The sequence below is a fragment of the Ornithodoros turicata genome, chromosome 6 (genome assembly GCF_037126465.1).
Source record: "Ornithodoros turicata isolate Travis chromosome 6, ASM3712646v1, whole genome shotgun sequence".
NCBI classification, from domain to species: domain Eukaryota; kingdom Metazoa; phylum Arthropoda; class Arachnida; order Ixodida; family Argasidae; genus Ornithodoros; species Ornithodoros turicata.
The window spans coordinates 29,984,559-30,056,647 of NC_088206.1; the positions used below are offsets into that span (position 1 = coordinate 29,984,559).

General features: G+C 44.9%; 2 long non-coding RNA genes across 4 annotated transcripts; both read right to left on the bottom strand.

The window, feature by feature from the left end:
• Positions 1–1,926: 1,926 nt before the first annotated feature.
• On the bottom strand, positions 1,927–2,691 carry LOC135397788 (uncharacterized). 3 transcript variants are annotated; one of them, XR_010423755.1, is made up of 3 exons: positions 2,537–2,691; positions 2,390–2,466; positions 1,927–2,237 (listed from the first exon to the last, which is right to left on the bottom strand). It is a non-coding gene; the product is annotated as an uncharacterized LOC135397788 (long non-coding RNA). The 3 variants fall into 3 exon arrangements; XR_010423754.1 differs by having other exon boundaries at positions 1,927–2,108; positions 2,176–2,237; positions 2,390–2,691; XR_010423753.1 differs by having other exon boundaries at positions 2,390–2,691.
• Positions 2,692–15,590: 12,899 nt separating this feature from the next.
• On the bottom strand, positions 15,591–48,607 carry LOC135397790 (uncharacterized). The gene is made up of 3 exons (XR_010423756.1): positions 48,528–48,607; positions 48,372–48,425; positions 15,591–15,632 (listed from the first exon to the last, which is right to left on the bottom strand). It is a non-coding gene; the product is annotated as an uncharacterized LOC135397790 (long non-coding RNA).
• Between the last annotated feature and the right edge of the window lie 23,482 nt (positions 48,608–72,089).

The following is a 72,089-nucleotide window of genomic DNA, read 5'->3' on the forward strand; positions in this document are numbered from 1 at the left end:
CTGCAAAAAGTGGCTCCATGGGGTCAACGGAAGTGTCCCGGGTCTGTTTTTAACCAGAACTTCAGCAAGCTGAACTGTAGCTGCAGTTCTACAAAGTTGTTCTGACGATATTGTATATATATATATATATATATGTTTGTAAGTCAAACGTCGCCATGCCAGTACTGGACAGCTGTTTCGGCCTTGTTGGGCCGTCATCAGCACTACGCAGGCAGGCAACGTTTGAGCGGGTCACGTGGCACGTGATGCCTCCCGTCAGGGTGTCCTGGACACCCTGACGGACACCCTGACGGGAGGCATCACGTGCCACGTGGCTTTCTGACGTCCAGTACTGGCATGGTGACGTTTGACTTACAAACATATGTTATACGTGCAGCCAAAGAGCTCCTGCTATTTTTTTTCTATATATATATATATATATATATATATATCGAAAAAAAAAACATTGAAATGCAGCGATGATGAAATCGTTTCGCGGCTCATCCTTTTCGAAGCAGTTTTTTGTCACATCTTCCCATGACTTATGGTATCGAGTACAAAATCTGTCCATCTTTTCAGTGTAGAGCAATTGTCTCTTCTGTTTTCAAGTGCAGATCTACACTTAATTAAAAGCACATCTATGTTTATTTTATTGATTAAAATTTTATTATCTGGTTAGAATGCTATAATCTCCACCTGTCGTGAGAATTATTGTTTTGACTTTGTTTCAAGTATTCACTCGTCTGATATTCTATGAGTTGTGAACTTACTGCCTGAAATAATTATTGTCTTGCATTTGTTTCAATTGTTCACTCGATTGACATAAGTAAGTATCTCTAAGATGGGAAGGCCTCATAACTCTGAGTTGCATTTCACTTGATATCATGATATTCATTAATTTGATATTTCTGTGTGGTTCATTAGAAATTTCTGTTGCAAGATATTACAAAAATTGATGTAATTAAATTTATTTCTCGTTTTTGATTGAGTATCGTTGCTACCAATTAATAATTTGGACTTTCTCTACATCTTCAATAGCAATATCGCATCTCTACAAACTTAGACGACTTATCAACCACTTTGACGAAAGATTTCCGTTTCAGGGAAAGGATGCGAAAAGATAGTGACCCCCGCGAGTGATATCGACATCTATTTGCGCTGCACAATAAAATATATCGCCTTTGAACTCTCTTATCTGACCTCTAGAGCGCCCCGTTTTCTGGACGAAGTAATATAGCCCCTAACCCTTTGAGTGATAAAGCATGCGTGGTGCTATGGTCACATAGATACAGACATAAAGTCTCCTGGCTTTGAGGAAAAGAGTGAAAACAGTGCATATATTCTACGTCTTGGATACCTCCATCAAGGTTCGTAGTGTTTGTTAGAATGAAAATTGTATATTGGTCGATTTTCTGAATGATAGATTACTCTGTTGTTTTGATTAGGAATATCTTCTTTGTAGTTGTATAGATTTTATTTCCTCTTGTGTTCGTGTCGTTCCTTGTTCTGTTTGTTGGCTAGGAGCGTGCTATGTGGTGAAGCTAATTTTTAATATGTCTATTTTCTGATGACCCAGTCAACACAACATTGCAAATTCAACGCTGAAAACACGTTCAAAATCAACCATGTGAATGCAGGGTCGACGTTAACAATTAACGTTGATTCAACCTGGCTAATGTCACAGCCAGAAACGGGTTAAATTAACAGCGACCAGAACGCATATTCCACGTTACTGAAACGTAGTTTACGCGTGAATTCAACGTATACCAATGTTGAAAAAGTGGAATAATCAACAGCAAACTGACAACATATAATTAACATGCGATGAAAATGCAAATTACACGTAACTACATTTTTAATTATTATTGATACATGTTATTTCTCGATGCTTTTATTTCACAAATAGGCATAATGTCCTGATAATAGTCGTAAATAATGACACAAGAATATGCTTGCCGTAAGGTTTTATTCTCCTTACACTTGATTAGCACTGCTACATTTTTCAATACTCTCTCTTGTGAACAATAAAGGCAGTTAACTGACCGTTCTAATTGTTGAAATGCACTAGAACCTCGCGGGAAGCCACGTCGTTTCGGCATCCAGGCTGTCTTCTTTCTTTGCGACTACGCCTGCGTAAAAGTGAACGCAAACAAAGCAAAAGATCAATTCGAACAGCCAAGACAAAAATTACGTTACATCTGTGTACAGGCTCGCCATTTGCTCAACATCTGCCTTTCTTTCACGCATCGCTCTCTGTCCTGAAATACAAGTGACGATAATTATCACACGAATTTGAAACGGCCAACAACGCTGAAAAACAATTTCGGGAGCCCACCATGTAATAGTGACCCTATTTGCACACTCGACAAATGTAAACACAATTATGAACTCAAATCTGACGTGCACATACCTGCGCTTTCTACGAATCACTCATAAACCGCACACACTGGACTTGCTTGCGGCGGCGATAATCTCTGAGCCAGCTTCCTGGTAGTAGAGAGCCCGTTGTAACGGTCACAACCGATTCGTATATCCCAGCAGTGAAACCTGTGCTTACCGATATCACAGTCACCAGCACAACCCGGTTCGAAACCAAAACAAGCCACGAAACAAAGAAGAAGGAGCCGCAAAAGCGAAATAAACTTGAAACGCCAGCATCAGTTAATGGCGATTACAATCTGAGGAGAATGGCGTCTGGTGCGGCTTCCCCGATTCTCACTTTGAAAGGAACTGACTTGAATTGGATCCTGGATGGGATTGGATTGGATAATGCAGTTGCTTTACGTATGATAAACCAACGTGATTTCTACGTGTGCACTTTGCAGGTGAAATCCTGAAGTTAAACTTGTGCAAAAACAACGTTGTTCGTTCTACGTTTTCGGTTACGTTAAATTCCAGCGTAAGTATCAACGCTGTCATAACGTGCTCCATTCAACTGCTGGTATATGAGTGTTGAATCAACGTTAAATTCCTGTATTACAATTCGCACGATGAAATTTTACGTAAAATCTGCGTGAAATTGATGTTCTCAATTCACGTTTCACATTGTTCAACGATATTCAACGTGGATTTTACATTCTGTCAACTATGTGTGTTGACTGGGTGAGTTTGATTTTTTCTTTCTGATTTTCTGAATGATAGATTACTCTGTTGTTTTGATTAGGAATATCTTCTTTGTAGTTGTATAGATTTTATTTCCTCTTGTGTTCGTGTCGTTCCTTGTTCTGTTTGTTGGCTAGGATCATGCTATGTGGTGAAGTTTTTAACGTGTCTATTTTCTGATGAGTTAGATTTTTTCTTCTGATTTTCTGAATGATAGATTACTATGTTGTTTTGATTAACCAATGTAGTGGTATAGATTTTATTTGGTCTTGTGTTCGTGTCCCATAGTCTTCCAGGGTCTCTGCTGTTCACAGTTAATTACATACAACTATCAGAACTCCCAGCTATTGCACTGATGGTTCTCACGTATAGGAATATTAGACTTTTTATAATACAACTTTTAATTTTGTTTATAATCATATTGATTAAGATTGATTAAATGTGGTGATCGTTTCTCGTTTTGATATGGTGTAGCTATTATTTCCCTACATGTTGGATGATTGGTTCTATATTAATGCTATGTGTTGATTCGAATTATTGCCTTATGTCTGCGCTATTCACTTCAATAGAAATTAAATTTGTGTCATATTGGATTATTAAACTTAGCTATTGTGCTCGAAATTACTTACACCGATCAGATTCTAACATCTCAGACTTTTTATAATAGCACTTGTAATTTGATTGTAATCGTATTAATTAAGAATATCTTCTTTGATTAAATGCGCTATCACTTCTGATTCATTGAAAACTTGTGTGATTAGAGTTACTAAAAAAATGTTGTGTTTGATCTGTGATACCTATTCAATGCTATTGTATCGTACCTGTAATAAGTATATTCTTTGTTACGTGTATTGTGTTCCTTCTGGTTCAGGTTTTTTGGGTGGGTTTTTCCAATTCACGCAGAGTCATAACATAATTCCTAATGACTTTAATAAATATATTTTCACTTGTACTTTTGTGTATGGCTATCCTTTGCATGTAAACAGCCTACTGCACACCTGTTGTAGCTGAAAAAATTACGATTCAAGTCGACTCAGGCTGAAAAATGACGAAAGTCGGCGGCCCAGGCTGAAGGGTAAACGCGCACGCAGCCCTTCGGCAACGCGACGCCCACAACAGCAGCCCTCCACTCTAGCGCCGCCCACCTGTCGCGGGAAGGAAGTCGGCCCAAGTAGGAAAATGGTGAAAGAAGTCAGTCCAGGGTGAATGGTAAGCGCGCACGCAGCCCTCCGGTCACGCTCCGCCCACCACAGCAGCCCTCCACCCGAGCACTGCCCTGTTACAGGTGGTGAATGTTTTTTTTTTTCGGCTGGGTTTTTCTCCTTCACCTGATTGACATCACAATTGGCACAATTCCCAGCACTATTGGCTTTAATAAATATATCTCAACTTGATCGGCATTAATAAATATATTTTCACTTGTACTTTTTGTGTATGACCCTTCTTTGCATGTCTCTGCATGTAAACCGCTCACCTGTTGTATCGGAAAAAATATGTGAAGTCGGCCCACGTATGGCCAAAGAAGTCTGCCCAGGCTGAAAAATACGCTAGCATGAGCGCACGCGCAGCACTCCCCCGCCGATATAAGCGCACGGACAACCCTCCGCACACGCGCCGCGCGGGGAAAAATACGCGCAGGGAAAAATACGCGCAGGGCTCAGGGCAGGGGTGCCGTAGTTTCGCCCCCCCCCCCCGAAGCCTGGACAAGGCCCTTTACTACTTGGGTGGAAAATTACGATTAACGAAGGTCTGCTCTAATTCCGCGAGGTTTTTGTTTTGAACAACGCCGGCCGAGCAGATCCTCCTGTATCGGAGTGCCCGGCTATAAGGAATGGCGAGTTTAGTATGGCGCGGGTGGCAACTGTTAAAGGAAAGGTACTGCTGAGCATCAGTGGGCTTTCGGTACAGGTCAGTGGAAAAACCCTTCTCGGTTACTTTTACATCTAGGAAATTAACAGTCGTTGCCGAGAAGGAGTGGGTGAACTTCATGGCGGGGTGTACCAGGTTGAAATCGCGAATAAATCCTGTGAGATCTTCTTCGGAGTGTGGCCAAACCATGAATATGTCGTCCAGAAAGCGTTTTTATAGACCAGGTTTCTTGTCGCGCACGGCTAGAAATTTTTCCTCTAGTGCACCCATGAAAATTTTTGCGTACGTTGGTGCCATCTTAGTTCCCATAGCTGTGCCATTTATTTGTAGATAGTGGCGGCCGTCGAATTCGAAGTTATTATTTTTGAGGATCAAGTTGAGTAGAGTTGGTAATACAGATGGGTCAACCGCGCGATCGGAGTACTTCAGATACGCCGCCTCCGCTGCTAGCACGCCATCCTCATGTGGGATGTTGGTGTAAAGGGAGGTAACGTCTAGCGTTACAAGCAAGCTTGCATTGGGTGGTTCACATTTGCTAAGTATTTCGAGGAAATGGTTGGTGTCCTTAATATATGAGGGTAATCGGGGAGGGATATCTTTAAGGAGGTGGTCAACGAAGCTAGAAATTTTCTCCGTGGCGGTGCCGATTGAGGAAACTATAGGTCGCCCTCGGTTTCCTGGTTTATGGATTTTCGGTAGCATGTAGAACCTGCCTGGTTTAGGGTTGTGGGGGGCTAGAAATTCATATAGGCAGGAGTCGATTATTTCACGCGCTTTTAGGGATTTTAGGGTTTTGGTGATTTCGGCAGCTATCTTATTTGTTGGATCACTGTCAAGCTGCTCATAGAACGTGTTACAGCCCAGTTGTCGGAAGCCCTCGTTAAGGTAGTCCTGTTTGTTCATCACTACGATTGCCCCTCCCTTGTAACCTCCCTCACACTTTTGTAACCTTTTAAAAGACCTTGTACATAGATTTTCGTCTTAGTCCCGAAGAAGGCGGAGCTTCCGCCGAAACGTAGACTTCCCCAGACCCTTAGTTGAAATGCCAGTTTAATAAATAACTTTCCCCCACTCCCTACTTCAGTCTCTGGTGTCTTTTCCCCCTTATCTATATCACATATATATATATATATTACATATAAAGGGGAAAAACATTGCAGGAGCACTTTGGCTGCGCATATAGCATACGTATGTTTGTAACTCAAACGTCGCCATGCATGACCGGCCTCGGTGGCTCAGTCGGTAGCGTGTTCGCCTTCAGGTCCCGAGATCGCGGGTTCGAACCCGGCCGAGGACGCCAGCAACTTCGTGGCAGGGTGCAAGTTGCTTAGCACGCCGTCTTCCGTGAAGGACGTTAACTACGGGGTGCCGTGTGATGAGCTTTCATCGCACGTTAAAGAACCCTCAGGTGGGCAAAAGCAATCCACAGACCGACTGCTATGGCGTCGCTCATGATCTCAGTTGTCTCGACGTAAACACCCAATTATTATTATTATTAAAAACGTCGCCATGCCAGTACATACACGCACGCACGCATACACAGACACACACACACACACACATGGGATGATGATGCGGTGGGTCATTCACCGCCGTTATGGCGGTACACTGCCCCATTGTGCTTGTGGAAGAGATGAGAAAGTGATGATGACGGAAAAGAGTTCGTCCATTAGTCCAGTGCTGGAGAGGAACTCAGCAACAACTCGTAGGCCTTGCATCAGATGTGAGGGGTCCGACCATGACCCAAGAATGTGTACACAGGACTCTGTTCAGTGTGTGAGAACATGATTGTGCCATTCCTACGTAATTTTGTGGCTGTAACAACGCGAGTACACGTACATGCGTACGCTTTGCGTAGACTGCGCCTTGTCAACCGATTGTCGCCAACAAGGGCACAAAATAGGAAAGCAGATATGTCTATGTCAACGTGAGCAGTAAAAGGGGAAAAATATGCATTCCAGTTGAAGCAACCAAAACGGATATGCACTAGGTATCAGTGCAGTGATAAAAAAAGAAAGAAAGAAAAAGAGAACAGGGGCTTCATCGTCGTTACGGTCGGTACAAGCTAACGAGTGGCGGGAAATTCAAAAAGGTGGGCACGTGACACATTGCGCGTGACGTGTACCACGGCCTACACGTATCGCGCGAAGAGTGCCGTGCCTTTTTTTAAATTTCCCGCCCGCCTTTTTGAATTTCCTGTCACTCGTTAGCTTGTAACGACCGTAACGACGATGAGGCGATTAAGCCCCCAGGATAGATATGGCCATGACAACCTTATACTACATCCCCCAAGACCTGCCTATGGCAACCCACGTGTTCCTGCGGACAGACTCGGTGCGCAAGTCCCTCTCTCCGCCTTACTCCGGACCACATCCTGTCCTCGCCAGGAACGACAAAACGTACCGCATTTTGGTAAACGGGAAAGAGGATACCGCCACAGTCGACCGGCTGATACCGGCGTATCTCGAAAACCCCGGCATTGTCGCCTCCTATGCGCCCGGTTCTTCGTCGTCCGTCGCTCCCAACAGCCGCTCCTCTGCACCCGGCCGCTCTAAGCACGTCTCGTGGCCGGACAGCCTGAGCTGTCTCCAGCGGGAGGGCCCTGTAGCAGACGACACAGATGGCGTGCGCCGTGCGCAGGCACATCGAGTTTTGCACGCCCCTCGTGTTACGCGCCAGCCTTTGGCCATTCTACTCGGCCACCCTGATCCAGTTCAGTTGGCACCCAGCCGGCAATAAAGAACCTTCCGTTGCAGTCCTTTCTCTGACTCAACAAATTCATCTTTTCCCTCTTTTACTGGTCACGTTGACATATATGCTTTCCTATTTTGTGCCTTGCGCTCCTTGCCTTCCAGTAGCACTTTTTAAGCTGAATTACACAATAATTGCCTGGAAGAAAGGGCTCAGAATTTACAGTGCTCTTCATATTTATATGTACAGAGTTAAACAAGTATTGAACAAAACAACAACTCTATTTTAATGACAATGACTGGGGAGTTTCATCGCCAGGGACGATGCTCTACCCCAGTGCTGGCGGTAATGTGGTGAAATGCAATAATGCCTCACAATGAGGTAACGAAGTCATGGTGTCCAAAAAGTTCAGAGGTAGGGAACCCTAGATAGAGCATATAAGAAGTAGATTAAAACTTGTATCTACTCCGAATGGAGTTTCTATGAATAAATGGGAATACTATCGGATAGAAAATAGATAAAGCATTTATATATACATTGAAAACAAAGTAGTTAGACATAGGATAGAAAGTTGCCCCATTTTTCTACACAGATTGTGTTCATGTAGGACACAAAGTTGCCTCATTTTTCTATACTGACTGTATTTATGTACTATATGAAGTGGACTTTACTGTCAATAGATGGTGCGTCACGAAACGGGTTACGAAAGAATTTTGAACAGGGAGCCGATGGTAGTAGCTCGATAATCTTCTTCTGTATTCCAAAAACCAGGAACTTTCCATTTATTTCACCACCACATCCCACCCACTGCGCAAAACTCCAAACCGCAAAAAAAAAAAAAAGAAAAAAAAGAAGAAGAAGAAAGAAAGAAAGAAACGAAAAAGAAACCGAAGAAATACGCTTGCACACGCTCACGCCTGTGACGTGTTTGCAGAGGAACAGATACTAATAAAACACGCAACGAAATGGCTAGGCCACATGTGGAGCCGTCTTAGCTAGAGATGCAACCACACGGGTGAGGAGCGCACGCATAGTGTTATTTCGGTAGCGAATAACAACCACAAAAAATATTTCCTCCAACTGGTTAGTATATTACTGCATTAAGGACTGTGTTTATTACTCAAATTACTCGATCTAACCCAGCACAATCTCCACACCAAATTAATGCGGTGCTGCACGTTGCGCATGCATGGAGCCAGCCCCGTACGATACGATTAGCTACATGCTATCAGTGAGTTACACTTGGTTTAAACGATGGTATAGACAGTTGAAATAGGTACAAAAATGGCACTTCCGCCCTGGTTGACACATACACTTTTTATACCTTTTCTTCTGACAGTGTAGAAGCAGCAGTTCGTCAAGTGCAACATTAAAAAGTAATAAACGGTAAATGTTGCCTGAAGTGATAAGTCACAATATTGCTATTAGCATTTGTATCTATGCCCATACATGCACAAATCATGTGTATTAGTTGTTCTTCAAATGTACAGCAAAAACAAGTAACACATGTCCCTAAAAAAGACCTTTTCGGCGCCTAGTATTAGCTCTATAGAGACTGTGTAGAAAATGTATACATTCTAGTTCCTGAATCCTGTATAGAATGTGTATAGAGTTTAGCAGTTAAAAACCCTATACAGCTTTTATCTATTTCCTATGCAGAAAATTGATACTAGATACGATAAATAGATTATGTATAGGTCCTGTATAGAAACTAGAAAATCATTCTTATTGCCTGCGTGCCGGCTGCTCTTCACGTGGGCACAGGGTGCGGGCCATCACCGCTCCTGTGGCTATTGGCGACCGGCACTCGGTGTCTGGATAGCTGGCGGTGGTTTTCTCGCAGGTAGCGAGATTTTGAACACCGTGGGAGTATTACTAGGATTTATATTGACACGGTTTATTTCAGCACGATTTATTTCGGAACGATTTATTTTGGACGGTTTATTTCGATCACCACCCGAGGGGAGCACGCATAGATTGTTATTTCAGTAGCGAATAACAGTCACTGAAAGCATTTCCTCCAGCTGTTAATATATTACTGCATTAAGGACTGTGTTTATTATTCAAATTACTCGAACTAGACCAGCACAATCTCCACACCAAATTAATGATATATATATACGATTATAGATACATAGATAGATATATAGATACGATACGATATACGATTAGCTACTGCGATCAGTGAGTTACACTTGGTTTAAACGATGGTATAGACAGTTGAAATATGTACAAAAATATTACTTCCGCCCTCGTTTACCTTTTTATACATACGCTTTTTATACTTTTTCCCCTGACAGTGTAGAAGCAGCAGTTCTTCAAGTGCAACATTAAAAAGTACTAAACGGCAAATGTTCACGTTGTCTGAAGTGATAAGTCACAATATTGCTATTAGCATTTGTATCCGTGTTCATACATGCACACATCACATGTATTAGTTGTTCTTCAAATGTACAGCAAAAAACAAGTAGCACATGTTCGTAAATAAGATCTTTCGGGGCAGCTATAGTATTAGCTCTATAGAGACTGTATAGAAAATGTATACATTCTAGAGTCTGAATCCTGTATAGAAACTGTATAGAGTTTACCAGCTAAAAACCCTATACAGCTTCTATCTATTTCCTATGCACAAGATTCACACTAGACACGATAGATAGATTCTCTATAGGTCTTGTATAGAAACTAGAAAATCATTTTCATAAGGAAGACTAAGCAATTTTGACATAGTGAGAGGGTGCGAGTCCAGCTGACTGAGAGAGATTGAAAGTTGGGTTCTGGAAGGTTGGTAGCGCGGGCAAAAAAGAAGCATGTGGTCTAGGTCTTCCGGATCGCCGCAGCGTAGTCTATTTTGTTACATAAGTGTTCTATACCTGGACACATCTCCTTATTTAAAGGAAAAAAGATAAGATTTGCACCACACAGTATGGTTGGGAGGATCTAGACCAATTGTGCACGGAACTGATTAGTTTTTTTTTTTTTTTCATATTTAGCGTGGTGCTTAGCATGCGGAAAGACAGAGGACGAGGGCTATGCCACGATATTCCAGTGTTCGAAATCCCAGATCTCAAAATTCAATATATAAAAAAAAAAAGAAATCAATCTCAAAGCTTGTAGAGTGAGGTAATGCTTTTACGCCGCGTCCGTCCTAACCCCCCCCCCCCCCCCCCCCCCTGGCGCACTTGTGCCACCTCGAGCCAATGATAGTTGGCATGAGCGAATAAGATCAGGAATATTTGCCTCCGAGTGCTTGAGTCGGCTACGAGACGGCTACGCTCTCTCCTGCCCTTCTGTTGAGAGTGCTCCGGATCAGCACTAAGTGAATATGAGGGCTGGGACCGGGGACACGGAAGGAAAGAAATTTCTCTGACACTGTTCGAGCTCTCAATATGCACCGGCTTGTCTGTGCTCTTTCACTTCTGTCGAAAAAAAGTGTCAATCGACTAGTAATGCACCTCCCCCTGACGTCCGTAATGATAGCGAGATTGGGCTACTTGGTTTCTGGAAAGATAGTGAAAGTGGAAGAACGATAACCGACAGTCACTTTTGTGCTTCTGTGTGACACTATACGGCAATCGAGGGACATAGGGGATAATTATGCCAAATTTCGTAAGACGCAGAAAAATTTAGTTCTTATGAAAGACATACATGACTGGTCCACTCGACCTCATGCTCCTGTGGGAGAGGCGGTCGCCTGCCCCCCCCCCCCCCCGCCCGCTTAAATCCGGCCCTGGTAGTACCCAAGTACTACTGAAGTGATGAAGTACACGGGGGCACCAAAGTCATTTGATTGTGGTCACGGTTCAAGAATTTCAAGCGCACAAATCGCCGTGTGATGATACCGACAGGCTTTCCTGGCCCTCCACCAACGGCACCAACCTTATACTAGATCCCATACAAGAACCGCAGAGAGCACACAAACAACAAATAATCAAAACTACACTCATCTTAATGGACAATACCGGCTGGCAACCATTGACAGTGTTTTGAAATGCAACCCCACACCGGGAAGGATGGAGCGTGCACAGCCAGGCCCATATAGGAGCCCGTCGATACATGACGAAAGAGGTGGACGAGAGAGACAGAAAGAGGAAAAATAAATTTATTCCTATGTTCGGTGGCATTGCAGTGAGTGCATGTGTCTAGGGTAATCCTGATAACATGAAACTCAGTGCGCCAGTCAGCCTAAGAACACGTGCTCAGAATTCCGTGGGATCGAGAGTTGTAATTTTTGACATAACGTATGGGCACGTGCGGCACAGCAGTATTCAACCTAGGCTCTTATAGGCCAATGAGAAGTTACGCAATCAAACCGCATACATGCCGTGGACAAAAAAAAAAAAAAAAAAAAAAGAAGGAACAATACGAGCACCGGATCTTATGCTTATGAATACGGCTCTTACGCCGAATAATTGCTAATAAACCTTGAGGGTACAATAGATAAGTAAATAAATTGCATTGAATCTAATTATAGTACACTGGAAATCGGGTGACAAATGGTGCAACTTCTTTTACGAAACGTACAGTGCGAGGGGAAGGGATGCTCTCTGGGTCGGACAATAGAGAGTTTTAGTATACCGCTACCGGTGACCGGTAGGCTACCGCAGTCCCCGGCTCCGGTATAACAGGCTCGTTTAGTATAGCGCGACTCTACCGCGACATTTCACAAGTAGCGACGCACGGAGACGGGAAGGAGAGCGGCGGCGCTGCTGTCGATCTCGCCGGTGAAGCGCGCGGTACGCTGGCGGTAGGCTGCGCGGTATTTCGCCCCTCCGACCGGCGGCCCGTAGGACCGGGAGGCCGGTATTCCGCTCGCGCTTGCGCAGAGAAGGCATGACGTCAATACCGGCCCAACCGGTAGCCTATGGCCGGTATACTAAAACTCTCTAGTGTGGGCCGTACTAGGAGCATTTTGACAAACCAACGGTGAATTGTGTCGAATCACAGCAACTTCTAGCCAACCCCTAGCAAACACCTAGCAAACGCCTGTGATTGGAGGAATTGATACTTTGAGTTTATGATCTAAAGCGCTAAAGCTGACAAACATGAACAACGACATGGACAACAACAACGCACCACTAAGATAAACTGATACTTATTTGTAAGTTTTAGAATTATTAACTCAGTCAATCACTAACAGGCCCAAATGACAGTTCTGATTGATACCTTGATCTGTCACAGCAAGCTCTGAAATTGTACAGAATACAATATTAATGACGAGTCTCCTTCTTCATGAGGCCACTTTGCCATGTACGCCCGATCTTCAACATGTCGCTATCCCACGACGCGGGCTAAATGCATCGCATCGGCCCGTGATTCCCCACGACCTCTTGCGTGACCTGGCTGAAAGCGCGTTAGCATAAAAGTTGAGTAGAGACTCAATCTCAATAGCCTTGGCAGTGCATTGAGCGCGCGCTCGCTGCTCTGCCGCAGCTGTTCAAGTCTGAGACACCAACTCAACTTTTATACAAACAGGCCGACTGTGTTCTTTGACCAATCTTTTTACCCTAATGATATGACACGATAGGTAGCTACGTACATGTAATAAAAATTTGGCCTCTGTGACAACGTACTCATAAAATATTGACGAGTGTCCAGAAAGTAACATGTGAGTAGAAAAGCTTTTCTCTGCATTTGCCAATATTTTCCTGCACAGTTCTGTTCTACATTAAAAAATATCAGTAACCATTGATCAATCATTATGAACCTACTCTGTACATTGGTGCGAAGAGTGCTTCGAGAATTAGAGAATGCAGCGCATAAGGAAAGAGCGAGTTCTAAAGTGTTAAGAGGAAATTAAATTCGGAAATCAGCACAATGGTAGTGCCGATTAGTGATGTCGCTCTTCTACGTACATTGACCCCATTCAGCAAGACTTTTATTTTCCCGGCCGTATAGGGTGAGGTGGGGCAAGATGAGACACGGGGAAGACGCGACATTTTTTGCTCGACGCCGCCTGTCTCAGAGACGCGTTGCTCCATGCGCTTGAAACTTTACCCATAGGTGGCTCTCAATGTCCGCTTTATTGCGCGCAAGAATTGTCCGGGTTGGTGTATGCGTTGAAGAGGAAAAAAATCAGTTACTTCTGCCACGAATGTGGAGACCCGCAAAAGACGCGCGATTTTCCATAGTCCTTTTTCTTATTATCTGTGCAGCAGCGTTTCGCAGGCTTATTCTGGCACTGTAAGTTCACATCCTATTTATTTATTCATTAAAATAGATATATGCAAAATATTGGCAGTCTTGGTTATCCGATGTTGAACAGAAAAATTAATGGATCCGATGATATGCACGGAGCAAGACGCGACAATTTAATATAATTTAAATTGAATGCAATTTAAATTTAATATAATTTAGAAACAGATAAGACAACTATTAGTTGGCGTTTAGCTTGTTTCTCAGACATTTCTTTTTTGCATATGGTCTAGGATTTTTTAGCAAACTTCCCTGTTTCCTAGGATATTTCCAGCAAAGCAGAAGCCCGGGCAAAAGCGACCGACCAGCGACACATCAGACTGGCGATGCAAAAGACGGTAGAGCAAAATAGCCTGGTTCTGTGTGCTTTTATTGCACATTATGTGGGCGGTTGGCTCTAGGGGGCTGTGTACGGGCCCACGGGCTTTACTTTGTCCACTTGGAATGCAAAAACTAATTTGTATAGCTCACTACCACGGCGTGTCTCGTCTTGCCCCGAGGGTTGGGGCAAGATGAAACAATCAGCATTTTCGTTCTATGTTTATTTGAGACCGGCTACGTCCGTTCTGCATTTACAGGTCAGAAGCTCTAGACCCCTGCGAATGTGCCTATGGCTAGTTCTTTTGAAAAACACGAAAAATAAAAATTACATGTTTAGTTGCAAATTTCTGTTTCATCTTGCCCCACCTTCCCCTACTACCGAAATATTATCCAGCTCGCGTCAAAGTTAACTTGAACACCCATCCAGCCTGCGAAGCGGGAAGCAGAAAACAACGCCTTCATAACGAGGGTCGCCCCTATAACTGTAAATAGATGACCAAAACACTCTCCGCCGTTATTTCTACTAAGAACCACTAGGGTCCGCAGGACTTTCAAGTTAACCCTGATGCGAGATGTACGCTAGTGCTTGCGGCAGTGGGGCGGGGTGCAAAATCAGAGAGGACAACGTCGTGAAACCGTGAGCCTCTCAACACATGAATTCAATTTTTACAAAGTATTCAACTACAATGACCCCAAACAGCGATTTTCCCAGCACCCCCTAATGACCCCCAAATCTTGCAACAACCCCCAAGCTGTCGGCCAGTAAGGTCAAAAACGCCACAAAACCAGCGGATATGTTATATATATATAACATTATAACGCGGGGAAGTTATATATATATATATACATAACATATCATAGATAATAGATATGTTATAGGATTGGGATATATCCGTACGAGACACCTCCCACCCACCCCCTGAGATGAAAATGATGGGAATATCCCTGACCCAAATGATACTTCCTTTGCTGCTCAGCTACAGGAAGTGCTGGTAGAAATTGTGGAATGACTGATTTTCCTGCTATAGCGACACTGCTACCCTTAACTTTGTAAGTAAATGCGAATGTTACATTGAGCACATTTGTATCACTTGAGCACGATGTATGTCTTATTGCTGGCTGATTCTTGATTTACTGGACTGTGGCCTCTCGGTTCTTCGACGTTCTCCTGCGCAGCAGAGATCTTGCGGCGGCCGGCAAAGAACAATGGCGGTTGTTTCTGCAAAGAACCTGCCAGTTCTAAATCTCAGAGTCTTAACATACTATAGGACATACCGGGAAAGGTCGTCGACGCAGTGTCACGTATAGGAGATAGGCCAGCAGTAGCAGCATGGCCCCAGCGGATAGTATAAGCAGAAGAGGGTCGTAGGCCAGCCCAAGGCCAAGCCCCACCAGCACGATGCCAAGGCAGAGGAAGACATACAGGCTGCCTTGGATTAGCCGTCCGGAAAACCGACCTTCGGTCATTTTCTTACCCACTACGTTGAAAAGAGAGAGAGAGAGAGAGAAGTTTTTGAGGTTTTGAGATTGAGGGTTACAGACAAGTTCTTGCAGCACGAAGTCAGTACCTGAATGTTTGTACTTAAAGGGAGCATGGAGAAGTTCCCCAAAAAATGTAGTTCTCGGTGCAGAATGGTTCTCAAGGATGACTTTGATCTCAAATACGGGTGTTTATTTTTAGCCGTTACAGAATTTTTATTTAAACAAAAAAACTATGAGAGCAGCATAGATGTGGATTTTCCAGTTTGAGTTCTACGGCCAGGCGGACATCCTCTCGAAGAAAGTGTGCAACCAAAAGATGACTAACTACCCAAAATTCCATTAATTAACTTTTTAATCGGGGGATTTCGGAAAAAAAGCAAGTTGACTGATTGAGAGACTGTCCTAGTTGCAAGCCATTTGCCGTTTAACAAATCCTGAAACAAGCACGTGCGTTAAAATATCCATTCCCGAATTTTGATGTGCAAATGGGCCGAAACTGCGGCGAACGGGAACGCGTCGAGTACAGCGCTCATTTCCCGTCAGAGGGCCACGTGCTTTGGAGCAATGGCGATGATTTGAGTAGGCGCCGCTCAGCCGGCCAGATAAACCGCTTTCCGGCCCAGACAAGCCTCCGTCGGGGAGGGTGATGCGCTCCTCAGGCACGCTTTTTCGGTTTCGGCTCATTTGTATATCAAAATTCGGGGATAGATATTTTAACGCACGTGCGTGTTTCAGAACTTTTTAAACGTGGAATGGCGTTCAAGGAGGATAGTCTCTCAATCTGCTATCTCGCTTTTGCCCAAAATTCCCTAATTAAAAAGTTAATTAACCAATTTCAGGTCCCCCCCCCCCCCATTAGGCATCTGATACTTACATACTTTCTTCCAGAGGATGTCTGCCTGGCCGTAGAACTCAAATGCAAAAACAACATCTATGCTGCTCTCATATATTTTTTAATAAAAATTCTGTAAAGGCTAAAAATAAACACCCTGTATATGCGACTTTTGCCATATTGCATTCAACGTGGGCGCAGTTCACGCACGAATAAAGCGGCGGGCATCCGCTCGACACACTCCCTAAAGGCGTCCTGGAGCCCATTTACTCACTCCAAGGTTGCTCCAAGCAAGCTCGCCAGTGGGGAAGTTTACCTACTTCTGATGCCATATGTAATTTATCCGTCGCGCCGGTAGCGGCCGGGTTGCGGCAGTCACCTTTTTGCTAGCCGGCGTTTTTAGTTAATGTATCTATTATTCTAACCATACCGTAAACTTTTCACACTTTTTTTTTTTGGCGTAAATGGCTTGTCCCATGGCGCACACCTTTTTGGTGTTTCCTTTACACCCGAATCAAGGGTGTCGTCTAAAACACACTTTAATTAGGTGTATTCCTCATACAACACTCTTATAATGGGCGTTTAAAAACAAAAACACTGTTAAATGAGGAGTATTCTATTGAAAGCACCTTTCAGGATTGAGCTGTTTTGTGGCAAATACTCCCTCTCAAATGGCTAGTGTAATACAAGATCCCGCGGTAGCATACCGAGACATGCAGTTCGACGTTCTTGCGTCTATGGCAAGTACCAACCTGAACACGGCAGACTTCCAGGCGTGGTTTCATCGTACAACCTAACCCGGTGCGCAATGCGCCACAGGCACGCCTTGTTAGGTCCCGTAGGCGTGAGTGGCGAAGCTTGAAGAGACCTGGGCACCATCGGCAGGGGCGGATTTAAGGGCTTGTCATGGGGGGGGGGGGGTGCGCTCTTTAGGAAATTTCGTGCTTTGCGGCACAACATCATCCAGGAGATAGGGTTTCTACATAGGAAATACAGCCGTGTGGGGGGGGGGGGGGGCGGTCGCCCCATTAAATCCGCCCCTGACCCTCGGTAGCCTATATTAGAGTATCGGATGGATCCTACACTGAAATACATTTAGTTGGGGGCATGTTCGTTAAGTGTAGTACCGCGGAAAACGTTTGCAACGGTGGCGGGAATTCGTCTTTGCAATTAGAACGTACACCTGCAAGGAGTCAAGGGTACCACATAAATTCCTGACATCCTTCCCTGTCAAATACTATGTTTTTAACTCGAGCTATCGTTTTTAAACTGATTAACTGCAGAGTGGAGCTGTGAAAGCAGTATAAGCTTTCTTTCACAAATTAAAACACCATTTTCAACATCATATTTCCAGTTCAAATGAGGTGTAAAAAAGGTTTATAGGACGTAAATGCCTATTTCAACACCTCACTTTACCCCGTTAACGATCGACATGGGATAAAACTAGGTGTATGTCGATATTGCACTCTTAGTGATGCTCTTTTTACGCAGGTTGCGGGATAGAAAGGAGTGTTTTTATCAGAATACGCCTGTTTTGAGCGAATAAAGGTGTAAAAGGATTTACTGTGCAGTGATCGGTTCATACCCGCGCCGCCATTGTATTAGCGCCCACGAATGCATTGCATATGCTTACGTAGGTTCTGAAGATATCTTCATGGTACCTTTAAAGTAAAGTACCAAGTGCCTTGTATGAATGTTAGTTGAAGTACAGTGCAGAGTGTTATATTGCAAAGCAAAGTACACAATACTGGGCAAAGTACTTTAAAGTACTCGAGTAGCTCGTCTGAGTGTTCAGTGGCGACAGAAACCGAGAAATGTTTTTCATTGGGATTTTAAAGAAATGCTTGCCATGAAGCAAGAGTATGAACTAAAACCAGTGAAATATTTTGCGTATAAACGCGCACAAGCAATCAGTTATGATAGAGTATCATACTAAACCACGATTCGTTGTCGAGTTATCCATGTACGCAGTGCACAGGACTGGGGTACAACATGAGCCAAGAATACAACCGAAAGAACAACTGAGCCAAAAGGCAAAGATAAGAATAATATTTCAGTAGTAGCCATGTAGGTGAGGTAAACATTGCTTCCAGCATAGTGTGTCGAGATTTCCGGCCCACGTCAAAGGAACCCCATGTGGTCGAAGTTCTACAGTCCTACACTGCGGCACGTGCAGCATGTCACCACACAATTAGACTTACAAAATCTATTTATCCAATTTGAATAATAATAATTCGGGGTGTAGCGACGACGACGAGAAGCGCTGTGCGGCTCACGCGCATGAGCGTATTGCGCAGTCGACCAGCGCAGCTGACAGAATAGACCAACGGACCGGATCCGTCTCAATATTTGATGGCTCGAACATTGGACATCATCGCCACGTAGCTACCGCGCCTATACATGGAGCCTATAACGAAGGCGACGCGCCTGTCCTGCCTTCCCGACTCGGCACAGTCTCTTTGAAGCTCCCACCATTCTGGCCTGCTAACCCGGTACTGTGGTTCGCACACATCGAATCCCAGTTTGCCACCCGTGCAATCGTCAACCATCTGACCAAGCTTCGTTATGTCCCCAGCCGAGCCTGCCAAGTTCCGCGACATCATCATGGCGCACCCGCTACTGGGGCTTATGACAAGAGCTTGTTCAGCGCACAACAGCATCGGAGTTGAGGCGTCTTCAAGAGCCAATCACCGCTGAAGAACTTTGCGGTCACAAACCGTCCCAGCTCCTACGCAGGATGCAATAACTTTTGGGCGAGCTCTTCCTGCAGCGCCTTCCATCGAACGTTCGGATGATCTTGATGAGCTCCGAAGACATACTTATTGAAGCCTTGGCGCGGCTTGCTGACAAGATTACGGACAACATGAGCCCCATGCCACCCTCAGCCACCGTGTCCACTGGACAATCCGAGCTGGCCAGACTGAGAACGGACTTAGAGAAGCTGACCGACCTCGTCACGTCCAGCCTGCGGCTTCCTCGTTCTCGCAGTCCCAGCCTCTCACGTCCTCGCGGACCACACCCGTCATCCCGTCGCCGCCACAGCCATTCAAGGTCGTCACAACCCAAACAGCACACTTCGCTGGTATCACGAGACATTCTGGCCACATTCTGGTTTGGAGACATTCGAAGACCGCGCTTGTAACTGCATCCATCCGTGCTCGTTTGCGAGAAACGGCCCAGGCAATAACTATCTCGTCGACTGTAACTTCATCTCGTCGCCCATCCCTCTTGTTCGTCATGGACCGGCGTACTGGCGTCTGGTACCTCATCTACACCAGCGCGAGGTTAGCGTTGTCCCAAAATCACAGAGCGACACGAAGCGGCCGTCTTCCACCACCTTCCTTGAAGCTGCCAATGGAACGTGGAAACCGTCGACCTTGGTTTGCAACGAACCTTTGGGTGGATGTTCGTCGTTGCCCAAGTTACGCATGCCATTATTGGTGCTGACTTTCTTTCCCACTTTGGACTGTCAACATGAGCAAGCATCTCTTGGATACCCGGGCAAGTCTCACTGTACAAGAAACTCCTGCTCCACCATCACGTCTGAGCCCCATGCCCGTACGTCCCATTTCAAGATCAAATTTTGAGGTCATCGTCCGTGGCTTTCCCAACCTCTCACCGTCATCAAACTCCGATCGCCCTGTGAAGCCCGACGTCGTGCACTATATCTCCACGGCAGGACCTCCCGTGCACGCTTGACCCTGTCGTCTGGCTCCCGAGAAGCTTGGAACTCGTCAGGGGTTCCAGCATATGCTATGAAAGAAGGAAGTCACTGAAAAGGTTAGCCAGCTGTAGGACTCGAACCCACATCTTCTGGATTGCCCATGCAGGAATCTACCAATGAGCTAAGCTAACACACCTCCCCAACGACTTCCAAGGTTGCGTCAATTGAAGGGACAAACACATCCACTCACTCACTCATTCCACTTTCACTCTTACATGTTTTCTCACTCACGCACACATTCATACGACGGGGCGCCGCAAGCGGCATCTGTTGAACAGGATGGGCATTGATGTTCTGAGGCTGGAACGCACAAGAAAGGACAACACAACACACAACCCTCAACTGCCTCAGAACAATGAAAAAAAGGAAGTCACTGAGAAGGTTAGCCAGCTGTAGGACCCGAACCCACATCTTCTGGATTGCCGTCCCAGGTGAAAAAAAAAGAGGTGAAATCCGAAGTGGGATATAGTGGAACCACTTGAACAGCAAATTGGGTCGAAGTGGAAGCACTTGGTCAGCGAAGTGGTTTGAAATGAACCACTATCGTGCCAAAGTGTGTCCAGTTGGAAGTCAGAGTGGGCTTGGTCAGAGATATTGTGGGCTAAACTGGAACCGCTTGGTCAGCAAAGTGGTTTGAAATAGAACCACTATCGTGTCAAAGTGTGTCCACTTGGAAGTCAGAGTGGGCTTGGTCAGAGATATTGTGGGCTAAACTGGAACCGCTTGGTCAGCAAAGTGGTTTGAAATAGAACCACTATCGTGTCAAAGTGTGTCCACTTGGAAGTCAGAGTGGGCTTGGTCAGAGATATTGTGGGCTAAACTGGAACCGCTTGGTCAGCAAAGTGGTTTGAAATAGAACCACTATCGTGTCAAAGTGTGTCCACTTGGAAGTCAGAGTGGGCTTGGTCAGAGATATTGTGGGCTAAACTGGAACCACTTGGTCAGCAAAGTGGTTTGATATAGAACCACTATCGTGTCAAAGTGTGTCCAGTTGGAAGTCAGAGTGGGCTTGGTCAGAGATATTGTGGGCTGAACTGGAACCACTTGGTCAGCAAAGTGGTTTGATATAGAACCACTATCGTGTCAAAGTGTGTCCAGTTGGAAGTCAGAGTGGGCTTGGTCAGAGATATTGTGGGCTAAACTGGAACCACTTGGTCAGCAAAGTGGTTTGAAATAGAACCACTATCGTGTCAAAGTGTGTCCACTTGGAAGTCAGAGTGGGCTTGGTCAGAGATATTGTGGGCTAAACTGGAACCACTTGGTCAGCAAAGTGGTTTGATATAGAACCACTATCGTGTCAAAGTGTGTCCAGTTGGAAGTCAGAGTGGGCTTGGTCAGAGATATTGTGGGCTAAACTGGAACCGCTTGGTCAGCAAAGTGGTTTGAAATAGAACCACTATCGTGTCAAAGTGTGTCCACTTGGAAGTCAGAGTGGGCTTGGTCAGAGATATTGTGGGCTAAACTGGAACCGCTTGGTCAGCAAAGTGGTTTGAAATAGAACCACTATCGTGTCAAAGTGTGTCCACTTGGAAGTCAGAGTGGGCTTGGTCAGAGATATTGTGGGCTAAACTGGAACCGCTTGGTCAGCAAAGTGGTTTGAAATAGAACCACTATCGTGTCAAAGTGTGTCCACTTGGAAGTCAGAGTGGGCTTGGTCAGAGATATTGTGGGCTAAACTGGAACCGCTTGGTCAGCAAAGTGGTTTGAAATAGAACCACTATCGTGTCAAAGTGTGTCCACTTGGAAGTCAGAGTGGGCTTGGTCAGAGATATTGTGGGCTAAACTGGAACCACTTGGTCAGCAAAGTGGTTTGATATAGAACCACTATCGTGTCAAAGTGTGTCCAGTTGGAAGTCAGAGTGGGCTTGGTCAGAGATATTGTGGGCTAAACTGGAACCGCTTGGTCAGCAAAGTGGTTTGAAATAGAACCACTATCGTGTCAAAGTGTGTCCACTTGGAAGTCAGAGTGGGCTTGGTCAGAGATATTGTGGGCTAAACTGGAACCGCTTGGTCAGCAAAGTGGTTTGAAATAGAACCACTATCGTGTCAAAGTGTGTCCACTTGGAAGTCAGAGTGGGCTTGGTCAGAGATATTGTGGGCTAAACTGGAACCACTTGGTCAGCAAAGTGGTTTGATATAGAACCACTATCGTGTCAAAGTGTGTCCACTTGGAAGTCAGAGTGGGCTTGGTCAGAGATATTGTGGGCTAAACTGGAACCGCTTGGTCAGCAAAGTGGTTTGATATAGAACCACTATCGTGCTAAAGTGTGTCCACTTGGAAGTCAGAGTGGGCTTGGTCAGAGATATTGTGGGCTAAACTGGAACCACTTGGTCAGCAAAGTGGTTTGAAATAGAACCACTATCGTGTCAAAGTGTGTCCACTTGGAAGACAGACTGGGCTTGGTCAGAGATATTGTGGGCTAAACTGGAACCACTTGGTCAGCAAAGTGGTTTGAAATAGAACCACTATCGTTGCAAAGTGTGTCCACTTGGAAGTCAGAGTGGGCGTGGTCAGATATATTGTGGGCTAAACTGGAACCGCTTGGTTAGCAAAGTGGTTTGAAATAGAACCACTATCGTGCCAAAGTGTGTCCAGTTGGAAGTCAGAGTGGGCTTGGTCAGAGATATTGTGGGCTAAACTGGAACCACTTGGTCAGCAAAGTGGTTTGAAATAGAACCACTATCGTGTCAAAGTGTGTCCACTTGGAAGACAGACTGGGCTTGGTCAGAGATATTGTGGGCTAAACTGGAACCACTTGGTCAGCAAAGTGGTTTGAAATATAACCACTATCGTTGCAAAGATGTCCACTTGGAAGTCAGAGTGGGCGTGGTCAGATATATTGTGGGCTAAACTGGAACCGCTTGGTTAGCAAAGTGGTTTGAAATAGAACCACTATCGTGCCAAAGTGTGTCCAGTTGGAAGTCAGAGTGGGCTTGGTCAGAGATATTGTGGGCTAAACTGGAACCACTTGGTCAGCAAAGTGGTTTGAAATAGAACCACTATCGTGTCAAAGTGTGTCCACTTGGAAGTCAGAGTGGGCGTGGTCAGATATATTGTGGGCTAAACTGGAACCACTTGGTGAGCAAAGTGGTTTGAAATAGAACCACTATCGTGCCAAAGTGTGTCCAGTTGGAAGTCAGAGTGGGCTTGGTCAGATATATTGTGGGCTAAACTGGAACCGCTTGGTCAGCAAAGTGGTTTGAAATAGAACCACTATCGTGTCAAAGTGTGTCCACTTGGAAGTCAGAGTGGGCTTGGTCAGATATATTGTGGGCTAAACTGGAACCACTTGGCCAGCAAAGTGGTTTGAAATAGAACCATTTTCTTGCCAAAGTGTTTCCAACTAGAAATCAAAGCAGGTTTGGTCAGAGCTGTTGTGGGTTAAACTGGAAACCCTTTGAAAGACAGAGTGGGTTAGACAGGGTCAACTTTCAGTGTGACATGAGGAACCCTAACCGGAAAATGAAGGCAATCCAATCAAATCCAATCCGTGTGTTTCAATCGTTTGAACGTTGTGTCGTCGTGTCTGTTGCGTGGTGTGAAATAAGTCGACATATTCCTCAGAATTCATTCAACATCACATGATGGTTGGAGTTCCGCAAAGCCCACCAATCACCTCACCATCATGAACCATCACCTCACAAGCCAATCACTGAACATCAACTTCAGAATTAATCACATCATAACCCAACATTCAACTTGTGGACGCAACAAGGTAGCGATGTATCGGCATCACAGAGAAGGGCGACAGCCGTGATTCCCCCTCCCCTGAAGTATGGTAAGTGCTTAAAGGGACTCTGACCAGAAACAGTGGGAGCTCTTTCGTACTTGTAATCGATAAAGCACCAAACAAGGACTCTCCATGCGAAAATTCACGCATTAAAACCACACGGTTTCTCTAAACTCGAATTTTAAACATTCGACTTCATCCGAGTGCAGCACGCCTAGCGTCAAACCGAGAAAACATACGTTTATATAGAATATCCACCCCGGCCCACCATCAAGATGACGTCAACACGGGGGCCACTCGCAACACCCACAATTGGCTCAAACGATGACGAACCGCAACGACGCACCGCAACGGCAGTCACTCGCCTCAGCGAAATTCTGTCTGCTGCATCTCAAAGGAGCATGGAGACCTGATGATACCTTCAACTAAAGAAACCAAATGTGCTCTCGTGTGGTCCTGACGGAAAAGTAGTATCAACAAGGTTAGCACATTTATTTTTCAGTTCCAAGTCTACGTACTGAAAACCATGCAGATGCAGTCGATCATTCTCGTAGCTGTCGTGTAACGCGTATGCTTTCTTACATATCCCACAGAACCCTCCACTTTTTCAACCAAGTTAGCTTTATGAGATCCTTCTGATGGCTTCTTACTAGGCTATGCCGCTCCGAAGCATTGAGATGACGAAGCGTCGTAGTAGCTGCACCTCTGCCTTCGAAAGATGAATCAGTCATTCCACACACAGGGGTGACACAAACCCGCCATTGTTGTAACTACCCTGAAGCGGGTGCCTTTGGCAAAACTGCCATCTTGTCCTGGTCGCACGTCATAGAAAACGTCATTTTCAAGTCATGTGACTTTGTATATATGTCGTTTTGCCGCTTACCGACATATTTTCGCCGTCATAACACCAAGAGATTACCGTATTTTGCTAGCGTAAACTATGCGGTGCTTCTTCCGCAACATGGTAGCCCATTTCTCATTAGTTTAAGTACATGGCATCGGCTCGGTAAGTCTTAACGCGCAGTCGTCATCACATCTTTGGAAGTCAACAATACGAGGCTTTGTGTGCAAAACTGCGCGTTTTACTGCAAGATTATCGGATAAAAATAATTACCGTGATCGAAAAACATCCAAAACGTCGTCCAGAAACAACAACCGCATTGTTTACAAACGGTTTGGCCGCCGATCACGGGCGCCGCCATCTTTATGGTCACGTGCGCCTTGACGTTTGCTGTGACGTGCGACCAGGACCTGTCCAGGATGCATTGCGTTCGCCCAGCACGCTTACGTCTACGGAGGAATACATTGGATGCCACCCCTGTGATTCCACACTGTGCTTACTGGCTTTGTGTAGAGTCTGGCAAATCTGACAGACTTTGACTGCCTTTTTCAAGAAAGTTTGAAATGTAAGTATGTGTATATTTGTTTCACATATCCACCACATATTGAGCGTGTGTATGATTGCACTTTATATGCTACAGCGTATCAGCGTACACTATTATTCAACACATAGTGTGGCAAACTTCACATCAGTCACACAAAGCCAACAATTGACTTTTCTTCAATTGCTTATTTTTATCATATCATGTTTTTGTCCATATCTCAATTTACCAACCAACAAAGTATATTATTTTAGTATAATTGTCTGATATTTAACAAGTCACAGCTTTACCATGGTTTTGGCGCACTATAGCCCAAGTTGCTTATGCGCCATTAAATTGGATCATCATCATCTTCAACTGCCATTATTCAATTGAAGTGCCAGGTGGATATAATGATATGGCGAGATATACTTTTTGCTGTTATCCTGGAATTGCTCATTTCAAAATAATAATCACCGTGAAGTTTGTTTTCGTTTTCGGAAACATTAAGAGGACTAAAGCCAAACACTTTTCTTTCAGAGCATCCCTTATGCACCTGCATTTTAATTCCAATCTGTATTACAAGAACGACAGACCACTCAACTGAGATGAACATCTGAAAGTGAAAGGGCTGGAACGAAGATACGTTAATCTGTGTCAAAGGTTCTTAGTATGTGTGCGAGTCGAGGACATAGGTCTCAAGCTAATTCCTGTCTTCAGAAGAGGTGACAACTATGCTCCTTCTATCTACTAACCAGCTCCCCTTTTTAGGGTTCCATGTAAACTAATGGAGCACATCATATACCAGCACGTTGTTAGCCATGTTGAGCCTATCAATTTCTTTTTTTAAATTCCAGCATGGCTTTAGAAAAGGGTATTTAGGCAAAACTAACATAATTCGGTCACAGCATTTTAAACTGTCTTGATTTCTGGGTCCACGTAAATGCAGTATTTTTTTACTTTGTAAGGGCTTTTGACACTGTGCTTTATGCTCGCTTGTTGGCCAAACTACCGTCATTAAAATTCGATCCTGCTACCATTAACTGGATATGCAGTTTCTCGACTAACCGCAACCGTGCCAACAATTCGTGAGGAGAACTTATCATATCGCCACCATGCGGCGTTTGTCACGTTACATTTACATCACATTTTAATCTAGTGCGAAGCAAAGCCTTAGTCGATCGGTCTTGTACGCCCCTCCGTTATGTAACACCACACGGTTCTTCAACCTATCACAGATAAATAAATATATTGCCAAGTAAATTGTTTACAAGGCTCATTGCCCCATTTCACCATATTACCGCAAGCAATTGTTAGAGTAGTGGTACAGGGTATGAAGCTCGCCACTAATCACCATTCAAACACAGTTCATAATGTAGAATCCTATACTGAAAACACCGACTTAACACAACGATTGAGAACAAAGAGTGTGAACGTTTTGTCGCCTATCCGGGTGGCATCATCGCCACAACAGACAACAGTCAAAAACAACTTCGAAGGAATCAAATCAGTGGCGTGCATTCCTTTCATTTCATATACGGCATTTGAAGGGCATTCTGCCCATCAGGCATTAAGACTGTGCATACAAAGTTAAGTGCATAGATTGTGATGCCACCTACATTGGCGAGACAGACAAAAGACGTGGGACAAGACTAAAAGAGCACACAAGGGACGTTGCCAAGGCTTCTAATGCTACTCAAACCAGGACCGAATTAGTCTACCATTGTTGGCCTAACGGACATGTATTTAATTTTGATGGTGCGGTAACCTTTGCACATGACTAGCGATGTGGCCCTAGAAAGTTCTTAGAGTCCTGGTTTATCAGACGTGATGCATCAGCCTGTAATACAAACCGCGGCCCCCTATCGGATGCGTATGACGCCCTCTTAGATAACTATGCTGATGTGCTCGTCTTTGGCCTCTGTTGTACTGATGATGCTACCCGGATAGGCGGCAAAACTTTTACGCTCTGTTTTTAATAGTTCTGTTAAGCGGTGTTTGCAGTAAAGGATGTTACATTATGAGGTCGTCACCTGGCATTTGGAATATATTTTGAAATAAAGTTGTTGTTTTACAGAGCTCATTACATTGTAGAAATCATTCTTATTGCCTATTGTTTAGGGGATACAATTCTTGCAGTCACATCAAGCACTGAAGGGCCAGTTTCGAAAGTAAAGGCACACTGATTCATGTTCTTGCCGATATGGCGCAGCGCATGCATGAGGTAGCTCTATTTCAGAAGGCTGAGAACACTCAAAGCAATTAGTGTGCTAGCATTAGATATTGTGTGCAGCATTACGTATTTGCTTTTGCTAGAGCATCTAAGAAGGGTGGATAGAAAGACAGTTACAACCTGTTTCCACAAAAGACGCTCAGATTCATTAGCAATTTCCTGCAAGAGAGCTAAGGCTTTTCCAGATTACTAGAACGTGGGTACCTGATTGTAGATAACAAGAACTCATACACCAGAGGTCACTGTTACACACACCCTGCTTTCCATCAAAACAGTGAAAAGGCGTGACCCCCTAAACCTGCACAAAATTCCTGGAGTGTCTTCACTGGGCATTGGAAAGCACCAGGGTTTCTTTGAATTTTAGATACGTCAGCTTTTAATTTCGTCCTTCCCTCTTTTTTTATGTAGTACCTGATTACTTTAGCCTTGTACAGCTTTGAAGATTGAGGATGTGGAGATGATGTAAGAGGTGGAATTAGGCTTTAGGCACAATGAGGCAAAGTGTGACAACATACCTTCTAGAATGTTTATGTATCATTCACACAATTAGAGAGTAGGTATTACAATAGATGTTACATCTTTTTCTGGTTTTGATATTTATTTATTCATGAATATACCTCAAAGGCCCTTGCGGGCATTACATGAGGGGGGACGTCAACACGGGTCACTTAACAAATACAGAAGTTACAAGGAACATGCATATTTGAAAGACAGACTCTGCTTTTCATTTGTTAATCAGTCTTGCCCAAGAAATTGTTCAGTGTAGCAACGGTACACAATGTCACGAAAGGAGTGCTCATCTATCGTTCCGCAAGACTCATTAGAAAGGATTAGTGTTGTGTTTCAACACAACATATTGAACTCATGAACCATCCATCACACTGAGAGCTATAAGTCATCCTAAATCCAGATGCTGAATTATTTTAAATGCGATAGACGAGCTGTGCGAAGAGGTACCTCCAGTTAGGATGTTGGGTAATTGAAGCCTGTGGCAGCTTCTATGTGGAAGGCTCGCCAGATCCTGTTCACGGCACAGGGTGGGATGACCATGCTCTTGTTTTTCCCAAGCTTGTGGTAAGAACACCTTGCAAACTGGCGATACGCAGTATATCCATATCATCTACAGCAGATGTACATAAAATATAGTTTAGCAAATAGTTAACCGGTCACAGTACAGGGTGTGTCTTGCCATTTCCATATGTGCTTGAGAGCGACTGCAATTTATCTGCACACACCCTGTATATTGCTACACATGCTGTATTCTTTTAGAAACCAACATTTTTTTTTACTTTTCAGTGAATCGAAAGTAAGAACACTCAATATCGCTAAAAGCCTACGCTAAAAACCCAAGCACAAGGCAATACATAAAAAGGTGACTTAAAGGGACTATGAAATTTCCCGAACCCCCATACTTTTTTTCGCTGGAAACTGTTCTTCCCGCCGAGAAACTAATATGCCACAAATTTTTCCGGACGAAATCGCTCCACTCTGTGAGGAGCGCGCGCTTGAAATGTCTCTTCGGCGTTCCTCCTCTCCCGCGCACATTCTCCCGTCGATGGTGTAACTGTACGGACCGCACTTCTGTGCCCCGTTACGTCACCGGTGTTGCGCAATGGCAAGTAATGCTGCGAGCCCGCTGTGGCTGTCGCTGGCGCCTCCCAGTCGCACATAAAAGGTCACAAGGTCTCTGGTTGCGTCTGAGGGTTGAAGCTGAACCATTACGTTTTCTTGGTTGGAGGCGTTCGGATAACACGCTATAATGAGCAGCGTTTTGTGTGTGAATCGTTTGTTACACTTGAGCTGTCAATTATGACATGTGAGCTGTACTTTTTCATCGAATGTATTCGTCCTCTGCTCTGCGGCCGTTCACAACAAGGAACTCACGCACCTCCGTGGATTTGAGAGTTTTGCTGACGAGTTACGTGGACCTCTAGCGATTCACCGCAACGTGTATTGGTTGTATCGCCGTCACCAATGAAACGTGTCTGGTGGTTGCTTGGCGATGCAGTTATATTTACGTGTTGGCAATCTGACAACAAAGGAAGTGCGTTGTGAAGTGCGACTGTGATATTTGGAAGATGCTCCATTTGTTGCTCGATTTGTTTGCACGAATTATCGTAAAAGACTGAGCGGTCTAATTTTTCGTTTTACTTTGTTTCAACTCGTGTTCTTCGTCATCATTACTGTTATTATTCAAAGCAGTTTCGCGCCTTCAGGAGATTTTGATTTACTCTGCATTTATTGTTCTACAGATGGCTGTATTTCCTTCCGTCGAAGGACTTGTTGTTTGCCTAAGAATATGTTTCATGCAAGAATTTATTTATGAGCACGTCACGTATTCTGTATTCAATGTTGAGCTGAGCACGTCGTAAATCTGAACATCTAGCATTGCCAACCACCATGCCTACAGAAACTCAACTGCGGCGTATTGTGTAAGAGTATTCTGCACATCGTAGTTATTTCTGGTAACTGTTTGTCGTTTAACAAATTTATTCTTAAACCAGGTTTCCAATACTGTGTAATAGATCCATAACCCTAAGGCTGAGGGACACAATCTAACGACACAAGTTCGCCTGCTTTATGGCCATATTATATTATTGTGTTACGGATGCTTGAAGTCACCAGTTTTGGTAACTGGAAAGAATAAAAAAAAACCAGTACTCACGTAGCATGCCCAATATTTTGCAAATAAAAAAACGACAAGTTATTGGTACTATTTCAAGTAAACTGCTTGTTGGTCTTCTGACGGAAATCTGCTTTCTTTGTGAAAGAACTGTTCCATTTGCCACCGGGACAGAGTCCTCAGCTATGCAGGTTCCTCCGAGGGTGTGGGCACTCTTGTATGTGCGTCAAGGACGAGGGCATCAGGCTCAAACAGCTGAAATGTCGACATTTCGCTCAAATAGTACAATAACTAAGACCTAACATCTACATATACACATTATATGCTATACATGCATAATTTTTATTTTTAATAGAACACAGGATATGTTTTACACTGTCACACAGCTCATCCTGTATTGGCACCAGTGTTACCAGCAAATAAGGGCTGAAGTAGCTGCACAGGCTTGCGGGATGCCCAGAGCAAGGTGAACTGGTTGAATACAGTAGTACACCACTGGTATGATAATGGTTGGTAGGGTTATTTTTTGGTACTGTGAAACAAAGTGCAGAGTTATAGCAGGAACAAAATCTCATGGGGACATAGTGCATCAAAGGTACGTTCCTTTAATTTAGAGGTGACCTGCAGAGCACTTGCTGGAGTTGTTCTGGCATGTTACCCTGGTGAAAGACTCCAGCTGCCATACACATGGGCTGCCCTGATTTGAGAGAAGAAAATAACACAGTATACAACTCCAGTTCCGATGAATGCAAATGATGTAATCTAACTGAGCAATGATTATAAGATAAGGAGTGTAAACAAGAAAATGTCCTCCTCAATATCATATTTGTGCACATGATAAAGCAAACTGTAAATCAAATAACAAAAAGGTAAAAAAAACTGGAAGAAAGGAATCTGGAAAGAGGGTGCACAGCATTTGTCTGCTCTGAAAAGTGGGTTGCAGTGATCATGCCGTCTTACCTAAGGGGTTTCAGACTCCGCTGAGAAAGTCACCTGTCAACATGAAAGCAGATGAGTGAAGAGAAAAGAACGGATACTTATGTTCAACATATTACATAAATATTCTGTTGAAGTATGGTTTCTAAGATCATGCTAAACGAAGTGTACTTTTATCAACAGTGCACCACCTGAGTTTAGGGACTAGATTCGGTAACTTCTATTTTTTTTTTTTTACTCTCTCTGTGCCGTAAGCGGTGGCAAGATTCAGAGTCACGCAGATGAGAATTAACCCATTTACGCAATCCTGGAATCTGTGATAGCATTTGAACCACACGGACTGAGAGACCTTTGTTAATACTCACTCAATAACGAAAAATACTCACACCTTTGCGCCGTTTAGGTGGATGTTCTTTCCCCGGTGTGGACAGGCATTGTGATGGTGCTACACCTTGATCCAGACGACACTGAGCTCGTTATCCAGTACGTTGAAGAGATTCAGCGGGCCCTTCGTAAATTCGATCATGCGAATGTCCGCTACAAACAAGAGCAGTCGATGGCACCACATCGTCTTTGCACTCCGGCGGTCCGATTTCGTGGCATCAAAAGCTGTCCGTCTCGTCACTGGGAAGCATGAGACATTGAATGCCAGGCGAATATTGACGTAAATGGACCTTTTCCGACAACGCGTATGCGCATGCCCAGCCTTTGCGTCCGCCATCTTTAAGTGGAAAACATCACTATGGGCCCACCTGCGGGCGACTGTCATGTTCATTGTGGGGAGATAATCGGTTTCAAGGTTACGCGGACGTTTGATGTATGGTAATGAGTACAATGCACTTTCACTCTTTCCGCATTCTTCTTCCAATCTTCTCTTACTGCTTTCCCACGCAACGCGCAAGACCGAAAAGCGTCACCATGTTTATTGGGGGGAAAGACACGACGTTCGACATTGCGCCGCCAGTGGCGACGCGAATATGGAAATGGTCCATTAGGGCACCCAACTATCCAACATCGTCTCGGCATGTCGACGAAAACCACAGGACACGAGTGCGATAGACTGCGACCATCGCGCGGAAGCTGCCGTCATGGAGATTTCCACTCCCGATGAACGCATACGCCGGATCCTACGGCGCATGCTTCTGGCGGGACGCGGGATCCTACGGCTCGGCAACACGTCACGATGACGCGTTGCCGAGCCGGCCGTGGGCCCGTCAAGTTGACTTGGCCTTCGGGAGAGGAAAATCAGTTGCGCTGCGCATGCGCTAGAAGTGATGTCACGTGTCTCTCTTTGCCGCCGCCGTGCCGTCTGCTCGCTTCGCGTGCGCATGCGCTAGCAGACAGCGGTTTGTTCCACTGTTTGTTTGCCTGAGGATGGGATTTGTGGTTTGTGGTAGCGGTGAAGCAACTTTGCCAAGTATTCCGTTCAAGTTCCTCGCGGGATGTCCCGCTCGTCCGTCGATGTTCAACAGGTGAGGGGACGTTTCAGCAACGCCTGCGAGTTTCATGGTCGGTTGAAAAGGTAAGGGCGTCTGTACAAAATTGTTCAATGGGCCGCTCTGTTACTACAGATGCAACAAGTGCCAGTCCACTTTTTCTCAGCTGCACCCTCTCAGTTCAGGCAGCAGCAGTACCAGGTGTATGTACATAACTTCCAAGTGAATTAAGACGCACGAGTGCAATTCTGAAGCTGGTAAGTACGTCTCATGCTACACACCATTCGCGTTCAACGCTCTTATTTTGCATGTGATGTAGCAAATGATTCAGTGGCATAAACCAGCAGACTGGTGCGTAATGTACACCCATAGTGCCAAGTTGGACTAATTCTCGTGACGTGTTCGTAAAATCTGTGTAATCCGACTATCTAATTGTCGCTGGTTCTATCTTAACACCGAAGTCGGTATATGAGTAAGAAATATCGTGGTTTCGGCAATTATCAGTAATCCTTCGTTGTGCTTAATGATTCCTATTATTTTGTATTTGTGCTTTTACTCAGAATTATCATACTGTATTCTTAACTGGAGCAACAAAATTACGAAACACATGAGGATTCTGTTGAAACTGAGGATATTGCTTATTTTTACTGATTTCAGATTTTCAGGCATGGAGAGAAGAAATGCGCAGGATGCAGCCAAGAGTCATTTTACTAAAGGCACAGGGGTAAAAAGATCGAAAGATGGAAGTTTAAAGTGTTATTATATTTGTAACTGATCAGGTGCTTTTATAGAGAGGACACATCAAAGGAAATAAGGTCCATCAAATCACAAGGTTCCGTCAGGCGTGGGGACACCTGCCTTGCTGATATGTCTGCAATGTTCCAAACTGGCAAGGTCTCGTTTGTCTTCCAATCTTCCTATTATGCACATGATTTTGGGGCTGTCCCACACCCCACTGACAAAAGGAGGAAGATGCAATAGAGGCGGCCCGTGCAGGCACTTGTAAAACACTATGTTGCACTGGAATGTCCTTTTTTTACCTTCAAGAAACTATTTGTTTATGTTAGGGAAACTATGTGACGGCATTGCACTCAGCGTACTATGCAGCTCAGTATTCGGGGTGTGCTGGATGGCACGTTTCAAAGGATCCAATTCACCTCACTACAAGGCAGTACTTGTACACCACTATGAGAGACTATAATATATGTTACGGTGAGAGGAAACACGACGACAATCAAAACAGTGTTGCCCTGTTCAGTTCTATCAGAGCCCAAACAAACAGTCCAGTGCTTTCCCTCACACACAAAGGCAAGAAGGATGATCCTACTGTCTTTCAACGAGGAAATACTGACTTGTTGCAAGATGAGGATTTCTTGCTATATATAGTTCTCATGACAGGCATGCAAAAACAGCTGTTAAGTCATTTGGGCACCAACAGAAGTGTGATGAACATAGGAGGAGCAGGAAAGCTAGCTGGTGTTGACTTGATGTTAATGCCGAAGTGTACACTTTCTTTTTACCCTGTCTCCTCTTGCACTTTGTGTATTAAATCTTCATTGCTGGTTCGTGTGTCTATGTGTTCGTCTCGTCCCGTGTTCGTCCTGTGTTTTCCCTCAAACTCAAGGCAATGTTAACACCAAAAGAAAAGTGTGCATAGATTCTACACATAGCACCACAGATGGGTCATTCAATGTGATAGTTGTGTACTGCCACTTCATACATTTTGGGTAATGGTTCAGGTGAAACACTTTACAGCAATGCATGCTCTTCTGCATTGACTTTTCAACTGAAGACAATATGCCCCATTTTGAGCTTGGTCTGGGGTATATTACAGCAGGTAAATACATTTAAGTATGGTGACATACATACACATAACACACATAATTGGCAATTTGTATATCCTATAAAGTGCTCTGACCTGAGAAATCTTGTAGAAAAAATTGTGTTAATATTCTGCCAATAAGAAGTGGAATAAACTTTCCACTCACTGCACTAGTCAGTTTGTTTTATTCTGTGTGTTTATATCTCTCCAGTACTGAGTACTCGCTTGCAATATAACGAGACAACTGCCCCCTGACTGATTGTATTGTTTTCTTCAGCTGCAACAGATGCTTTTTACCATGAAAATACTAACATCAGTTGGCGTTGCACGCATAAAGCCTTGGTGAGCTCAAAGCCGCTGTGTGTATTCTTGTGAATGATTTATCTAAGGAAATGTACACCCTTCCAACAACCACGAGCAAACTCTTCATGACTATATAACGCATAATTATTTAATTAGATTAAAGGACAAATATATTGCCATCACACCAGCTCAATTGCAGTCTTTCATTGTCATCAAAAGTATGGTGGCCGGGGTACATGACTCTCATCAACATTCTGATAATGTAATCCACATACAATGCTCAGTCATTTTTAAATTTTTCATGCACATCAGTACGCCTTGTATATTCAAGTTTGCTTCTATCTTGTCTCATGCTAGCGTTTGCTATCCGTGCGGTAGCCAGAAAATATTATGGGAGGTTCTATGGGGACCTCCCAGATGCACTACCAAAGGTACGATCTTGGGGGTTTGAACCCGCCTGGCTATGCCCCTGTTGGCTATGCTATGCTAAACATGCTGTGACACTACTGAACAAAAATTGCCAAACAACTCCGCTTTGTCTCAACAAAGATGCAAGGAGTTAAAACGGGTGTAGCTATGTGAAAGCCAACCACTGCAGAAATGCAAATAAGAACAACAACAGTTCTGGAACCTGATGTTCGAACAGCTACTGGGAATTCAGAAGATCATACTATATGCGTGAAAATAACTAGCACAATCACATATGTTTGTATGTTCATGCATTTTGCCTCAGCAACTGAGTTCCAATGTATGCTTGATTGCATTTATTTAGCATTTGTTTCAAGAGAGGCAAAAGTCCTCAAGATATTGCAAATCTATATTGTAAATCTACTCAGTATTGGCCAGTTAGACCACACAACTTGGTTGATTCATTTTATCAAGCTTTGTTTCACACCTCAAGGAAACGCTCTTCGGTAGCCTCAGTGAGCCAAACACGCAGTCCAGGTCCAGTTTTGGATATTTTTACTGGTCTCGTTAGCAATACATTGTTCCCAAATACCACAAATTCCAGCTGGACACCATACCATATGAATGAGCCTGTTGCCTTGCACTTCATCGGAGCGGCCCCCTGCTGGCTAGCAGGAAGGTATCGAATAAGAAACAGGTGACTGGCTGTTCTGTCTGTGCACCTCTCAGTGTATGTGGCCGCTTCTGTTTGCTGCTAGGGTGTCACTCCCATAAAGAAATGCAACACCCCGGTGCTCCATAAACTTTTGTCCCAATCTGTTCGAATATTGATGCACAGATGGTGTGAAGAAAGCTATAGCAGCAGGGCAGTTTTCAGAAGCAGCTTTTCAACCAGATTCCAAGAGTGTGCCAAGCAGCAGGAAATACACCCAGCCAGAGGACTTCTGTTGAATTCATGCTTAAGGACCTTCACATCTACATCATTTGCTCATGAATGCAGCACTGTCATGTGACAACACATGACAGTCCATTAATGCTTTGAACATGAATTGAGCTTTGCCCTCCGGTTGGGCGTGAAACAATGAATCTTTCAACAGCGCATGACCCATTTGGGGGTCATGACCCACAGTTTGAGAAACACTGCTCTACGCATTCGTTCCAACAATAATCTGGCATCCTTCAAAAACACCATCAAACAGGACTTTTCTGCTGATACGTAGGGTGACATGCAATTACTTTTTGAATATGTGCATTTCTCTGCTGTGCAATATCTTTGCTATTTGTTTCTTATACTTGCCATGTGTTCTTGGTATTTCTGTTCCCCTCAAATTGTGTAGACATTTGCATTGACTGTGTCTTGGACTGTTCAACAGCGCTTGCCCAGTATCAGTATCAGAGTATACTGTCATGAAATAACAATAAAAACCTGAAAACTGGAAAAAAAATCATCTGAAACACATCTGTCTGACTGATTCCTCTAACAATCTTCTTACGAATGCTCGATGAATGATAGTTCACGTAACCACTCCTCTGGTTGCATGGCACAGAATATGCACCTTGAAGATGTTGTGGACAGAAACAAGCTGTAACAGGCCGAGGAAGTTTAGATGATGTGGTGAACCTATGAGTTTGTTGTTGCCTTGAATGGGCCATCATCGCTCAAAAGAGAAAAGAGAAAAGAGACAAAGAGACAAAAGAGAAAAAGACAAAAGAGAAAAAAAAATAATAGAGCAGCAGCGGTCTCCGGAAAAAATGGTCCCGCGTCCGGAGTTTCTCTTGCTTGCGACATAAGCAGTGGAAAGAGAGGCTCACATTGGTCACACGGCCCTTAAAACAACAATTAAAATAGCTAAGTGGTACTTCATTAAGTATTTTTGCTTGAATTGATTACTTTAAGTACTGTAGGAAGGAAACAGGATTGAACCCTTTAACTTAGACAACAGTCAGTGCCGCAGGCTACTCTGCACGGGTTTCTGGCCTCACGTATGTGGGCAACGTCACGACTCACGCCCTGGGGGAATGTGCGTCCTGGGCCGACTTCTAAGGGAACTGTGCCGACATATGCTATGCTGTGCCTAAGGCTATGGCGAACACACGTGCCCTACCGAGCGCCAATGATGCGCCATCGCTTATGCGAGAGCAGAGGCTGGGGGTCAGCCTCAAGGTCGTAGCGCTACCGGAAGAAGCAGACGAGTGCTGGGTTACATATCCCGCAGATGGGTCAAAGTCGCCATCTTGCTATGTATTTCGCCCCATTTGGGATCGCCATCTTGTGGGACGGTTGTTGCCAACATAGCAAAATCTGCCACCTAGATTTTTACCGAAGTAGAAATTATCTGCAAAGAATGTGCGCCGAGCATGCTATTTCTCAAAATAGCCATCCAGCGTACCCAATCCGTATCCAATCCAGCGTGGGTTATGGCTGCCGTCGCTCCTCAATGGGTGTGTGGATGTGTTCACTGTATTTCCAGTCACTGCGGTTCAGACATATGTTGGCACAGTTCCCTTGGAAGTTGGCCCAGGACGCACATTCCCCAGGGCGTCAGTCGTGACGTTGCCCACATCTGTGAGGTCGACAACGGTGAGCCCTTTCACCATTACCACCACCACCACCAATCACTGCAGGCGTACGATTTGCCCACATCTGTGCCTGTGTTGTTGCCCACATCTGTGAGGTCGACAACGGTGAGCCCTTTCACCATTACCACCACCACCACCAATCACTGCAGGCGTACGATCCTGTGCGTTCTGTCCAGTTGTGTCTGTGGACTGTTATGTTCGTTAAATATTGTGATGTTCACCAGCCACCTGAGGCTGCTTGGGATAATGTAGAAGAAGGTGCCCAGCGTAATTCTACGACGACATCGCGCGAAGAAGTGATTACATTTGTACATTTATGCCCGTCGTCCTGCGTATGTTGGCTAAAACGCTTCTTCGTTAGTGCGCAGATTATGTTTTGTGATTGCCAATGAACGACAGTGCTTGAAGTAGGCAGGTTCGTTTTCGCTTTCGCAAGTGAAGAATGTTTTCTATCACAAGGGAAACATTCTTCACATGAAACAATTTTCTCCTCCAACGGCCCTGAAAACTGTGTTGCGAAGGTTTGCCAGTGGAAATTGTTTCAAACGCTATTCGTAACTGCAAATATTTTTGCGACTGAGTTGTGGAATAATACCACACAGTGTATGACAGTGGTGAACTGGGTTTATTCGCAAATATATAATTGGTAATCGGTTATATTTGATAAGGCAAGTTGCATAATCACTTCGAACCCCTCGCGCGTACTCCATGAATCAATTTCAACCTCCAAGTTACTTTTCTCTTCAAAGTTTGGTTTGGAAGTGGAACAGCTTTCATGCACTTCTTTTTGTAACCGGTGAGACGTTTTGCAACTGTCTCGTTCACGTCATCCCCTTCCACACTCAAAGAAAGCGGCTTAAGGACGCTGTGTGTTCAGCTCTATCGTAAAAGATCTTTCCCACCGTCCAGTCTGCTGACATTCATATTCACACGTAGCATATACCTTTCAGTTCCCCACATATGCAAGCATATTGACGTAACATGAGAGAAGATTGGTTGTTGACTCATATAAATTAACAGAAAGCCTCCAGATATATCTAGACTAGAAAGACTAGATATAACATGAAAAACAGTTAAAACTTTGCCTGGTAAGACCACTGGAAGAAATTTGCAGAATGTCTTATTCGTATACTTTACTCCATACCGCTAAAGTAAAGTGTGATGAGGTATATATCGGCCCGTCATCAAGGTGCAGAAACACTCGTTTAAAAGAACTTTCAACTAATACCTCTAATAGATATAGCGCGCTGGGGTACCATTTATTGACATGTGTGAGGATGTCGAATTTCAAAAAACTAAAATTTTGTTCAGGTGTAAAAAACAAGGTAGCCTTCTCTTTCGAGTGGCGCATGAGATCAAAAAAGCAGGTAGTAACTGCGTCAGTAACCCCTGTATTTATCTTTCCCAAAACATATCAGCATTCATGTCGACCACTTAATGATAACGGTTCTGTGCGAGAGATGGTGGTGTAAACAGGAAATCCAAAACGAGAGGGAATACAGGGGGAGAGCAGGGTTCTTATGTATTTAAGGCCTCGTTTCACAAAATAAAAATTCTTTCGTTGGCAGTTCAGTGTGGTATCCTCGTCTTTTCTCCGTTCTCGTTTCTTTTTTCCCCTCGTCTTTTCCTGCACTGAGGGTTTTATCATTTTTAGCTATATTAGACGTAAGATATGAAACAGTGATAACGTTCACAAAGCATATGCACAAATGAAGTTTACTTTGCTGTAGATCGCTGATTATAAATTTCTTAACAAAATTTGTTTGCTTCGCTTTCACACGGGTCGAGGCATGCATGCAATTAAGAAATCTGTGCAGCAGTAAAAGATGAGTAAATGGTTTGTATTACACGTTACTAATATCTGCAAAATTCATATTAACCCACCCATATGCTTGTTGCTTTTTCCACACAAACGCTTCATGCTTCATAGAAGTGAAATGTGGAACACCGTCATTGCGTACACAAAATGTGTGCACACGTAGTGCCATTACTTTGCTGGACGTAACTGCTTATTGCTTTGAAGTAAAATTTGTTTATATATGTACATGTACAACATATCTGGCCTCAGCTCTGTCATGTACCATGATCGTTACCTGTGTCTGAATGGCACGTCGTTCCGAGGAATTTTGAAATCACGTGCACTGTGCCTTCAGTAAAATATCTCACTTGTGCACTTCCAAAGCGTTGTCTCTATGCAAATATCTAAAATGCACAGGTGACAAGTGGTTGCAAAGCAACATATGCGCTTTGCGTGTATGTATGTTCATCACAGTGAAGAAGATTTTCTCCAATAAGGAGGGATAAGCTATATTGAGACTACTTTCCATAAGCAGAAGTATGCTCTTCCCACTGTGGTCAACCATTATACCACTATACGCTTAGTGTAGGCTACTCGTTTTGGTGCAGGAAGAGGGCAGACTACTCACCAGTGCGCTGTGAGAGGGGGGGGGATATGTTTATTAGACGAAAAGGAAAAAAAAAAACGCTGTGAGAGTTCCTCACTGCTGTACCTCAGAAATGAGCTGATAGAGGAAAAGAGGAAGCATCAAGTCATTGATCTGTAACATTTTGGTATATGCCTTCTGTTTTTCTTTTTTTGCTATGCGTTCCCCTCTGGTCCATGGAGGCTTTACATCAGGATTATGCAAATCGAGGTGTGGTCCACATTTAGTGATCTTCGAACGTTATCAATTAGGTTTCAACCTTCGCAGTATTGTAATGCGGAGTGTTTAACGTTCCATCCTCCCCTCTTTTGGCAATATATCAAACATATTTCAGGAAAATTTTGGCTCAACATGTGGTTCCAGATGTGCCTGCATATGATAGATATGTAGCACGCCAAAACCCGCAACCAGGAAACCGAAACTGTCATTCTAGCTTGTGCATGCTTTACAATGCGAGCGTTACAACAATCGCTAAGAATGTCAAAGACAACAAGGGTTAGTATAACTAATTTTTACCCGTTTGCTGCATTATTTTCCAATAAATTCGTTTGTTTAAGCAAATATGAGAAAAAGACAACAGCGGCGTTTTGTGCCGCCGTAACGGGCGAACTTCGGGTTTCCGAGTCTGGCAACTGCGTTCCACAAGATGGCAGCCTCGGCTGTTTGACCCACTTAATATCCCGAGCCCAGCGCTAGCGGTGCGCCATCTGTTGGGCAAGGACAGAGGCTGCAGCGCTCCGCCTTCCGCGTCCTTCTATTGGCGCGCATTTAGGAGGCGGAGCCTCCCTCGCTCTTGGTAAGCAAACTCAAGAACAGTCGTGTATTCATACCGTCGTGAATTGAAAAATAAAATATTTGTCCAAGTGAGCTGCTGGGTTGTAAGAGCGAATCGCGGTCTTTTATTTTGTGTTCATGTTACGAACCGTTGATAGGGTGCCCGGGTCTTCGTTTATGGCAGAATTAAACTTATATATGAGAAAAGATTCGCGTTGTTCTCTGGTTCTGCTTGACCTAAATCCTGTCTCAATGATGAAGACCGATACGCCATCAATGGAGTGCCCCGGCTGCTGAAAGTGGCGTGAAACTGGGAGATTTGGTTTCTTCATTAAATCCGACCTACGAGGGGTGTTCAAGTCAAACCGAGGCTTTCTGTCTCCTAAGTGTACAAATGGCTCGCGTTACTTCTTTTTCGTCATTTTCACACGCGACAGGCCTCCGCGTTCACCACGTGGTGGTCCAAAGTTTGTGCAAAACAGAAGACACGTGCTGGACAAGATGGCCGACAACGAGGTGAGCGCGCACATCGAACAGTGAATTGTCATGAAGTTTCTCGTGAATGAAGGCGCAAAGTAATCTGAAATTCACAGAAGGCTTGAGGCTCAGTATGGCCACGATACACTTAGCCGCAGGAAAGCGTTTGAGTGATGCAAACGGTTCCGAAACGGCCGTACATCAGTGCAGGACGATCCCGGCCGGGGCAGCTCAGAGACAAGTGTCGGAGTTCCTGAGAACATCCAACTTGTGGAGCGCCTGATCCTCTGAGCGCTTGATTTCTGGGACAAGGCTGGCGTTGTTCATGTTGATTTTCTGCCCAGTGGTACCACCATCAATAGTGCATATTACTGCCAGGTTCTCAGGGATGTGCATAAGGCGCTGAAGCAAAAGCGGCCGGGCCTCATCACCAAAGGAGTCCTCCTCCTACAGGACAATGCACGCCCCCATACCGCGCATCTCACGACATGCACATTACAAGAGCTTGGCCGGGAGTTGCTGCCACATCCCCCTTACAGTCCAGACCTCGCACCCAGCGATTTTTATCTCTTCGGGCCACTGAAGGCGCTCCTTGGGGGCCGCCACTTCAGCTGCGACGACAAGGTCAAGAATTGCAGTCCGATCATGGCTGCTACGCGCCGGTAAGGATTTCTACGCTTCTGGCATCCAAGCCCTCGTGAAATGCTGGGACCAGTGCATTAGTGCAGCTCGAGATTACGTTGAAAAATAAAACTAATTTCTCGACTGTAAGTTCATTTTACTTTTGCGAAAAATGAAAAGTCCCGGTTTGACTTGAACACCCATCGTATGATTGTTGAATGTGATTCTAAACGGGGTTTTTGTCTGTCCGATACATTGTGCATTGCAGGTGTTACAGTGGATAGCGTAGAATAGAATAGATAGCGTGCTTTGAATCGTGAGTTTGTGCTCGGAACTGTTTCGCACGTTTTCATTACTTTGCAGATTCGGCACCTTTTGCCATTGCATGGTTGACAACCATAAAGCCTGCAGTCCTGGGAGACCTATTGTCTTTTGCAATGGCACCGCAACTGAAAATATATCCAGTTTTGTCGACCACCTCCTTAAGGATATCCTTCCTAAAGTACCCTCTTATGTTAAGGATACTAACCATTTCCTAGATATTATTCAATATATCACAGTCCCTAGCCCATGCTTCCTTGTAACTTTAGATGTTACCTCTCTATATACTAATATCACCCCCGCTGACTGAATCACAGCTGCTACAAGTGCATACTTACGCCATTCAGACGGAAACTATGAAGTCGTTGCCCTAACAGAGCTTCTTGAGCTAATCCTCGCCAACAATAATTTTGAATTCGACAGTAAACATTACATCCAAGATTATTACAGCTAAGATTATCAGAAGCTAGAGGGACACCTTGACCAACTTGGAAATAAGCTCATGGGCCGTAACTACCCTCCTGAACTAGTACGGGACGCCCTCGCCCGCGCAAAACAAGCCGACAGACAATCGCTTGGTAGTCAAAGAAACAAATGTCAGGCGTCTAATTCTACAAATCTCACTGTAACTTTCGACGGAAACCTGCCCAACATTAATGCCATTGTGACTCGCCACCATTCCATACTCTTGCAGTCTGAACGCATGCAAAAAATATTCGCTGAACCACCTCGCCTGGTTCAGCACAAACTCACGATTCAAGGCAAAGGTAATGGGAAACTTCGATTGCAACTCGGCCAACGTCATCTACGCTATCCAATGTAAGACCTGCAATGCACAATATATCGGACAGATAAAAACCCCGTTGAGAATCAGATTCAACAATCATAGGTCGGATATAATGAAGAAAGAAAATCTCCCAGTTTCACGCCACTTCCAGCAGCCGGTGCACTCCATTGATGACGTATCGGTCTTCATCATTCAGTCAGGATTTAGGTCAGACAGAGCCAGAGAACAACGCGAATCTTTTCTCATATATAAGTTTCATCCTCTCATAAACGAAGACCCGGGCACCCTATCAACGGTTCTTATCGTAACATGAACACAAAATAAAGACCTCGATTCGCTCTTACAATCCAGCAGCCCACTGGGACAAATTTTTTATTTTTCAGTTCACGACGGTATGAATACACGCCATCCAGACAACGCCAAGAAGAAGCAAGAAATCTCAAAAAGGTCATTCCCGGAATATCCCTCAAAACATAGAAGACAACCGCCGACGAGCAAAAAACCAGACTACCCGACTGACGATGACCTACTCAAACCCTACAGACACTGAAAGCCGAGACCTTGGGGCATAACTACTGGAAGTTTCCATGCTTTGGTACCACCGCATTCGCCTCAAGCGCGTCTGACGTCACGAACAGTCTCGTCGCCTTAAAATGGACAGACGCTGGTCGTCCCCTTCATTCCTGAAGAAGGCGGAGTTTCCGCTGAAACGTGGATTCTGTAACAGTTAAATTTTATTCGTATTTTGTATAATAATAAATCTTAGTTTTAACTGATTCCTATTCATTCCCGTCTTAAGGCTCGTTGATTCATTCTTCTATTCGCATATATATATATATATATATATATATATATATATGTTTATTGTATGTTATGTATATATGTTATGTATATATATATATATATATATATACATATATATATGTTACTTGGAGCTCGTCAGCCCGGCGCAGGGAAGTGACACGATCTTGGGTCGGCGATAATAGTGTGTCTCGGCGAAACATCAGTGTTCCACAGTGACGGCGCCACCTGTGAAGGCCGCAGTGCAAGCCAGCAAGTACATATGCAAGAGGGAAATAGCCGAAGCTCTGTGTCTGCACGTTGAGCATATGTTTACAGTTTGATCATGCACTCCCATCCGGGCGCACCTCCCTGCGCCGGGCTGACGAACTCCAACTAGAGCGAAACAGCTGTCCTCGACTGGGAGTGCAGGATCAAATTATAAACATATGCTGAACGTGCAGCCACAGAGTATCGGCTAGAGCCTGAAGCGAAGCGCGCAAGTGGCTGTGCCCTGGGATTTAGAAAGAAATGTCCATACTTAGGTGTTTCTATGAGATGTACCTCGGTAGTGTAGAAGTGGCATGGAAGCGCATGAGCGTCACAGTTTTCTTTTTTTTTTTTTTTCCTGGGGCACTTATTTTCGCCGTGTTGGCTTCATGGCAGAATGCATTGGCGTGTCTTTTTGCTTGAATTTCGCGAAAACAATGGGTTCCCCAGAAAGTGTCCATGTCAGATATGAAACCTGACCCTTTTTTTTTTCCCACGACGAAAGAAGTGGCGACGACTTCACTGTGGCTTCCGAAGCATTTGCGTCTTGATCCCTCAGGGTGATAACGCGATGCGTTTTTGGCTCCGTGGTGTAGATGTCGGTCCTGGCTTTCGCGTTCCCTGGTTCGATCCGCGGACAGTTGCGATTTCGTAAAATTACGTTTTGTTTTATAACGAGAGTTCCGAGAATAACAGCAGGCGGGAGCGTTGCCGTTTTCTTCCTGAAGGGCTTATTAATGCTGTACGGGCACTATGGCATAATTAATTCCTGTTCTGTTTTGCTTCAACTGCGGTAATGCTAGCCTCCCGCCTGTACGCTTAGTGTGTGAAAGGTACACCACTTTCCATTGCATGCCGACCTACTTCACCTGCTTCACAACCTTCCGATGTACGTACTTGGCAAAGCGACAATAGTAGAGAAAGAATCTTTAATGGCAAGCTTTACAAGGGGAAGGGGGTCAAAATTCCTGTTTCTATTTCTTTAAATTTTACTTGTTCATCCTTAACATTGTGTTCTTTTCGCACCTGCAGGCCTTCCCACGCAATTTAAAGATCGAGACGTGAGGAGGGGGCCCGGGCATGACCCATCCCCGGGGCCCGTAATACCTCTCGCCGTCTCTGGTGGGCAATACCACATTAATTACATATTTAGAGGGTCTACTACAAAAATATTGTGTGCATACTACATATATGCTGTTCACTAGGCAAAAATACCTAAGCAGTCCAGTGTTGTCCTTTTATCCGAAGTCCATAACTTTACTGCAGAGTCATTATAAAGTAAATATGACTAGCCATTTCTTGTCTAAACTAATTTTAACTAAACTAACTAAACTAATTTTTACTAATTTAAACTGATTAAACGGACTTTTTTTTTTCTGCGATGGTGAACAACCATGAGGACACATGCAAGGAAGGGAGTCTCTTCGGGATGACGAGCCCTCATCTTCTCATGAGGATTCAGTGGTTGATGTTCTCAGGCACATGGAGGTTTCTACACATAATACACAAAAAAGTGAGTGCCAGCACCACGGGTTGACCGTGGACCTTCCTGATTACCGGTCAGGGATGTTACATTTCAGGCAGTTATTGACTTTTTCGTCGATGGATTATTTGTTGACTTTGTCCCTTAGGCTCTTGAAGGCTCTGTGTGTTGTGTTTTTTCCTAGATGGAGCTCGCCACGGCTCATTTGCCTATCTGCTAGTGCTGAGGCCTGTGTTGTTTCGTGTCTTTTATGTCTGCCGCAACCACATGGCTTTTGAAGCTTTCGTGTGCTTGTTGTTGGGCTACGGTGTTTATTCAAAACAAAATGCGCATGTTAGGCATGAGTGCAGCAGTTTGTAGGGTGCTACACGACGCAGCATGACATGGGAGTGTGCGATTCAAAGAAAACTTCTGGAAAATGCACAGAATTTCACAAAAAGGTTTATAATGTGTTTTGTATTTTGTTTTTTGTCGTTTCATTTCTTTATTTATTTACCCTCAGGGCTTAGAGTATTGAAGAGGGGAGGGGCATAGGTTACAGTGTAAAGTAGCTATGACATAAATATTCATTAACAGTGCAGTTGTAAGTGAAAAATTATACAAGCCTACAAACAACATGTATAAGTGATTTGTTATAATCAGCATGTTAATATATATAGATGTAACAAAAGTATGACCATGACATTAATTAACAACGACGTGAATTATTATTGCAAGTGAAGGTGATCGTATAAGTCCTTTTTGAAGTTAGAGCTCTCTGAAATCGAGGTTATAGAACCGGGGAGGCCGTTCCATTCTTGGGAAGTCTTAGGCAAGAAGGTGTCAAAATATGATTGGGAACGACAAAATGGAACTTGCACCTTCTGCCTATGGTCAAGTCGAGACGAGATGTAAGATGGGTAAATTTTATGAAACAAGAAGAGGCGTGCTGCATTGCGGCGCAGTGATAAGGGCGGTAAGTTATAGATGTTACGCTTGCTGTACGATTATAATTACCTAAAATGAAGCGAGCGGCGCGGTTCTGAATACTTTCAAGATTCTGAATAAGTGACTGATGTCCCGGGCCCCATACAGAAGCTGCGTACTCAAGCTTTGGTATTACAAACTTGTGTTCGGTATAGCGTGAATTTGACATTAACTGACGAAAGACCAAAGTTACGCCTGATCCTAGGGTGCGTGTAGCATTGTTAGAGATGTACTCGATGTGTGGGCGCCAGGAAAGGTTAGAGGATATGTAAACGCCAAGATATTTATACACTGGAACTGTTTCAAGCTCCGTATTGCCCATCAGATAGCAAGTGCTTGCACCGTTATTGCGTGATATCCTCATGTGTTTGCATTTAGTTAGATTTACCTCCATGCGCCAAGTTGAGCAACAGATTAATAATGAGTGCAGGTCTGACTGAAGGGCGTTAATGTCGGATACATTGGTTATTTCGCGGTAAATTACACAATCATCAGCATATAAACGAACATTACTGGAGAGAGTGCTAGGAAGATCGTTAATATAAATTAGGAAAAGTAAAGGCCCAAGAACAGATCCCTGTGGAACACCCGAGAAAACAGACGCTGTGCGTGACCCGACGCTGTTAGCGATGACAAACTGAGAGCGATTAGATAAGAACGATTCGATCCAAGCGAAAACGTTCTTCTCTATATGGAGCACGTTTAGTTTGTGTAATAACCCAAGCAGCACAATGTACTGAAAGTCGAGTGCAATCGGGGTGGACGAGTAGATGGAAGGCCTTGAACACGCTCTTGCAACTAAAGAACGTTGATAAGAAACATACCGTCCACCCCTATTGCACTCGACTTTCGGTACATTGTGCTGCCTGGGAAAAAGGTGTGTTCGACTTTATCAAATGCTTTAGATAAGTCGATAAATATGCAGTCAGTTTCGGTACCGCGATCAAGTGACACGTGAAGGTCATTTACAAAGGAGACAAGTTGAGTTTCGCACGAAAAGTGCTTTCTGAATCCATGTTGACTGTTATGAAAAAACGAGTGAAATTCAAGATGGTGGATAACATGTGAATAAATTATATGTTCCATTATTTTACATGAAATGATAGTCAAACGAATGGGACGGTAGTTATGAGGATTATGCTTGTCGCCTGACTTAAATAATGGAACAACCCTCCCAACTTCCCAGTCCTCAGGAATGCAACCTCAGGAATGCACCCATAATGTCGTCGTCGGTGTTACACGTCGCTGAATCGTACGTAAAACTTCTCCACTTGCGTTATGCGGTTTCTCATATATACAGCACGCTTTCTTCACGCAAAAATAAAACGATGACGGCATTTTGTTGCTGAAACGCCTCTCAAAACGACAGTTAATCTCCTCCGATACTTATCCTTACACGGCAACTGCTGTAAAGGGGGCTAACGCAAGCGCGAGTTGATGCAAACTTTCACAAACATCGAATTGCAGTCACAACATCACACTGAGCTGGGTAACCGATGAGCTCGCAGATGCCGCACTGTTCACTCATCGCGGAACCCCGCTGTCCGCCATCTTTAAGCAGAGCAGGGGGACGTCAAGTCACGAAAAGCCGTATCTGTAATCCACTAGCAAATACGGAGGCGCATACACGTTACAATGCCCGATCTTGCACTTCTACGCCATAAAACATGTCTGCACCCATGTGTGTTTCGGAATGAATTTTTTGTTCTTCACGTGATAATATACCGAAATGGGAAAATGGCGGTGCATTCTGTGGAGAGCTCGATGTAGGCTTTCAGAATATCGCAACGGTTTCAATTGTTTGGGATATTGGCGTAGCTTACCTTTAACGTATCATTGCGGGCATCTGTCTGAAGCTGCAATAGGAAGAGCACCCCCTGTAGGGGACGCCCAGGGAAGAAATTAGGGAGTGTCACCAAACATTCAAGGCGGAGTGTAATGCGGTACGGTCTAGAGTGGTGGGAACCTATAGTTCTCACCTGCAACGAAATACGTGATTCGAGGGAGCGGTCAACAGTTGCACTGCTGCTCAATCGGAGGGTGGTGCAGTGCAGCAGCTTCTTTTATTGGCTGTTCCTGAGACCGCTGAAAAAGTGAAGATCGCACTCAGATCATGCTGTCAGACATGATGGCAGATGATGGCATGACGAGTGCTACCTGAAACACAACAAAGAATTCGAAAGTGCGATCAACAGCAGGTGTGCCGTGACTTACAGTTGGTACTGTCAAGTCATCACAAAAAATGAACCGATAATAACAAATGACACTGCATACGAATCGGTGGCTTAGCGCACAGAACTTCAACAGAAACCTGTGCCCACGGGTACTGAAACCAGGGTATCCTGGTTACTTTCGATGCTTCGGCAGCTCACATTCAAACGCGTTCGATGCCATGACGGCATGGCGCGTAGGGTGCAGGAGATGGAACTCCTGTCTGCAGCTATTGAGTTACGTGAGCAATATTGTTATTCTACGCTTCGTAGTTCTATTTACAAGTTTTTGTTCAGTCCTTCTCCTTCATATAATGGGTGCAGCGCTAATACAAAAACGCACTTTTTTTCGAATACGGGCGACTAGAAGTACCGCCATGCAGTTACCTCCTGTTTGTAAACAAATGACGTCATAGTGTTCGGCAGCGCCACCAATTTGGTAGAGTTCAACTACGCAGGAAGCTAGGGGGCGAACAAGGTCGCCCCCGAAAGTCACGGTCTTGAGGGGATTATGATGGTCCCTGAAAAGGACGCAACCTTCGGTCCTACTTTTCTTTCAATAGGAGGCAGCGTACAAGTGCCCATTCGTGGAACCCCGCCCTCCTCTTCTGATTTGTTTTGGTTTCAGTGTGTCTACCAACATCATGACGTTTCTCGGGTAGAGATCTCTTGCTATACGCCATTTGTAGAATTGTAGAACCCAATCAGACGCCAGCGCGGAGGTAAACATAACGTCGTCTGCTCTAGGTCGGTGAGCAGTCTAAGAGCAGTGGGAAAAAGTAACGACCTCACGCGAGTTGGTACAGGATATGGCCAAAATTTTGGACAGACACTGGGGACCGTACAATAAACTTTTGCTCATCATTGGTTTGACATGCTTTCTTTTCTACGATATGGTGCTTAGTGCTAGCTTTAAGTGTGAGATCGTCCAGTGCAATTAACTTTCTTTCTGAGTCCGACGACGACGACACCACACACCGTAGACATTTCATTCACAAAGCACGCGGGTACAAAAACACGCTTTCTGCGACGAAGCCTAAAATACGAAGACACTCTTATCTTTTCGAGCGACGCATAACGGGAGGTGCTGTAGCTCTGTTGCCGCTGGCATTCTATGTCTCACATATCAACCACTCCATTTTTAGCTTTTTCCAAGGATCACAAGTGTGTGTTCTCCTATGCTTAGAACCCTAGTGCTTTTATATATTATGAGCCCTGGCCGCTCTCGCTTTGCGGATCAAGGCCAGTGGACGAGGAAGAAGAAGAACAACAACAACAACAACTTTATTGTGAGATGATGAATGAGGAGTTTCATCGCAAGGAACGATACACTACCCCAATGCTGGCGGTGATTTTGGGAATGAAATAATGAGCCTTTTCACAATAATGATCGAAATTCGATGGTGTTCAAAAAGGTCAAAAGAGCTTTGAACGCAGAGCGTTGGTGGGCTGGATTTGACCATGGACCAAATATTTTTGATAGAGAGGGGGCGAGAGTCCAGTTGCTTGAGATACCTGGATAGTGTGGTTAGGGAAGGTTGGTACTGTCGGCAATGAAGAAGAATGTGCTCTAGATCTTCTAGAGCACCCCAACGACATCATCTGGGAGAGTCAACTTGTCTCAAGCGGTAACGCCGATGAGCTGTAAAAGCCACATCGAGACGCAATCGATGTATTAATGCAGCATCTTGACGGGAGGTGTTTCGTGGCATGTGGAAAGCGGGCGTTGAATCAACTCTTCTCTGCATAGATGGGGGAGAATGCCAGTTGTCCATTCGCGGGAAGCCAGGGGTGTCAAGAGACGTCGAAGAATGGAACGACGGTCTCCTCTCAACAGCGTAATACTCATTCGCCTCCGAGACGAGAGAGCTGCTTCTGTGGCGCTGTCGCCCTGTTCATTCCCCACGACACCACAATGGGCTGGAACCCGCTGGAGAACCAGCCTGTGCCCTGCTTCGTACACAATGTGGTAAGCCATTAACACATCCGTCAGTAGGGGTGCGGATGAGCCTCGTATCCCTGTTGGAAATTCCTACTTCATATGGTATTATGACACCAGGTCCTACATGATGAAGGAACCTACATACAAATAGGATCCTGTTTAATTGTGGGTCCTACATGAAAATGCGATCCTACATATAAACATGATCCTATTTGGTTGTGGGACCTACATGCAAATGCGATCCTACATATAAACAGGATCCTATTTGATTGTGGGACCTACGTTGGGTCCTACATGCAAATAGGAGTAAGTCTCTCGCGGTGATCCTGTATAATTTGTGCACCCTATTGCGCTGTGTATATTAGGAAATAACAAATCATGCAGCTTCTATTTTTCTTTTTTTATTGATATCGTTCATCATCCTTCTGACATGTCTGTTGAGCAATCACACTCTTGCCTGATGTACAGCGTCTTCAACACCTTTACAGATCATCCTAGATGATAGCTCTAAGATATATTTCTTGGAAGCATCTGAAACAATAAAGCGAGTTAGGAAGCTAGATTTAACAAGGGATAATACATTATGTGTCACATAAAATGTGCCAAAACTCGTGCACAGGTTAACCAGACTTCCCACATATGCTGTTACTTTAGGTCCAAAGACAATGGATTTGTTTGTTAGCAGTAAGATCAATTAACTATGAGAACTGGGGCTACAGCAAGGGTGTCAGTAAGGCATTACCTGAACAGGGTGAAAACAATGCACGTTGAGTTATAATATCCGCAATTACTTACATTCTGTGCATATTTCTTCCACACTCGGGGAAAATATGCATGACCCAAGCTGAGTTATTATGAATTAATAACCAAAAAAGGACGATCTGTAGCTTTAGAGCACCGGTACCCTGTAGCAGGGCCGCTGAAGCATCACACATGATATCAACCTGATGTTAAGTGATGATACAGGTTAACCAACAGGGTAAGAGCACAAGATTACAGATGGACGATAAGGCAATAGGTAATAATAGGGGAATAATCGCACTGAGCGGATAAAGTTACAGGAACCCACACGCTAGGAAGAATACAAAGCAAAAGGTGCACGAAACATGGCATTACATGCACACAACTAACCTTCAATTCACGAAATCCAACAGCTTTCGGTCTTCCAAGGTACACGCGCAGAAACAGGTCCAGATACTACTAGTAAGGCATGAAATACAGTCACAGCACTGCGGGGCACCAAAACCACCAAAACTACGACGAAAGACGCTTCCCCAACGAGAGCTCTCTGGACATGCGTCCGAACGCTTCTAAGATTTCCCTTCCAAATGAGCTGGAGGCTGGAGGAATTCCAAGCTCCAAGGGCGCCGCCTGGCTGTAACGTACGGCTCTCCACCATGCTCTCCTCGCGCCATAGGTGGGCATTTTGGTGAAACCTCACTCTCCCTCACCCTCACGGGCACATGCCCTCACTCGCCCTCACCCTCACCGCCCTCACGAGCACATGCGCTCACTCGCCCTCACCTTCACCGCCCTCATAAGCACATGCACTCACTCGCCCTCACCCTCACCGCCCTCACGAGCACAGGCCCTCACTCGCCCTCACCCTCAACGCCCTCATGAGCACATGCGCTCACTCGCCCTCACCCTCACCGCCCTCACGAGCACAGGCCCTCACTCGCCCTCACCCTCACCGTCCTCATGGGCACATGCCCTCACTCGCCCTCACCCTCACGGCACTCACAAACGAAAGCACTCACCCATGAGTTTCTAACCCTCATAAGGACTACTGTAAGTGCACTCATGAGGTCTGAGGGGCGCCAGGTCTTAGTGAGTGAAGTCACTGGTGAGGCCCGAGGTGTGTGAGGTCAGTATGAGGTCATTCAGAAATGAGGTCAAATGACGCATACCAGACGTGCGCAAATTAAATTAAGGCATTGATGATATGGTTCCAGCGACACAACTACCGGCTGTGTGCACTTTAAAGGGCTGGTGTGCCCGTTTTTAGCAATTTCGTCTACGTCGCGCTGGGAACACAGCAGATCGTCCTGAGCTGACTGATTACTTGGTGATATGGTTCCATCGACCCATATACAGGAAGGGTGCACTTTAAAGGTCTGGTGTGCACGTTTTTACATTTAGTCTGTGCCGCCCTGGGAATACAGCAAAGCGTCCTGAGGTGACTGATTCATTAGGGATATGTTTCCAGTGACCCAACTACCGGCAGGGTGCACTTTAAAGGGCAGGTGTGCCCTTTTTTAGAATTTTCGTCTATGTCGCGCTGGGAACACAGCAAAGCGCAGGACACTTAATTGGCTGTGTTCCCAGCGCGACATAGACGAAATTGCTAAAAACGTGCACATCAGCCCTTTAAAGTGCACCCTGCCGGTAGTTGGGTCGCTGGAACCATATCACGAAGTAATCAGTCAGCCCAGGACACTTGGCTGTGTTCCCAGCGCAAAATAGACGAAATTGCTAAAAACGTGCACACGAGCCCTTAAAGTGTACCCTGTCGGTAGTTGGGTCGCTGGAACCATATCATGAAGTAATCAGTCAGCTCAGGAGGCTGTGTTGTATTCCCAGCGCGACGTAGACGAAATTCCTAAAAATCGGCACACCAGCCATTTAAAGTGCATCCTGCAGGTAGTTGGGTCACTGGACCCATATCAGCAAGTCATCAGTCAGATCAGGACGCTTTGCTGTGTTCCCAGCGTGACATAGACGAAATTGCTAAAAACGTGCACACGAGCCCTTTAAAGTGCACCATGCCTGTAGTTGGGTCGCTGGAATCATATCACCAAGTAATCAGTCAGCTCAGGACACGTGACTGTGTTCCCAGCGCGACGTAGACGAAACTGCTAAAAGCGGGCACACCAGCTCTTTAAAGTGCACCCTGCCGGTAGTTGGGTGGCTGGAACCATGTCACCAAGTAATCCGTTAGCCAAGACGCTTTGCTCTGTTCCCAGCGCGACAGAGACGAAATTGCTAAAAATGGGCACACCAGCCCTTTAAAGTGCACACTACGTGTAGGTGGATCGATGGAACCATATCACCAAGTAATCAGTCAGCTCAGTACGCTTTGCTCTGTTCCCAGCGCGACATAGACGAAATTGCTAAAAACGGGCACACCAGCCCTTTAAAGTGCACACTCCGTGTAGTTGTGTCGCTGGAACCATATCACCAAGTAATCCGTCAGCTCAGGACGCTTGGCTGTGTTCCCAGCGCGACGTAGACGACATTGCTAGATACGTGCACACCAGCCCTTTAAAGTGCACACAGCCGGTAGTTGGGTCGCTGGAACAATATCACCAAGTAATCAGTCAGCTCAGGACGCTTTGCTGTCTTCCCAGCGCGACGTAGACAAAATTGGTACAAACGGGCGCACCAGCCCTTTAAAGTGCACCCTACCGGTAGATGGATCACTAGAACCATATCACCAACTAATCCGTCAGCTCAGAACGCTTGGCTGTGTTCCCAGCGCGACGTAGACGAAATTGCTAAAAACGGGAACTTCAGCCCATTAAGGTGCATCCTGCCGGTAGCTGGAACCATATCACTAGTGTCTTCCTAATTTGCCCACGTCTCGTAAGCGTCATTTGACCTCATTTCTGAATGCACTCATACTGACCTCACACCCCTCAGGGTGAGGCCTGAGGGGTGTGAGGGTGTGAGGGTCTGAGTGTGAGGGGTGTGAGGGTGGGGAGGAAGACACTAGTGATATGGTTCCAGCTACCGGCAGGATGCACCTTAATGGGCTGAAGTTCCCGTTTTTAGCAATTTCGTCTACGTCGCGCTGGGAACACAGCCAAGCGTTCTGAGCTGACGGATTAGTTGGTGATATGGTTCTAGTGATCCATCTAGACTTCACTCACACAGACCTGGCGCCCCTCAGACCTCATGAGTGCACTCACAGGAGGTCTCATGAGGGGCAAAACCTCATGAGTGCACTCACAGGAGACTTCGTGAGGGTAAGACCTCATGAGTGCACTCACAGGAGACCTCATGAGGGTTAAGAACCTCACGAGTGCACTCACGGATGGCCTGATCGCGGGCTTGCCCTCACTCACCCTCACCTCAAAGACGTGAGGTGAGGGTGAGGGGCACTCATGAGGGCCCTCATGAGTGAGTTCGCCCAGCTATGCCTCGCGCTACATCCAGAAAGCAGAAAGTCGCGCGCACGGGCGACCAGTGCCATTTGAAAGAGGACGGTTTTCCCCTCAAAATAAGTCTTCAATCACATTTCTACGCCAACAAACAACCGACATCGAAAAAAATGCCCCCAGCCCCATGTATAACGAGCCGCTGTTGCCATGTTTTCCTCACTCGAGAATGGAGAGAGATAGAAAGATCCCGCAAGTTTCTAGCCGTTCAGTGTTCGGAGTGCACGAATCCGTTAATAGGTGATTCAGATCTCCCACAGGGTTCAAATCTAAAAACAGGGACGAAGGTTGCAGAAGGAGAGTCAGCCTAAGGAATTTCGGAAATAACGCCATAACCTGTAGTAAATAGACGGGAGGTGCGAATTGAAAAGTAGTAGAGCGAAGAACGAAGAACACCTTCCAACATTTCATTTTGGAACAGCATCCAAAATTTCCAGTAAATTGGACGTTAGGTAAGTGAGATTACGGCACTAAAGGAGCGGCACCCACGGAAGCGTCTCCGAGCGGCGTCAGCCAGACTATTTATCCTCAGACTATTTATCCTCACCTTTATCACCATCTGTGTCTGCGTCCTACTTTCTTGCGCCTTTTAAATGACGTATTGTCAATAAATCCTTTAGTTGAGAGTCTGCAGTTCCGCTGTTGTGTGTTTCTACCGTTGTGTCTTCGTCCTCTCTTTGGCTGCAAGATTTTACTCACAGCCAGACTAGCTGGCGCCAATGCCATGAGCATCCAACTCCAAAGCCCATATCTGGGGAACGGAGAGTCGCGCGCTTACGGGATTAAAGCAGTTGGAAAGAGCACGTCAAGAGCTTCAAAACTATGTCAAACACGACTCTGTAGGTGCGATGGAAACGTTTTTAGAAAAAAAAAACAGCCGGCAATCCCATGTATTGGGAGGAGTGTAAACACGGAAATCGGTAGCTCGAGAACCAGAAAACTTTGACAGCTGTAGTAAATTTTGCCACGTTCACCGTGTTGAGGCGAGTACACTCCAGAAAGATGAAAACTGTCCGACGCGAGCTTCCTTCCGAAAAAGGGCATCAACGTTTAGAAAAACAGAGTTACGAACGCGTCTCTGCCCACAACCCCCGAACCGCTAAAGACCGACCCATGGTTCCATTTGACCGATCGTAGAGCGACTCAAGTCCTACTAAGACGGAAATTCTGGCGTCAACATGACTAGCGGGGCGGATGTTACGGAGCTCCGAATGTATCGGAAGTGCAGACGAAGGCCTGGAATTTTCAAGTATCTCGACTACTCTTAGGATTTCCTGCGAGCCGTGAGCGTGCACGTGAAGGCGAAGGATTGGGGAATCCGTCACAACTAACCGCGTCCTGATAGAACCGGTTTAGTCCTAGAAATTAGACCGAGAACCCCATCGACACCGCAATGTCGCTCGATGGGGTTCAACCGCCACCTCGACCTGTTGCGCACTGCTGTCGAAGTTTGTGCTTAAATAACACTTAAAGGAATGCACGCATCATTGTATGCTTGATGTTTCGTCGACTAGTAATGGACGTACTCTATGCATGTTCCATAAATGAATGCAACCAGTCCATTCAGTTGTTTTCAACCTAAAAAAATATATTCATTTGCAGTGGCTCTAATAGAATTCGCACTTGATAACCTGCCGTACGTGTGCGCGTTGGCAAACATGATTGAATATGACTAGTTCGTTCTAGGCCCCAGTTTTGAAGGGTTTTGGGCCCCAGTTTTCAAATAATGTTTGTTGCTGTGTTAATATATCACTTCCATATCTCAAAATAATTCCCCACGTCCTCCCCACATGAAACCAAACAGGTCACGTAAGATCTCCTATAGCTCCTTTTTGATGCCTTGTAGGATCCTACACTGCTGCGTAGCCGGATATAGGCAATGTAGTGTCCTACAACTCTCCTATATTGCCGAATATGGGACAAGTAGGACACCACAACCCTCCTACATAGCCTAATATGAGACATGTAGGATCCTATGACTCACCTATATGTGAATGAATATAGGACATGTAGGATCCCACAACTTTCCCACATGATATAAAATAGGACATAAAGGATCCTACATCAATTTGTATAGGATAAATAGGATCGCATACAACCTATTTGGCTTTTTTGCAACAGGGATGCCAAAATTTCCAATAGCTTGCAGTGCAGATTTTGAGTCAGTGAACACTATCCATTCCGGCGGGGTAAAATCAAAGATGTGCTACAGAAAGAAAAGGATGGCATACAATTCCGAAGATATTGATGAGATTGGATGCGCAAGGCATCGTCCTTGCGCTACGCCTTCGGATGGTATGACAAATGCCGAGGCAGACTTGCCATTTCTCGATGCGCCATCTGTACATGCTGTTGCAGACGTAGAAAACTTCTCGTCTATCAGAGCATAAAAATGGGCTTGAAGGACTTGTGGGGGAACCTGATCTCTTTGTTCCAGAAGGTTCGCAAAACGCAAACGGAGGAAGTGGCGTGCCGTTTCACGTTCACTTAGGACTTCAACCAGCTTCAGCCAGGACATGCCGTGTTTCAGCCATTCTTGGTACTCCAAGGCAGCGACGAAGGCTTCGAGCAAACAGGGGCGAATGCAAGAGCAGCATTCCGGGACACCCCCTCTGAAACCCGGCTTGACCTGATAGAGGACTACGCGAGGAAGCTAAGTTTACAGGGTGGTGCGTGAGTACGTGAGGAGGAACAGATTTGAGCAAGGACAGGAGGACATATCTGAGGCGAACAATTCCGTTTTCGCGCCCCGACCTGATAACAACACCGATAACACGCCCCTGCACTGACGGTGCTCTGGCATAGATAACGGTAATTAAGCGTACACCGAACTGAACAAGAAAAGCCTTAGTGAGGTGCGAAGTGCGAAAATTACTGCCCTGATCGGAACAGACCAGTTCCGGCGTCCCATAGCGCGAATATACTTCTAGCAGTGCCTGACAGGTAGCCCTCGCAGTCAGTCTACGCACATCTGTCTAGGGAAGACATCTGGTCAACGGGCGCATAGATCAATCACGCACCACGCATAGCGATGTTCCTGTGCAGAGGTCGGTTCGAGTGGCCCTATGCAGCCCATGTACCTTACCTCAAATGGTACTTGCGGTCGGGTTCCGATTGAAAAAAATCACCAGAATTATTCTGGTGTTTCCTGATGTTCCTGGCGCTAACACTAGACTCTTTCGGTGTTTGTAATGTGCACATCAAAAATGTCTGGCGTCACACCAGGGTAATTCTGGTGCTGTCGAGTTCTCCTGCATGAACACCAGAGTGGCCTACTACGACACCAGAATGATTCTGGTGCCTTCTAGAGTGCTTGGTGCGCGGTGAGTTCGTTAGCGCAACTTCTTTTCCATATCGATGATAATTCGCGTCGCAAATAATTTCCTCGAGTGTCGAAATTGACACGCTTTTCCGGCTTGCACTCGAGTTTGAAAACGAAACCTTACGCTGTCATTGTCACATAAGACAGCGCCAGCGCCATCGGCATTAGTGTCTGTTTTGAATTTGAACTCTACGAGCTAGTCGACGTGGTTGAAGGAGGGAGAGTCGGACTCGCTCAAAAAAGCGTGACCACAAGGGAGCTGCCATCCGTTGGTCATGGAAGGTGTTGCTCTTCCGTTGGCTTCTTCATTCCGATAAACTTGGCGAGCTCGTTTTCCTAAATTCATCACTTGCTATCTAAATTCGGCGTACTATGCGGGTATCTCGTATGTATTTGTTAAACAAATAAGCAGAGAGTATTTTCCCACTACATCACTTGCTTGTGTGCTGTCGTTGGTTCGTCACATTATTATCACGAAACTCGATAGACCAGAGCATGGAATGGCGGGTGATTTCGTTTTTGCCATTTCCGGTTCCCGTTGATTCGCAGAGCAGCTTGAAGATTACGGTTTACTGCGTGTGTGTGTGTGTTTATTCATCTTTGGATTATTGTTGTCTTCGGAAATACATGCTTACATTTGTTGCAATGTGTAACGATTTATTGATTTCGCTCGCAAAGCATACAAACGCCACTTCAACACGTCATAGGCGGTAAACATCTTCATCTGTGTTGGTGGAAAGCAAAGGGTTGGCGGTGTCCCAGGTAATCTCATATATAAAATATGATTCACGTTTGATATGACAACGCTTACCTTGCGATTCCGATAGCACTACTCAATTCTGCACATATTCCGAAGATTCGTACGTACTCAACTCAATTATACGCCTTGCCTCGCTTCCTACGGTGGACGTCGTTCCCGCCATCGGCTCGTTCCCCGGTTTGTTATCCCACGTGACTGCACAGGGTTGGCAACAAACGGAGCATCTCCGCTGTAGTTAGGGGGCCGAAATTCGTCCACTAACACTGTCCATGAGGAACGGATGGCTGCGCCCGGTAGGTCACGCTCGGGGATAGGAGAATCCTATTGACGGCGCGCTAAGTACACTCTCAGAAACGAAACAGATAAATTTACGCTTACATCATATTTTACCCTTACTAAGCGTAACTTTCGACAAAGCGGCTGACGCCGTATCCATCAAGCTGAGTTTTATTCATGGTACCCGTCAACGTGTCCGATGTAACCGTAAAGGTCAAGGTTTTATGCGTAAATGGCACGGGCAACACGATTTACTCTTGTATTCTGACGCATAAGATTTCGCTTTGATGGATAAACTCAGGCTTTGCGTTGCAATATCAGTCCTTTACGGCTATATTGACGCATATTTTTCTTCAAGTGTTATACGGGCCCTGCTATCTGAGAGCGCGTGCACGTTTGTGGTGTCATGTGCAAACTGCCAAGCGTTTGCTCGGATAACCCGCAATTTCTTGGCGTGTGGCGTCTTATGGCCTCAATCATGCATCGTCCAACACCAATGTAAGTCGCCACGGTTTAGGCTCGGTGCCTTGAGTTAACTGAATTTTACCGAATTATTTCATGTCAAACGTATGGCGGGAAAAAACGGCATCGAACGAGACAACTTGGCACGATTTTGTCGGCCAAGCACGCCGTCGGCCAGCAAGCACGTCGGCCAGAGTTGTGATTGTCCCGGCTATCACCACGCTGCAAATTTATAAGCGTACGCCCATTATTCACGGGGCTGGTACCTTTATGTATGGCTATCTATAAGCAGATCATTTTGGTACAGATGACTCTTACCTCTTTTTTTTTTCTTTTTCGATGTGCGTTTTCCGCCGTTGAAGTGTCTGTGTTAGTGATTCAGTTTCAAAATCTTTCTCATTAATTGCATTGCAAATTATTATTGGAGATTATAGCTGAGCATGATGTGTTGAAGCAAATGCATCCCCAGGAACAGGAGACACTCCTCTTAGCCATGCTCCCCGGCACCCTCAGCTGCCTTAGACCCTGCTCCTGAACAGCATGTACATTGTGCAATGTATCCTGTGAACTTTCTTCAGCAGTGTACTGTACAGTACATTGTACATACAGTACAGTGCAATGTAGCACATGAACATTGAGCATACATGAACATTGTACGTACATACATATACGTCGCTTATTGTACATTCCTTTCAATTCTGGCAGTTTTTGCATGGAATTTGTGTCTGATTATTACGCTGGCACAAAGCCGTTTACCTCGCAGCGACAAAGTGGTCTGTTACGCCTATACAGCGTTCTGTTTTGACGTATACTATCCGGTATAACTAGTGGTGTATGGCCGTATATAATAAGAGGACATATAAGCATAAAGATTCTACGCATAAAATAGAAGTCAATGTCTGACTTCTAAAGTAGCCGTCAAGAAACGATCACATTCTTGACCTTGACTATCCGTCAAAGCGCTACGTGGAAGCCCATGACGCATAGAATAAAGGTCAATAATTTGATGGTTTTGTGACGCTTACATTCCGTTTTTTTTTTTTTTTTTCTGAGAGTGTACGTTCTCTAGAGACTCTATGGGTTGAAGTAGCGTTCCATTGTGGTTTTCAACATAAAAACCGCGCACAAATGTGAAGAACTTTGAATATGTGTTTCTGAAGTCCTGCATTATATGTCGTAGTTTGCTTTCCAACCTGTGCACAAGTGGAAGTATGAGAAAAATACAAGCGATGCGTTCGGAGCAGATGTGACGACTGGTCTGACGGCTTTGAATGTGCGTTCGTCCGGCATCATGAGGACTGTGATTATTCATTGGATATGAACTACAAGAAGAGAGTACGAAAAATGTGACCGAAGAGGCGATCGAGTATGTTTTTCTAAATTATGTCTGTACCGCATGTGGTGTATTCACACTTGCAGAAGAAATAACATTGCACCTTCTTGTACTTTTATATTGTGGTGTGCATGCTTCTCCTAAATGTTTATCATCAATGGTAGCAATAATATAGACAGTTTTGTTGCATGTACTTGTCTGTTCCTATTTCTGATTATATTAAGTATACTATATGCAAACAATTAGCAGCCTCTTAACAGCTAGGACACGTTTGCAGTAGGAAGAAGCCTTTGATATCTTGTTGTATTGTTGATTGATTTGATGAGTCGCTAACATTGATGAGTACATCCCAAGCAGCTTTAGTAAAGGAATAACGAGAAGAGCGTGTTGGTTGAATGTTGCACATTCATGTATGCATGGTGCAAACCAGGATCCTTTCATGGTGTTTTCTGATGCTTGACTATTGAACATTATGCTGTTTCACGCATTCGATCCCGTGAGGTACTTGGCATCTCAGCGCCCTTGCGAGGCTCTGAAAGCTGTGCATGATTGTGAACGCCTAGAGAAAAACAAACACGGCGGTACACCGTGTTCGTGTTATGGTGCCGCGCTTGCACTGTCCTGTGTTCTTGTTTTTTCTCTCTCTCTCACACACACATCTGCAACTATGCACAGCTTTTAGTGCCTTGTGAGGTTCCTGAGGAACCAAGTACACCACGGGATTGAACGCATAGGTAAAAATTTTTACAGTGTGTGCTGCACCACATAATGCGCTGCAGGGCCACCACACTTGTGGTAACGCTCTGAATACTGAATTGCTAGAAAAAGGAACCTGTACATTTTTTGTACTAACTTGCCCTTATGCAAAGTCCTAGAAAAATGTTTTCAGCCAATGAGGAGGGAGATGACATCATTCTGGACTCTCGTTGACCTACAGTGTATGCTGTGCGAAGGTCATTTTGAAGAGCGTAGGTAGTACAAGACTGTGTTCCCACATTCTTGGCAGTGTTAATTAATAACCATAATAAAGTAGAGAGTATACTTGTTGCTTCATATATTTGTGTCATGGCAGGTGCAGGTGCAGGTGCAGGTGCAGGGCAGGGCATACAGGTGCCAAAATTGCTTTTTGTGTCTAAAAATAATACAGTCGAACCGCGTTTATCCGGACTTCATTTATCCGGATCCTGCGCTATCCGGACAAAAAAGCATGGGTACGGATTTCTCCCCATGTATTTCGCCCTGGTTCATCCGGACTTCAGCTTCCGGACTCGGACGAGAATTCCGGAGAACAGAAATGACTAATACCCAACAATCGGCTTCAGTTATCCGGTCATTGTCCAGGAATGACAATTGGCCCACACCTAGTCAAGTGAGGTCGAGAACCCTGGTCCTGCCTCTTACTGCCACAAAGACAGTGTTGCTAGGAAGAATTTTCTGCCTTTCCGACTTTGCACGTTACACAAAAGTAATCCACTGAGCAGTCTGGTCATTTCAGACTGAGAAGGTCCGCAACGAGGACCCCTGCGCTGCAATCATAGATGACGACATCGTCAGTGTCGTCGCTTCCGATAGTGTTCAAGAAGAATCTGATGATGAAAGCATCAGCTGTGACGGTAGAAAATGCGCGGGCGGCACTGAGAACAGCGCTATTATTTTTCGAGCAACAGAACAATATTCCGCAAGTCAATGCAATTCGCAATTTGGAAGAACTGGATGCGTGTATTAGAATGAAACAGATGACAATGGATAGTTTTCTGTGTAATGATAAATAAAGATGTCCTTTTAGGGTCACTCTGAATTTTCGTGTTTCACTTATCTGGTTCCCCCGCTATCCGGACATTTTCACAGGAAACGAAGCCGTCCGGATAAACGCGGGTCGACTGTATGACATATAGTTGTCTGTTGAACAGCACTAATCATGTGACGGCTTCCATGACGTGTCTGTGACATTCCAAAGTGATTAATATGCACCATAGATATCTGCAATGCTGAACATGACTGTGAACTTTCTATGGATTCTTGTTTGAAAAAGAAAATACGGTGTGATTAGCGAACAGCGCCCGGCTGTACCTTCACAATTCTACATAAAAATATATAAAGTTTCAGGAAGGTCAATAGCAAAAACCCTGAGACGAGGGATAGGGAGGGACATATGCAATATCTCAACATTGTGTGCGTATGTCCCTTCTTGTATCTCCTGTTGGGGCCTCGCCATCATGGATACTATCACCCGCTCGCTTACTATTGACCCCTTCTTTCAACGATAAAGGTCACTTTCATGAGCTGGATGGCAGCCAACGTGCTGTCAATACAAAGAATAATGGAAGAAGCTCAATATGATCTTTCGGCTGTGCGTGGTCATTGCTTTCTGATAAATGGTAACTTAGAATTTCAGGACAGTGTCTGCAGTGGTAGTATACTTGTGTTCTCACCCTCGATGCCCATTGTGTGTGGTCGGTCACCTGTAATCTGATAACATGCACACGGCTAAAACAAATTATATTTGCATTTGTTTGAATACAGTTGGTACAGCACGTTTTTTTTTACATGTTCTTTGGAAAATATAAATTAACAAATCCTCTACTCTGAAAGTCTCTTGTCAGCTCTACAGAGCAACTTCGAATTTCACTAAACGCCACGGGTGAAACCTAGCCAAACTAGTGTTGACGGTTCATATACGTCATAGATAGATTCTATTATTATTATTAGGTCATAGGTCGGGCTTAGGTCGAGGATGGTAGAAACGCAATTGATGCTTCCTAAAAATTGGTACAGGAGGTGACCAACATAACTAAATACACTAGCTGACTCTCACATATTTTGTGGTGGTCTTTGAAGTAACATTAATATGCTGCAGTGCTCTTTTCTCCTTTGTCCCTTGTAACCTAGAAATATTAGGTCTTCAGAATCACCAGTTTTAGTTCCTGAGCATGCAGTTATTTACGTTGAGCGCTGCAGTTTCATATTTGTTTGTCTGGACAAGCAAGCGCGGGGTTCCCCATTTTGATGAGGGTCTTTCAGCTTCGACAGGCCGTTTGTGGACAAGCAAAAAATTTGGACTCTGTGTATTTTGCTACGAAGTGCACCGCACAAGGCAGAGCACAGCGTCAACCATTTCCACCAAGGGTATTAGGTTTGTGACAAAGTGTATATACCTTTGTCACTAACTAATTTGGCAGCAGAGTTGCTTGAGTGGCAGCTGTTAAATTTTATGCACATGTTCTAAAAACATTAGGGTATCGGAAGTGCTGCCTGGTTGAACATGTGGAGTACACCATATAATAATTCGGGTTCTATGTCGCGAGATAACGGAGTGTAGAGCACACAGCACAGTGTAATGTTCCTTATTCTGGCAATGTTAGCATGGTTCAAGATGTGCGAAATGTGGCACTACCCTTGATAACATCTGTTGGACATGGGCGTTCCCAGGATTTTTTCCAAGGGGGGTGGGGGTGGCAGAACGCTTCCAGGGATGCAAGCGTGCGTACCCCCAGCCCGCTACCGAGTTTTTTTCTAGAGGCAGACATTGCGCACTGTGCGGGTGTCGAGAGGTTCCTATTATGACATCTGAGAATAATCATTACGACATATGACTAAAGAGTGCACTATTTTGACAATCGACCTTGGAGTTCCAGGGGGGGAGGGCACAGTCCCCCTTGTCCCCCTCTCGGTACGCCCATGCTGTTGGGCCCAGCAAACAGGATACATATACCCTGATTTGAAGATACTATGCCTAACTCAAAAACTGCGAGATCGAACCTTACGTGTTTATTTGCGAAACAACTGTGAATGGAATGTGGCTTGTGTGGGATAGAGCAATGCGCACACTCCAGTAAACATGCAAATATACGTATAAGGGCTCTCGATCTACATGCCTCGACGCGCTCTACAAGATAAACAACACTGCTACAAAGCTACGTCCAACACCTTTTGTGCGGGGCAACTCTAATGACCACTTTCATATAACAGACGAATGGTTCAACGAATGCAGTTCGAATGGTCACGATACATTCCTACGTCGTTCATTGCGGTCGCGTATGATACTGCACAACATATGTATCTCGTGTAACAAGCCTGGCAATCGCACGATGTGCACACGGACAGAAATACGGTCTTCTTTCTTTGACGATCACTCCTGTACAGGCATATGCTCAAACGACCCCAACGTCTCACGTTGTTGCTCAATCGCTCCCATACTTGCACTTGCAGTAAGAGCAGCGAACGGGTCGACGTGAATGGCAGTTGAGCTGCTATGTTCTCAGGAACCTCACAATTTCACATCGAAAATGTTGTTTCCATCATTCAATAGTTCTGGGGATTACCCAACGCCACCTCAACAGTGAGGTTTAGGTGGTGTTGAATTTCCTCGGACGAAACCCTCATCATAGCCAGCCGCTATAACAAGTTTTCCTCGCAAACGGGAGAAGCCGCCAGGAAAGTCGGAGAAAGCCTCAGCTTACATCCTATCAGAGGCACGATTCTCTATCTACGTATATGGAGCAGGTTCTCCACATCTACTTCACAAAAATGGCTGCGCCCATAGCTTGTGTTGGTTTCTTTGATTACTTAATTTTCGTAATATGAGGGGTGTTCAAGTCAAACCGGGATTTTTCATTTTTCGCAAAAGTAAAATGAACACACAGGTGAGAAATTAGTTTCTTTTTAGTTTTAATTTTTCAACGGTAATCTCCAGCTGCACTAATGCACTTGTCCCAGCGTTTCACGAGGGCTTGGATGCCAGCAGCGTAGAAATCCTTACCGGCGCGTAGCAGCCATGATAGGACCGCATTCTTGACCTCGTCGTCGCAGCTGCAGTGGCGGCCCCCAAGGAACGCCTTCAGTGGCCCGAAGAGATGGAAATCGGTGGAGGCGAGGTCTGGACTGTAAGGGGGATGTGGCAGCAACTCCCAGCCAAGTTCCTGTAAGGTGCGTATCGTGAGATGGGCGGTATGCGGGCGTGCATTGTCCTGTAGGAGGAGGACTCCTTTGGTGATGAGGCCCGGCCGCTTTTGCTTCAGCGCCTGATGCACATCCCTGAGAACCTGGCAGTAATATGCACTAATGATGGTGGTACCACTGGGCAGAAAATCAACGTGAACAACGCCAGCCTTGTCCCAGAAAACCGTGGCCATGACTTTACCCGCAGACGGGCTGCTTCGGAACTTCTTGGGAGCTGGCGAGCCCGGATGCTTCCATTGTTTTGATGCGCGTTTAGACACAGGAGTGAAATGGTGCATCCACGTTTCATCGCACGTGATGATCCGATCACGGAACGGCTGTCCTTCAGTGTCGAAACTTACCTTAGCTCTTAGGAGATTTCCAGTCTTCTGTGCTGGACAAACGCGGAGAGTTGCCTCGGGAACCAACGGGCACTAACTTTCCGAAACTGGAGGTGTTCATGAATGATTGTGTTCAACGTTCCCACAGAAAGGTCCGTCTTTCGAGCCAGTTCGAGACATGTTATTCGTCGGTCCTTGAGGATCAGGCGCTCCACAAGTTGGATGTTCTCAGGAACTCTGACACTGGGCTCTGAGCCGCCCCGGCCGGGATCGTTCTGCACTGATGTACGGCCGTCTCGGAACCGCTTGGACCACTCAAATGCTTTGCTACGGCTAAGTGTATCGTGGCCATACTGAGCCTGGAGTCTTCTGTGAATTTCAGAGGACTTTACGCCTTCATTCACGATAAACTTCGTGACAATTCGCTGTTCGATGTGCGTGCTCACCTCGTTGTCGGGCATCTTGTCCAGCACGTGTCTTCTGTTTTGCACAAACTTTGGACCACCACGTGGTGAACGCGGAGGCCTGTCGCGTGTGAAAAACGACAAAAAAGAAGTAGCGCGAGCCATTTGTACACTCAGGAGACAGAAAGTCCCGGTTTGACTTGAACACCCCTCGTAGGAAGACAAAATTGAGAAACGAATGTGCGTTTCGGAGGCAGTTGGATGTGCTCGTTCTGAATATCACAACCGTTTCAACACATCGGGAAATCGGCGTAGCTGACCTTTAAAGGGTCTCTGACCAGAACCTGGTCAATGTCTTTGTTTGTATGGATAACGAACCTACATGGTGCCTCCAAGTTACAACTGAAACGTTTCGTCTCTGCGGAGCCGCCAACTATTCCAAACAAGGAGCCGAAAAGCGGTTTCGATATCTGCCTTCAACTCGTGCGATCAGCGCAAAACTCTAGCTATTATGCAGTGGTTTTCCCATGTGTATGACGTCAAACGCCCGCGACGTTTATTGGTGGAAAGTCCACACCGGAAGTTCGGATGGTTTCCGCAACTTCCGTATTGCTGTGTGCTTTTTCAATATGGACGCGGAAGCACAGCGGAGTCGAGAAGTCAGCTTTTCAGCTACCTTTCAGCAGCTGAGAGGCACCTGCTACGTGCAGCAGAGTTTGGAGGCCTTGCTTTTGAAATGTTGAGCCGCGAATCGACTTCAGCATGAAGAGGAAGTTCCAACGACAGACTGTTAGATGAGCTTTCAGCATCCATCACGATGAAGCACATGAACAGTTTGTGTAAATTTCATGTTTGACGGCGCCGTGTAAAGGGGCCGGAGTGGTTCATTGCATAATAATGCCGAAAGAAGTCGAGTGCTTATGTTGCAAGGAGCTGCTCCTAAAGTAGCATATTTAGAACTTCGAGGGCAGCACGAACCTAGCGCTCATATTCACAAGTAAGAAGCGTACGTGTCTCGTGCACAATCATGCTGGTTGGTTTCAATACAAAATAGTTTTTCTGAACTTTTCGTTATTGTTCGTCACTTATTCAGAAAGAGTGCAGCTGAATTAATACTCGGCGTCCTACTAGCTTTAGCTTTGTTCAAAGCTTGCGTGTCTCATACAGGAAATAGATACGTACACTACATACCAACAGTTCGTGAGATGGATGTTGCACAGACTTGAAAAAAACAAGAGAATCGTTATACCAGTCTGCGCGGTGAACAGGATACCCAAAGCCTTTCCCATAGTAACTACTACATGCTTTAAATACCCAAGATACTAGGTGGAAGTACCCCCTACAGGGGGTGCCCTTGCAATTTCAGCTGTAGACACATGTCTGTAATGATGCAACTATAATAATGACCCCCCTTCCCCCCGAACTTTTTTCAACACTCCTCCATGCTTGGGATTCTGGATAAACCACTGTGCTGACCCCTGACACAACACACCATCTCATCAGCCTGCTCCGCCTAGTAAGAATTACATTGGGCTTTCAATTCCACCACAGACACAAATCCAATCCTGTCCTGACGCATCCTTTTGTCCACCCATTCAGTCAATATGTCGTAAGTGTTGTTCGAACTCTTACTGTCTGATAGCACCCAAATAGTATTGTTTAAGCACCTCAAGTATGTTAATGATCGTTATGTGGAAGTAAATCACACTGTTATGCAGGTTACCCTGTGTGTGACCTCGGTTCCTGCTCTCAGTCCTCCAGAAGTGCTCACTACACAAGTTGACTATCGAAAACCTCTATCTTCCATGCATGATGTAAAACCCCAGTTCGCTTGCTTCCTAGCCATGTTTTTATTCTCAATTTTCCTTTTGTGTGCAAAGTGCACACCCAGTTCGAGTAGGATGTAGACCTTGAGGAACCAAGCTTTGTATCTTGGGCTGCTCAAATACTCAAATAGGCATGTTTTAGTCGAAGATGATGTAACATGAAATGTGGTTCATATAGTTTATTGTGGCACTTAGATAATATCTTCATAATATGTCTGCAGAGATTGCTCCAAAATAGCATATGTGATGCAGCGTTATACATTATTGGGCTTCTGGGAAAAATCATGATTCACCTGATACAGACGGCAGCCTTTGTAACGGTGTCTGACATATTTTTAGCAGCCACTGTTTTAAAATATGCATTAAAAATGCTCCAACTATGAAAGTATCACGAAGTTCTTCATTTCATTTGTTTACTTAAAGACCCTTGTGAAGGGACTTACATAAATGTGGGAGGTTTTTTATGCAAAAAAGACAAATATCAAAATGATGCAAACAAAATTCGTTCACTCACCACAAAGAAATTCATTCGATCTGAAAACGATCATAGCACTTGGAAATAAATGACGATACATTTTGTTCGGATGCTATGTGGGCAGGAACGTCATTCCAGTTTGACACCATCAGCTGGTGCGGAGAGTAGAGGAATTTTTTTGTTTGTGTAGGTGGAGCAAGTACTTTGTGGGAGTCATCAAGTCTTGGAAGTAACTTGTGAGGATATTGACAGTAAGTGGGGTGGGGAGGAGTGTGACTGTAATATAACCTATGAAAGAATGCCAGGCCTGATACCTTTCATCTGGTAATCAAAGGAGTAAGAAAGAGTTTGGCTTTAATGGCTGAGACGCTGGAAAAAGGATGATAATCACGAGCAACAAACCGTGCGGTTCTGTACAAATTCTACTTTGTCGATTAAGAGATGTTGGGATGGGTTCCAGATTGCAGAGGCATATTCCACTTCTTTTGAACATGGCAGTTGATGTTCTGAGACTGGAACACATAGAAAAGGCAAATACATACAAAGCATCAAGTGCCTAAGAAATGAATGATGAAAGAAGGCAGTCACTGGAAAGGTTAGCCAGTAGTAGGACTTGAACCCACATCCTCTGTATTACCGATCCAGGGCCCTTACCAATTCAGCTAAGCTAACACGCCTCTCCAGTGACTTCCAAGGGTGCAGATGTACCCTAGGAATAGGTTTATGGCAGGAGAACATTAGTCACTGTTATTATACAGGTATAGCTCTCTGTCTAGTATGATCACCGCAGAGCACATTTACAGGAACTCACAGGCACAAAACTTGCATAATAAATATGTAATAACCTCAAACAGCTATTATATATAATAACTGGGACATGGAACTCCAATAGCAGATGGTCTGGCAGTGCAACACAGGTAATCTTGCCATCACTATATTTTTCCCAAAGTGCTGAAAATAAATCGATAGAATTACTGCAGTGAACTGCTCAATTTTTCACCTCAGATATATTTTTAGCACTCTGTCTTTCATGTTTCAAAATATACATGCATCGAACCTGCAGAAGCTTGTGTGTGTAAGTAGAGTCACACATCTCATGTGCAACAGGCAGGTCTAAGTTGTATTGAGGTATGTCAATTCCTTATGCGTGCTCACCACCTGTAGATTCCTTTAAAGGGAACAAAAAAACTTTTGGTTAGTAACAACTTCACGCTATATACCACATTTATAAAAGAAATTGGTCTCGTACCTGACGGACAACTGTAATGACCATTGCCAGATGTCTTCCTCTCCTGTTCCTTCCACTTCCATGAAGTCATCACCCTAACATTGTTAAAAAAAGCCATATAAATGCGATAACTGAGATATTACTACTACGAGCATACAGCAAATCACAACCACATAAATAAAATACACAATTGCACCGAGCTGTCCACATTTTCACGCACACACACACACACACAAAAATACATAACAGAGTGGACTGTCTCCAATAACACTTCAACAAGTTTGTGTAACTCTGTTTTGAAACTGGACACAGGAAGGCCATTTCCAATCAGCTGAAAAAAATTGTTCGGAAGAGGAACAGTTTCTGCTGATTTCTGTAGTTGGTCCGTAGCAGTGGAACCTTGTAAGGTGGTACAGTGATAGATTTCATACCGTAATGGCAAGTGTTTGGGATGGCACTAAAAGATCCTGAATTTGCAAGGCAATTTTGTGTAAATGTCTGATTTCCAAGTGAACGCTTTATCTACTGTATTTTGCATGTCTTGAAGGAGCTGAGGGGCTGGATGGATGGATTGTAGTGGCACCCCTGCTGGGCCTCTTTGCAACGAGGGTCCAGCACATTGCACCTGTAGACAACCTGTAGACATGGTTGTCGTATACCAGGCATTCTTTCTTTCTTTTTTTGTGCACTGCAATTTTATCGTAGTTGTCCTCTGTGGTGTTTCCCCAGATTAGACAACAATAGTACAGCTTGGGGTAAACTAAGGATTTCAACTGCGTTGGCTTAGAATCCAGAACCCTTCTTTACTATGTGCAGTATGCTGCATATTATAAGGAAAACAAATAGAAGAAAACTTGTACCTGATCCCTGCCTTGTATTTCCAACATTTGGTTCCACATCTTGTCCAAGGAAGTCATGAACTACATTGGTGCACACTGCTGTGACAATTATAATGTTACATCTAGATGCTGAATACACAGCTTCATTTTACGTACTGTGAATGTTGCTTACTGCATTGGCATGGCTGCATTCAACAACACTCAGAATTGTACAGTAATCTTTTGATTTAGTGCGTAAACTTCAATTTGCTTTAATCCGTATTTTTCTTTGTTGCGTAAATGGTCTCCTAACATCTGCATGCCACAACGTAATTCTCACAAGGAGAGTAATCACTGTATAAATTATACAGAAGACACTAACCTCGTCACGTCCAGATGCAACAGTCTTGGAAGATAGATTCAAGGAAAGCACTGCGGACTGCTGTAGGCGGAGGTTCTTTGTACTCAAACTGAGGGGTCCGTCTCATAGTCTGCATTCTTCAAATACAATTGGCAAAATCCGCCGCGGTATATATTATCCTGCCGCTGCGCTTGAACGCGCAGTATCGTACGGAACTCAATGCCCGCCGAGAAATCTCGCTTTGACGACACTACCGAGGCACGTCAAATGAAGTAAGGGCTGTACCTCGATAAATTGGTCGTTGTTCCAAAAGATATAAATAAAGAAAACTTGGAAATACACACACTACGCTGACGCAGTGAAATAGCGCGCTGGATCCCGAAAGTCGTCGTAGCTCGTAGCCTCGTAGCCCCTCTTTCTACGGAAGTCGCTAATTGGATTATCGCAGTTATAAAACAGGTCGTAGATTTCGAAGTATATACATACTTTTTATTTCCAGACATTGTGACAACAGTATATCGGCGTAAAAATGTTGGTTCTTGCTGAAAGTTGTTGTTGGAGTGCTCGATCACGTGACGGCATTCTGCGCGCTGATTGCATGGGCGATTGACGTCATCCCAGTGGGATGACCAGATGAGTTTTCTATATATGCGTACGTCTTCTTGGTTTGACGCTAGGTGTGCCA